A 65,217-nucleotide genomic window follows, 5' to 3' on the forward strand; every position below is an offset into this window, starting at 1 on the left:
AATAGTGGAATTGAAAGCCAAACATGTGTTTCTCTAACGAATTCGGGAGTTGCAAGTTGAAGATTCAAAGTTGGTATTAAAGAAACAAATAGCTCGAGACAAGCAGGATTCAGAGTATAACATTGATGAGAATGGTATGTTATACTATCGTAAAAGAATTTACGTTTCAAGTAATTCAGACTTGAAAAATGATATTCTTTCTGAAGCTCACAGTAGCAGGTATTCTATTCACCCTGGAAGTACTAAAATGTATTGTGATTTGAAACAGATGTATTGGTGGCCTTGTATGAAAAGGGAAATTTGTGAGTTTGTAGCAAGGTGTTTAATATGTCAACAGGTAAAAGCAGAACATTAGGTACCAACGAGTTTATTACAACCTATTATGATTCCAGAGTGGAAGTGGGAACATGTTACAATGGATTTTGTATCCGGGTTACCTGTGACCCCGAAGAAGAAAGATTCAATCTGGGTAATTATCGATAGATTAACAAAATCATCATATTTTATTCCAGTCAGAACAGATTTTCCACCGGAGAAGTTAGCAGAACTGTATATCTCTGAGATTGTGAGGTTACATGGGGTTCCAACATCCATTATTTCGAATCGAGATCCAAGGTTTACATCGAGGTTTTGGAGCAAACTACAGGAAGCTTTAGACAGAAAGCTAAATTTTAGTACCGCTTTTCATCCTCAGACTGATAGGCAATCAGAGCGGGTAATTCATATTTTGGAAGACATGTTGAGATGTTGTATACTTGAGTTTGGTGGTAGTTGGGAAAAGTATTTACCACTGGCCAAATTTGCTTACAACAACAGTTATCAATCCAGCATAAAGATGTCGCCATTTGAAGCTTTATATGGAAGAAAATGAAAGACTCCATTGCATTAGTTAGAATTGAGTGAATCCAAGTTAGTGGGGGTCGATTTAATTCGGGAAACTGAAGAAATGGTTCAAATTATCCGAGATTGTCTGAAAGCTGCTTCGGATCGTTAGAAATCATATGCTGACTTGAAAAGAAGAGAAATAAAGTTTAATGTGGGTGATCAAGTGTTCTTAAAGGTGTCGCCGTGGACAAAATTATTACGATTTGGTAGAAAAGGAAAACTAAGTCCAAGATTTATTGGACCGTATGAGATTATTGTAAGAGTCGGCCTTGTAGCATATAGGTTAGCTTTACCTCCAGAGCTTAAGAAGGTTTATAATGTGTTCCATGTGTCTATGCTGAGACGTTATAGATCAGACCCTTCACATGTGATTCCGCATACAAAAATTCAGTTTTAGTCAGATATGACTTATTCAGAAGAACCAGTGAAGATTTTAGCTCGAGAAATTAAAGAACTGCGGAATAAAAAGGTACCATTAGTTAAATTTGTTGTGGCATAGACATGGTGTGGAAGAAGCAACGTGGGAAACAGAGGAATCAATGAAATCACAATATCCGAACTTATTTTCAGGTAACAAATTTCGAGGACGAAATTTCTTAAGAGAGGGAGAATTGTAATAGCCTAAATTTTCAGTGGTGTCGGAACAGTGATTCGAGATCACTAAATCCGACAAATGAGTAGAAAATATTAATAATTTAGTGAATATAAGTTAAATGCGAAATTAGAAAAATTTTATGATAAGAAGATATGTGAGTCTAGTTTCAAAGAAAATTAGCGGATCCTAATTTGGAGTTCTGTAATTCAAGATAAAAATAATTTAGTGACTATGACATAAACGGACAACATTGAATATACATACATAAATAGTGAAATTTAATAATTTAACCATACGAACTTACCCGAAATTTTCTGGTACTATTCTGGAATTTTCTCTTTTCCTCGTTTATCCTCGATTTCTTGATCTATAATATAAAATTTTTCACTTATCAGTATTGACTTCACATTCATTTTATTTCACATCCTTAATGTTTATAACCCGCTTATAAGTAACATTATCTGCAAATTCACTATTTATCTACGTATATTTAATGCTGTCCGTCCATGTCATAGTCATTAAATTATTTTTATCTTGAGCTACAGAACTTCAAATTAGGATCCGCTAATTTTTCCTGAAACTAGACTCACATATCTTCTTATCATAAAATTTTCCTAACTTCACATTTAACTTATATTCACTAAATTATTAATATTTTTTACTCATTTGTCGGATTTAGTGATCTCGAATCACTGTTCCGACACCACTAAAAATTTAGGCTATTACATAAGCACTTATAGAATATCTTCTATTTCCCCACCACTAACATTACAGGCTAGTCATTTTTCAACAGGTTCGTCAATTCATGACCGATGTTATCATTTATTCTACTTTCTCTCTCGTCATCTAGTATTTGCCCAATATTTTGTCCCATTTTATTTTGTGAATATAAAATGTGGGAGCACTGACCCTTACTTTCTTTCTGCGACATACCTGTTTTCGAAGGAAATTTTACTGCAACATTTTTCCTCTTGTTTAAATATGGACCCACCGCTTGAAAATTAATCTGACCAACTTCCTTACCAATTTAAATCGACCCCATTTTTTATCAATCATCAAAATATTTAATGTTTGTCCCAATAGAAGACCCACATATTTTGTTGTATTGTTTTAGTATGTTATTATTATGTTTCGACCCATTAACCAACAATAGCCTTTTCCTTTTACTCTTAGGGTTTCTTTCGCCTTTGCATTTTCCCTTATTTACTTTTCCACCATACTACCATTCCTTTCCAACATCTTTAATCTCCCTCATTTTCTCCCTTAAAAACTTATTAGCATCGTTATCATTTAATTCCCTAGATTTTCCTCTGCCAATTCCCCATGATTCCCACCCAAAATTCTAAATTTGCAACCACTTACCATGTTGGCCTCCACGATGCCATCCGCCTTCGCCATCGTTGTTCTTACCTTCCTCCCTTAGCTTCATTCAACAATCATCCCCATCATATACTTCTCCGCTTCTACCTATTCTTGCAACATTGTTGCTCTATTTTGTGGTTTATCTTCCTCTAGCACCATATCCGTTTCTTGCCCGGCGTTGTGAGGACAAACTTTTCTATAATGCATATACCTTCTACTATCGAAACAAACTATGGGTAATGATTAATATTCAACCCGTTAAACCCTACTGTCAATCCTGAACTTTGAGATTAAAGGCTTCCCTATATCCTCAAAAACCACCATTCTAACAAACTGACCCCTCGATTTAGCATCCTTCTCCTCTTTCTGGTGTTTCTCACCAACAGCACTATTAGCCATCAATTTATCTTTCCATGATTCGTTTGTGCCACGACTCAAGTTCACCGCCATCCCTTTCACATCCATTATGGGATCATCAGGGTTAGGTGGTTCCTCTGGTCTACAATATAGTTTCTTAGTTGAACATCCAATGCAGCCAGAGGAAGACAATCTTACACAAACAATTTTTTCCATTTTTCCTAAAAATAATTTCTATTTAAGAAGATCTTAGTTACATCTAATTAGAATTATTAATATAAAATAAGTAAATAACATATTAAGTTAGTTTTAAAAATATTCTGAAAATATTTGTTAAATTTATATTTGATCATAAAAATACCAAAGTGATTATAATATAAAAATATATAGTAATTTATAATAAGTGATTGTCAATTTCATGAATTTCGATGCATTGAAAATCTTAATTTATTTATTGTGACGACTTTTATTTAAAAAGGTCATGAAGTCACATACTAATAAAACCAAAATTTTAAATAAATAAAAATTTTGCTCAACAATTAAAGATAAAATGATATATATAATTTTATATAGAGTAAAGTAGAAGTTTTCTTTTTAAAGTAAGTCGTTTAATTATTCGGAATCCATTTTTGGTAAAGAAATAGTGCTTTTGATTTATTATAATCAAGAATGTATATATAATATGAGATAGTATAATATCATGCAAAGGTGGTCACAATCAAAGTGATTGTTCATTATAATAAAACTCTACTATGATTTAAGAAATAGAATATTATACAATCACTAGATTAATCTTTATTCCCATTTGTCTAAATCTAGATATTATAAAATTCAAATGGAGATTGGGACAATTGCATAAAACAAGGAAACCTTGACAATGGAGGAATCATCTGGAATTTTTTACTCCTTTTTTGAAAATAAATAAATTCCCATCATCAAACGTTGCTTTCATGGATGCCATTATTATTAAGTGATAACAAATAATCTTTTTGGCTAAATGTTTATTCCTTATCTCGATTTGGAATCTCGAAGCTTGCACTTGGAACGGAAATAAATTAATTACAAAAAGAGACTGTTGATATATAAAATATACATATAGAGAGAGAGAGAGAGAATGCTTGTTTGGATGTTGATGCTTAATTGTGCGGCCCGGTTTACTTGAATAACCCTAAGCAAATATTTATAACAAGGAAAATGTAAAATATATACAGAAATAAATCTCTTATATATTCTTGATTTTAATATGAATGGAGAAATGAATAATTTATATATAATGATTAAGAATCATCTCTTTGGTGAGCAATGTAAGCTAGCCTGTCCCTTTTAGCCATAGTAGTTGCCTATATACATATATCATTGAAGTAAAACCAACATTTTTAAAAGAAAGTGGATCATGATATATCAATTGATGTAATTAAAAGAAAAAAAAAAAAAAAGGAGGGGTGGAGGGCAGTTGGTGATATGCCATTGTCTTTGCAGCATTATTCCATTCTTTCTTCATCGAAGTTGAACTCATCTGTACAACATTTTCAACTTATAATTAGGACACGTTTTAACTTTCCAAAACCACCCAAGAAATATATAATAATATTTATTAATTGAGTCACTTCTAAAGTCAGATAATATGTCCACACAATATCTCAAAAGAAGCTTCTTTATATATATATATATATATATATATCTATGTTGTTTGAGGACTTGGACCATGATTTGTTAAAAACCTCCATTGAATAAATGGGGACATCTCAAAGGTGATTTCAAGTTGAAGAATATTATGGTTTGGTCACCTGAACAGCAAGCAGTCCTTGATTGAAAATTTCCCACCACCCTTACAAATTCCAATTTTAGTTATTTCCACTACCCAAAAATAGAAAAATGAAATTCTAGATCTAAATCAGATGGTGTCAATTTTGGTTAGTCATTAATTTTGTTTACCCAACTTTGATTCAACTTCTCACGTATTACAAATAACAATAAAGCTCTTACTGTTTTATTAAAATTAAATTTAGGTGAAAATTTATTAATTATATCCAAATTATATCAAACTCCGACTTGAATTCAATGAAATCTAACCTAAACCTAATTCAAGCGGTAAGAAAGTTTCATCTACTTTATTCAAACATCAAAATAAATTTTCTATTATTGACTTTCATCAAAAGTCTATCATCTGGGTACTCACTTCATCCTTTACTAAATTAACCTTTTCCATAATTTTATAGTATAAATTTCTTCAAGTAATCCATTATAAACTTCGGCATTTTCTTCTTGGCGATACATTTATACATATTGATGTCTGCCTAACTTTGAAAGTTAAAACTGGTAAAGTAGTGTTTGTCCGCTTGCATTTCTTACATGCATGTTGAAATTTCTACCCCTTCCCCCAAAAAAAAAAAATATCAAATGGAAACTCGTCGATGCATGGTAACAACTACTGAGACTTTTGTGAAAGAAAATAAGAGGTATGAAGTTTGAATTTGGTGCTGAAAAACAGTGTCACCTATTAAATAAATTCATGGTTTCTTCATCAACCCTCTTTTATTTTATTTTCTTATCTCAATTTTTTGTGTCACGAGAAGCTTCAATTGGTAACTCAAAAGAAAGCAATTTTAATCGAATAAGTAACTACAAGAAAGTGAAACTCGACACAAAAGAAGATAAAAGATGAAAAAGAAACAGGGCCCAAAAACATGACATAACATGAAAGAGGAAGGGAAAGGGAAACCGTGAACAAGGATGTCAAGTTACACGTGTCGAAAACCCAGAAGGGAAAAAGGAACAGAGGGTAGTAAAGCAAAGCAAAAGTCGTTTCTCTTTCACGTGGATCCCTCCATGAAAGGGTATAGTCACAGTGTGACAAATTTTTTACAGGCTATGTCCTTTTTCTTTTTTTCTCTGATGTTTGTTCTAATTAAGCAAACCCCCCAACTCCGCGGCCAATGTTTTTTTTTTTTTCTACCACCAGCTTTTTACCTCGCTCTCTGTCGCTCACCCTTTCTCCGATGTTGTCGGCTTTTCACCCTCATGATCAGCATTTCATAAAAATTAAAATTAAAAATATGTTGTTATTATTTAGATTTTTTGTTAACCAACTCTAATAAATTAGTATCAACAACAATATTATTGTGTTATTTGAAAGGGTTTTGGGTGCTTCTCTGCGACAGTGTGCCCTTCTTTACATGTATTCTATATTGTGTATAGTAAAAATGAATGAGGATTTTATATTTTGATGAATAATATGTAAAAATTATATTTATTGAAATTTTATATAAGAACCAATTGAAATTTTAGTTAAAAATGATAAAATTGAATGTTTAAATATTAAAATTTTATTATCTATAAATTTTATTAATTTTATATAAAAATTAAAAATGAAAAGAAACGCTTCCTTACGAATACACATTTATACAAGTAGAAAGTATTACAATAATTTCACACTGTTGAGTACTCACTAGCTATGATCATAGTAATTTGGTAAGTGTATATTAAAAACTAGACAATTATAAAACAAACAAAAAACAAAGGGAGAGAATCAATAAAATGACATAAAAAAAAATACGAATATTGTTAAGAAATGTTTCAAAATTACATCTAAAACCAGGTAAAATTAAATGAATAAAAAGAGAGAGAGAGGGACAAGAAAATGAAATGAAAGGATGTGTGTGGAAAGGCAGGAGTGAACACCTGGATCACGCCTATTAAAAAGTGTGTGGGGTATATGCTGACAGACAGACAGTCAGACAAAATTATTTTCTCTCATTGGTCCTTCTCACTCTCACTCTTCACATTTAATAAATATCACTCTTTTTATTATTATTATTAATTTAGGCTTCTTTTATATTTTTTATCTTTTACGCTGCCCCTTTCCAAGCAAACTTCAATTATGGGACTGCTAATTGCCATGCCCATGCAGACAGATTTCCCTCTATCTCATTTAATTAAACTATAAATTTGTTCTACTTAATATAATTTTTATAGTTTTTCGGACGTGTCAACGGTGAACACCACCTCCCCACTCCCTCCCGTTCTCTCACTTCTATGCACTACCTTTTAATTTAATTTAATTTAATTTTTATTTATCTATTTCTTTTAATTAATAATTAGACATCATTTACGCTTTTATCAAAATTTTTGATGTGCGTCGCATTGTAAGAAAAAACATAACAAATGGATGGTTGTTTCAATTCAAGTTTGAAGGAAATTGATCACTCAACAACATTGTTTTAGAATTGAAGCTTCAGATTCTATTTTTAAAATTATTAGGTAACTTGGAGTAAATGAGTCTACAATATTCAAACCCTTTTATCAATTAGTTTAAGCAATATTTAATTATTGATAACCTAACCATGTATATTAATTATACACAAGTATTATGATTTTGGTATATAAATAATTAGGTTTACAAGGTCACAGGTATACTCCTGGAATTACAATATTCCTTTTATCCTACAACATATATATGTAATACAAGTATTTTATTTATCTTAACTATCTAGTTAAAATAAACATATTTGATTATTGATTACAATAATCCAGAACCAAATAACCCAACCTTTCATAGAGTGTTGGGTAGATAGCTTACAATATGTGAAGTAGCTTCTCAAGGTTAGGCAACCATAGGTAGCTAGTAGGATGGTGTTAAATACTACTCAGTTGAGGGAGAGGTAATTAAATCAATGGGAAAGCAAAAGATATCTAACACTTGGTTGCCTAAAAAAATGATAGCTCCAATTCCTCGGTTGTTGAGGTATCAAGTTGAGCCCCCATCATAATTAAGTTTGCCGGTCATTTAAAATTTCTTATTACAATAATTATGAAAAGAAAATTTTGAGAGCATGCATCCCACCTGACCAAAGGAAAACGGATTTGGTGATATTTTGTCAAATACATTTCATAGTGATATGATTACATCATAATATAATCTTCATGTTTGGTGGGAGCTGAAAATAGTAATGAGTGACATGATTATCTGACAAGCCAATTGAAAACATGTACATTTTTTGCCACCTTTCACTTTAGATGCCTTTGCCTTTCAAGCTTTCATGAAATGAAGAAATTTGGACTAAGAAACAAAAGACATTGAAAAGGTGAAAATGAAATCTTGAGTCATGTATATCCTTCATTTCTTTTCACCTAATTTCAATTAAGCAGTAAGTACAAACTATAATCATACTGTCTACTTATTTGAATTGAATAAAGATGGAAGCTCTATAAATAGAAAAATAAAGGAAAATTAAAGAATAAGATTTCTCTATATCTTTGGGGTTTTTTAGTACAATTAAAGAAAATTATTTCTTTTTAATTTATAATCATTCAAATATTATATTTAAACTCGAGTTCTCTTTTAAAGTACAATTGCTTTACATTTTGTCATCATTCACTAAAGTGACCACTAAATTCTTCTTCCTATGTGAAGTGTGAACTTAGGGTAATTGGGTTTTACACCTAATAGTACTTGTCATAGGTGATAGGGAGGCCATACCCTAAAACTCCATTTCTCAACTCACCTTTTGGCTATTGCCTTGTATGTCATGCTACCTCAATGTGTGGCTTAACAGCAAAGACATTGAGATGACATCCTGCACGATGTAACTATTCAAGAGATGTTGTACTCAAATTAAAGGGTAAGAAACTGAATTTAAAGTTTAAACCCATTAAAACAAAAGTTGCCCTACCCTTTGTTACTGTTAGATTATGCAAAGATTGTGTTTCAGATACAATTGATTTTATAAATCATTGATAGGTGTGGAGAAGGATAAAGGGGAAATAGTAAGTGACCACCTCCATATGAGATTCTTTAAGTTTCATACAAAAGATTAAAAAAAAAAAAAGGGTAAAGGAAGGAAGGAATGAAGCTAAGAACCGATAAAGCTAACCCCTAGAAATCAGAAATCAAATAGTATCTAATGCCTCTTCAACTCATTCTTTAATTAAAGAGAAAGAAAAAGGATTGTGTTGCCAGAGAACAGAAAATGAATAATTGTCCCCACTTTGTAATTCAACAATAATGCTCAACTTTGCCATTTTTAGTTTACGCTTTGGTCATCTACATGCCTTCCCTCAAAGATTCCCTCTCTCAAGTCAGCCCACCACCAATTGATTAAACCCCATATGCCCATATCTTTTCTTTTTTCATTGCAGATGTTCTTTCAATTCATCAAAATTTCTCAGGCATCTGACCCAACTTCATAAAACTACTGAAAATCATCATTCAATACCAAATAAAAATGGATAAAAAAATTAAAGAAGAAAATGAAAGATATGCTAATACTGAATTTCTTTTCTCTATGATCCATTTCTAAAAAGATATTTGCATTTCTTTTTTTCTGTTTTTTGGGGGGAGTTTTGACTAAGTAAAGAAATCTTAACAAAGAAGGGGGAAAGAAAAAAAGAATTGTTTCATGACATGTTAACATGAACACTGGCATTGGTAATAGAATCACAAACAGGGCAAGTGCCTACCAGAGTGGACCCACAAACTGTACAGAGACAAAGATGCCTGCATGGCAGCAACAGCACACTTGACTCCCTTTCCCCGCACTTCCTACACTTCCTAATATTATGATTCCCAACCACCACCGCCTTATCCGGCACACATCCACCGCTCCCTTGTGGCTGCGGTGGCACCACCGTGCGCCACCCTTCATCGCTGCTTCCGCAGCTAGACTCCGCATCATCGGCCAGCGCGGCTGCGCCTCCGCCGCTCACGTGGCGTTCCTCGCTGACGTGCGCCAGGACTTGCTCTAAATTGGTACGCAGGGACTTGGCAGTGGCTTCGTTTGTTTGTGCCAGGTCTCTCCATAGTTGGTTCTCTACGTACAGGCTTTTAACCCTTTCTTGAAGAATCCAGTTCAGTTTTCCCATTCTCTGCATCTCTTCTTCTTTTTCCATCAGTTTCTTCATTGCCCCTTCTTGGATTGCAGTAATCAACATTCTCGATTGCCTTTTTCTTCTTTCTTCAAGTTCAAACCTCACTTTCTCTGTCTGTAATCAATGCAAAATAAAAAAGGGCTCATATCATTAAATTGTCATGTCAACTTAGCATTAAAGGAAAAAAAAAAAAAAGGTTTGTTTTTTTTCCCTTATTGAAACGACTGTATTAAGAAAAGTTGGATTTTTTTTTTGTCAGAAAACTTACGTGTTCGGCAATGAAACGCTCGATTTCTTGTTGTTGTTGTTGGATCTGGGAGAAGACATCATCATCAAGAAGAGAGGAAACACCACAAAGTTTGTTCTTTTGGGAGACAGTGTATGAATCAAAGCCATTGATGATTGAATCTCTGGGCCTTTTTCTTGTTGCGGAGACTGGGATATTCATATTATAGGTAAGGCCACTGTCAGCTTTGTTGATTGAAGTTTTGGCCGAAACCGGATCACAGACAATGGATTGATATAATGGAAAAAACTGGGAATCTTGTTTCATTGAATCAACCAACGGAATACAATAATCCACCTGGCCACTGCATATATTACCACTCCCTTGGTTTGTTTTCATAAAACCACTGCTGCAACAACAAAAAAAACAGAACTCATGTCAAAACAAGAACAAACATGGAAAACAAAGTAAAACAATAAAATCCATCTGTCATAGAGAAAAAAAGAAGAAGATAGGTAATTAGAAGATGAACCTGTTGGTGATTAACTGAGGAGGGAAAGGATTCATATGAGGAGCTTCAACTGCCATTGGATAAAAGGCTAAGGTGTGGGCTTCTTTTATTCTTTGCTTCAACGTAATTTAGTTTAGAAATAAGAGAGAAAAGGGAACGATACAAAGGGAAGAGAGAGAGTCTTTGGCTTTGAAGCAGGAGAGAATAAGGGAGAAAGAGATGAGCTTGCAAAACAAATAAAGATAAACACAGATATAGGTGGCGACTGGTTTTGAGAGAAAGTCGAGGAAGACTTTGTTTGTTTATAATAAGCAGGGGGGAGAGAGGGAATCAAATTGTTATTTATTGCACACAAAATTTTTCCTTTACAAATTAGCAAAACATGGGGTAGCAGCTTTTGTCTTTAGATTTGGTTACTATATAAATTCTTCCCCTTTTTAGGGGGATTTTTATTTTTTATTTTTTTTTACATTTTACCTTTTTTTTTTCTTCACCCCGTGCTTGTCTCGGTTAAAAGTGGACTAGAAGGGGTAATAAGGGAATTTCGATATTCCCTTTTCTTTCTTTCGGTCTGTCCAACGTGTGTTTTTTTATAACCAAAAACAATGTGGCTGTGATTTTTATCCGAGTAACTGACATCCGGCATATCTGCCACGTCTCAACTACATGCACTTCTTCCACGTAAGCAGCCGATCACTACGGTCCAAGAATCCCCTCCGTCATCATCATCAACAATTTAAAAGAAAATTAATAAACAAAACAAAAAACAGGTGAAGGCCCGTTGTGAACGTGACCCGGTTCTGGACCCCACAATCTTATCGCACGTGCGAAGTGTGGGATCTTTTCCCTTTATTACTAGTAATGATACAAATTTTAAAAATAAATTAAATATTTAAAAAGAAAAAGGATTCCCGTTGTGGGCCCAGTTACGGTTTCTCATTTTGCTAGCTTTGTTTTTGTCCCCTTTCTTTCTTCAGCTGCTGTCTGTGTACGGACAAATAAGCATGGGATGGCAGTGAATGAATAAATCTATTGTGGGACCCTCGTTATTACAGTATTTTTTTCTTTTATTATTTTCTTGCGTTGTTTCAAAGAACTAAAAGAAATTGATTTATTTAACTAATAAAACGTAAATGTTAATGAGTTATTGTTGACATTTTAAATCAACATCTTCCTTTTTCATTTATATTTATGAAGGAATTTATTCAAGGTTTTCTGGTGGGTGTTTCTTTTATAATTAGTTACATATTGTTATAATTAAATACACTAATTGAAATTTTTTCTATATTTCTCGATCGAATTAATTTTTTCATCAATTTAATCTTTATACTATTAAAAAATTAAACAAAGTTATATTAAAATAAATTTAACATTTACTATTTTAAAACATAAATTATTGTTTAACAAAGTTAATATTTTAAAATTTTATTGGTCCATGAATGAATTTTTTAGTTTAGAATTGAACTAGAATCGAAAATAATATTTATACTTATTTTATATTGTAAAATGTTAATTCTCTTACAATATGAATTTATTTGATTCTTTTTGATAGTGTATGGAATAAAATTATGGTAGGGACCTCCTAAGTAATAATTTTAATAAGAAAAGAAAATTATGTAATTAATTCGGCGAGGTGCAATAGAATAGTGTTGTGCAATGTTAATTAAAGCAGTTAATGGAATTAAGATATGGGTGATAGTTGCAAGGAAACACTTAATTTAGTCAAACATTGATCCATATAAGCATTGGCTAATAGGCAATAAGTGTAAGAATTGTCATTTGTCTCATCGTTCCTGTTTACTTGAGGGCTAATTGATGAAATAATTAATTCATAGGCTTAGATATCGTTAGGTCATTAAGATTAAGAACTCATACGGTAGTTATATTGCCATAATAGTTATAATGAATAAAAATGGATTATCTCAAGAGCGATAACTAGACAATTTTGTGTGACAAGTAATTAGGAGTTCAATTGATTTTGCATGATACATAGTTAGATACGTAGGAGATTTAATGTGATATTATTATTTCTCTATAGTTTTTAGATTAAAAGAAAAGAAAGAATAAAACAAAAACCACTAAGTTACTTTAGTTGCATTAGTCTCAACTCAAACTCATAATATTAGAAACATTAAAAGCACTGTATAATTATATAGCAAATGGTTTCTGTAACATAAAAGAAAATAGAAGAATGTTTAGATTCTATGTTATTAAATTCAAATGCAAATGAGGTGAATTCTTGATTACTATAATAGTCTACCTTTTTTAATATAAAATTTTAACATTGAAAGATAAAAAAAAAAAAAAAGTGATTCATCAAAATTATTAAACAGAGTTTTGAACTTTTTTTAATTGATTTAGGCATAAATAGAGAGTTAGATAGTCAAACGCTCTAATTGCATTGTTTGATGAATGGAGGTTTGTAATAGTTTATTAAGCTAAAACCTCAAAAATAAAAAAGGCAGTGATGGATAACCTTTTTCACAGTTAATTGAGAATAAGGTACGTGGAATGACATATTTGATCATGCTTACTCAAAAATTACTCCATTTGCTACATGCTCTCAAACCTAATAAGATATGCTTTTATTTCTTCAATATTTATGTACTCTTAATATATTTTCAATTTACTTGTGTAAAATGATTTTTATTCAACTTTATATTAATTGAAATATGCTACTTAACAAATTTATTTAAAAACGTGACATAATTATCACTAATAATATAGTTTGTAATTACATTGATAGACTATTAATATTTATTTATTTAAAATTTCAAAATTAATCACTGTATACCTAATTTCGAGCTATTTGCCATTAAAGTCATGAAAAGAAACACCTAATTTTAATGCATTTTATTTGTATGGAATATAATTAAAGCAATGAAGTCCAAGAATAGAAAAGAAAAAGCATCATGTGTTTACAAAATCTTGATGGTGAAATTGCTATCAAATCATCAAATATTTGGTAATCTTTGATACAATGCTTATCCTATTTACGATAATTAACAACATCTTTTGCTCTTTAAAAGATAACATACGATGGAGATGGGAATTAAAGAGTAGGAACAAAATTTGTGTTGTTTACTGCAGAAATTTAAATTTTAGATTTGTTGGATATTATTTTATTTAAAATGATATATTAAGTTAAATCCCAAATGTTGTTTGGGTAATTAGCCAAGGAAGCAAGGGAGACTTGATTACCCGTTCCTGATTAATGTTCATTTTTTGGTATGTAGATTATACTTTTTTTCTTGCTTTAACTCTGTCGGTGGCTTTCATTGGAATTTCGTTTATTTTTGGGCGACCAAGGTTAAAAATGTGTTGAAGAAATCAGAAAAATATTATACTGCAAATTACCGTGTCAAACGAAGCAAACGATTTTCAAGAAAGGTCAACACATCGGGATTTGTGCGAAATTATGAGTTTGCCGGACAACGTTTCTGCCATTATTTTTTTAATTAATAATTGGAATTTTTGGGTTTTGACTAAGCTTTTTTTTCCCTGTTTTGAAAATCTGTTTGGATGAGTTTTCCTTATCTTGGTTGGCATTTGAAGAAAGAAATGGTAGCCCATTTCATTTTATTTATAAAAATAAATTTAAAGATAATTTGCTTAAAATGTTTTACCATTTAACAAAGGCAATTAAATTACTGTTTATATTAATATTTTAAGTTAAATATGCTACTTCATTATTAATTTAATGTGTGTAAGTTATTTAATAAATTACTCCCAGAAAAAAAATATATTCGTTAGCAAAATTGGTATTGATGATTCAAAGTCTCCTCGCAACCAAACTTTGGTCCCCTCCTTTTTTTTTCTTTTTGTTCCACGAGAAATTGCATTGATGGCCAAATCTTGAAACCACAAAAGAAAAGGGACCCAATTGAATGGGATAAGAACAGTGACCCCCATTTACAATGTCCCAGATTATCTGACATCCCCCCTAATTGATTTCCTTCGCACCCACGCACATTGAAATGGAAAGGTTGGATGATGATAATAAATTTAAATTAAAAAAAAAATAGAAAAAGCAAGGAGTTAATGGCATGTACATGTAAAAAACTGATTTTTATAAACACCGATTTGATGGACAAAAAGTTTGATAGAATAAAGGGTAAAGAAAAATGAGAAAAAAGGAGGTGTGACCACCGAGAAAGATAGATATAGAGCAAATAAATGTATAGACAGATGGATACCCACATCCACCACCATCCCCTCCCTTCTCATCTTTCACTACTTATGTATTCCCATTATTGGTTTGGTTCCATTCCGGTTTTCACTTTAACCAAGAAAAAACAAAATGCTATATACATCAAACATTTAAACAACCATAATTAAAAAGATTGAATAGTTATATCAATCCATTTTTCTACACTGTGATGTCAAGAACTCGACCTAATCTGATTTAGTGGGTGCTTATACTTAATACCCATTCATTATGATTAAGGACAATTATCTGTATTTGCCGACGACTTTGGGATATTAACTTATTTGCAAACTGAACTATAAAAAACGAAGATTTCCTACAAGTTTCGAATGGGATTCCTAGAAAACCCATACTTTCACTTTTAAAAGTTAATTAGTTTATGGTAGTCGCCCGCTTGTTTCAAAGGTAGGTTTTGTATGCCTGGGAGATCCCATTATGATTCAAAAAAGCTCTCAAGTATGGGATCCACCAATTTCAGAAATTTTCTTTTTTAAATCATATTTCTTATGTTACTAAATTTCTAATGAAAAATGTAATCTTGTTAATTAAAAAGGCATGTAAAAGGGGCTTTTGAAGTGGGTGGCTAAATGATAGTAAAATGGAAAAAATCATTGATAAAGTGCTCATGCTTTTGTAGCAAGGCAAAAAAGTGGCTAAAAATAGTTAGGGGTCCCTCCATAAACCTTAATTTTAGGACATGTGCTTGAGCTGTGATTATTGACCTGTTTGTGAGAACAATAAAATAATAAACCTCAATTAGAATAAAATTAGGTTTGTCATTGACACTAAATGATTTGACACCACCTTAGCATGTTTTCATATATATATTTATTCTTTTCTCGGATACAATATTTTCCCATCAAGTGGCCATCGGTTTCACATGAACTTTCCCTTGGTTCAACTAATTTAATTACAATAATGTTGGTTGATTAGTGCAAACAAAAAAAAAAAAAAAACTTACCCTAAATTAAACAGCTGCTTTTGAAAAATTTACCCCAACATGAGTATCTAAGGGAAAGATCATGCACCTAATGATGGAATTGATTGAGTTGTTATCTCTTTTTTTCTTTTCTGTCACCCACCTTTGATATGATTTATATGTGGAGATGTTAAAAGTTTTGGTTTTCAAGAATCAATGAGTTCCCATTTGTGGGGACAATGTTCATTGGATGTTTGCTGCAATTTCTGTAAATAATTTTGCCTATCAACAGTTACCATCCTCATAATTAATAGTTAATGTGTTCGAGTCATAACATTTATTCGTTATTTCTATACATCAATTAAAGAGATTATAATGTGAATAATAAAGTTAAAGGTTTTAAAGTTTTAAGATTTTACCATCCTGTCTTATTTTTATATAACTACTTTGAAATTAATTATTTTAATTTACAGATTCAGATCAAAATTGTTTGATATGGTTCGAAATTTTAAATATTATATATAATATTTTTCAGTGAATTATAAAAAGAAGATAAAATTTTAATAGTAATGCAACTTAAAATTTAAATCACATTTATAATAGTGATTATCTTAATTGTTATGCCACGAGATTTATTAAATATAAAAATTTAAAGAATGTTTTAAGGTGATAATCCCAACAAATATCTTTACTTTAAACAAATAATAATTGGAGGCGAAAGGGATCAATTAATGGGCGTTGTTGGGTAATTTTATTGAACACATTTATTTCTCTCTCTCAATTGAATTGGGGGTTTACTTGCATTTAATTCTCATGCATACTAAAGACCTAAAATAATGCACTTCTAAGAAATATATATATATATAAAAAAAAAAGTCATTAAATTTTGCAGGCGGTCCAATAACTCATAACGGGTAAATATTTAATTTTCATTGATTTGTTTCAGTCCTTCATGGATTGTCCTCCCCAGCCCCCCGCCCTAATTAATTTTTAATTACTGATTGGTCGACTCAGTTACATGGTAACCTATTTGGATTCTTCTTATTGCCAGAGTTAACACTTCATCAATTCAACCCAAATATTAAAATAAAATAAGAAACCTTTCAAATCTACTACCATGTGGTAAGTGCTAACAGGTTTTTTCTTTTTTAAACCCCAAATTTATTTAACTAATCTATCCAGTAAACCAGTTTAAGTGTAGAACTATTCACTTCATCTGATACATTGGATTCAAATGGAATTGGGTTTTGAATTTTCCTTTTTACCTATTCTACTGCTTTGCTTATTTGAATTCGCTTTTTAATATATATATATATACACAATTTGATATATGATTTTTTCGTACATTTAATGTAAATTTGGATGGATAGTACGGTGCGGAATAGTATCATGCGTTTACTTTACTTTTTATCTTACATTATAATATCACTATAACATGTAATCTTACTATTATCGTTGTTTTCACACTAACCACAAGTAAACACAATGTTCATCCAAACCCATCTTTATTATTTAGTAACTAATCAAGTTTTTCATACTCTTTCACTTAATTCTTTTTCCTTTTAGAAGATCTGAATTTTTCGTGGCACAATTTTAAAATAGATATTAATTGAAAACTTAACATAGATATTTGCTTGTTATATTTTTCAATGATATTAAACAACTAAATTGCATATAGTTGACCTTCTTTATAATAGTTTCATTGTCTATCTAAATTTTGCTTGTTATAAAGAGATGACTACTATATACATCTATAACATGTTATAGAGAGATAACTATTGTAAGTTTACCGTAGAATTTATATGGTGAGTTTCCATAAACAAAAAGTGAAAATTATGTTCAAAAAAGAAAGAAAGTGGAAATCAAAACAATGAAATTAAAAGACGTATAAGAGGTGCATGTATTATTGCTTTTATACATATTTTATTTTACATGATTAATTATAAAATTTATAAATCTAATAAGTTTAATTAATTAATGAATTATCAAATTGAATTAATTATTTTATCATGAGTTACTAAATTCAAGTACTCAATTTATATGTTTATAATGTTCCAAATTCACAATAGAATATTTAATTAGGAACTTAATAGTTTATTTAATTAATATATTTAATTCCACACATTGAAGAAAACTAATTTAGATCATATGTTGTTATACGAACTAATATTTAATTTTATTTAAAATTTTAGACCATATGTTGTTTTAGAGAACTAATTTAATAAAGAAAATGCTTCATAATTATGGATGACGTTGTTATAAATGAAAAATTAACATAAAATAAAATATGGAAAATTGATTTTCTAAAACTTAACTATTATAAGAAGACAACTTACTGTGATAATAAGCTAATTGCACTTGGCTCAACCTCGCTCTAATAGATAACCCTAATTATCTTCAAATTGAATTCTAGCTTCCTCTTTTTTCTTATGAATAAAACTTTCTTAATATTATGAAACAATCAAAAAAAAAAAAAAAAAAAAGAAAGAAAAGATTAAACAGAGTCCAACAATCGGGGCACGTAATGTCGATGTTGAAATTTCTTGGCATTTTCTTAGATGGATGTTTTAACTCAAGGGGTCCATCATTTATTTATTTATTTTCTTTTGCCTAACACTCGCTAATTTTAAGAAGGAGCAAACTACATTAATTGTCCTTAAAATTTGATAAAAATTATATTTCAATCATTTAACTTTTAAAAATTACGTAATTATTATTGAAGTTATTGAAGTGTTATATTTTTGTCAATCACATGTTAAAAGAATAACATGGCACATTAATTTAAAGGGGTAATAACCAATTTAGCCCTGAACTATATAACTAAAGTATAAATTTGATAATTTTAAAAATTTTCTTAACAATAATTCTAAAAATTTAAAAGGTAAACTACTCATATAGTCATCCAAGTTTTAACGCTTTCCTATTTTGGTCACAGATTTTTTTTTTGTTAATTTAGTCCCCCATTAGATTAATTGTCATTTTTAGTCACTCCACCATTAAAATAACTTGGTCACTAGACAAAATGTTGATATAGCAATCTTTTGATTAGTATAATAATAAATTTAGCCATTAACACTTGACAAGTTCTATCTATTTGTTCCCGATTCTAAAAAATTAAACAAATTTAGTCCTCCATTTTTATAGATTTTGTCAATTTAGTCCAAATTCAATAAAATTATAATTTTAAAACTTGAAAATGTAAAAATTTATTATAAAAGAAAAAATATTAAATATTAATTTTTTTTTACATATTCGATATATTTGCACTTAAATTCTTCAGCAATTTGCCGCTGAATTGATTCTGCTACACGTCGAATACTTTCAGCTTAGAATGAAGCCTGAACTCATTGGCAAAACTTTGGTCAACTTGTAGTCAGAAACCTTAAAATCTCTCAAAGCAGGCAGTCGGTCGATACTTTCCAATAATTCTCCGATCAACTGGCTCGAGAACAAAGTTAAAAAATTGAAAGACTGTAACTCACTGAACTTTTAGGGAATTTTACCGGTCAAATTATTCTGGGAAAGATCAACTTCAACCAAATTCAAAGCATCAATGACTTTGGGTATTTGACTTAAAAGATGATTTTTGAAGAGATACACAATGGTTAGATTCTTGAAGGTAAGTACAGATCACTTGGAATTGGACCTTCCAAATTGTCACTCGACAAATCCAAATGCTCCAAACTCGAAAGATGATTGAAACTTTCGGGGATTTAGCCGATCAAATTGGTTTCCGTAATTCATAAATACACCAATTTCTTGAAGAAATTAAATTCCCAAGGTATTTCATGTCGAAAAAGCCATTATAAGCCATAACCAGAGATAGAAGAATGGACTAAATTTTATATATAATTTTTATGTCCTTTTATAATAAATTATATATTTTTCAAGTTTTAAAATTTTGAATTTTTGAAAATTTTGAATATGGACTAAATTGATATGATGTGCAAATATTAAGAGTTAAATTTATTGAATTTTTCTAGAATTAGGACTAACTTGATAGAATATGTAAACTGTTAAGAATTAAATTTATTGAATTATACCAATCAAAAGTCTGCAAACTTCATCATTTCTTTCAACGACCAAGGCATTTTAATAGTGAAGTGAGTTAAAATAACAATTAATCTAATGAAAGTGGCTAAATTAGCAAAAAAAAAAAAATAAATGACCAAAGTAGGAATGCATTAAAACTTGTGTGACTAGCTAAATAGTTTACGCTTTAATTCTTTTAGAAATATTATTAAGAAAAAATTTATAAATGTCAAATTGATATTTCGGTTATAGTTCAAGGGTTAAGTTGAACCCTTTAAATTAACGTGTCACACCATCTTTTTAACAGGAATTAGCGTATGAGTGACAAAAATGTAATATTTTGATAACTTTAATGACAATTATATAATTTTTTAAAAATTGAGTAACTAAAATATAATTTAAATCACAATTTAGGGTAATAACAATAATGAAAAAAAAAAGAAGAAGGAAAGTTTTCAAATTATTATTATTTTCATTTAGCTTTCAAATCAAGCATAGAAATAAATTAAATTGGATCAACCTTTGGCAGTGACCGACGCGTAAGCGGATTAGGGTGGAGCCGCTGCTGTCTGCTTTGAATCGAGACAGAGCTTTGATAACCATTCCCCCCACAACTTTTTGAACAAAAGAAATTCCGTTCATACATGATTTTCGTATAAATTGACAAAACCCCAGAAAAGAAAGAGATTCGAGTAAAAAAGGAACAGTTTTCGGAGCACGTAAAGGGACAAAGAAACTTAGAAACCTTGCCCTAAACCATAAGGATGGGGATGGGTGGATATGAAATCGTTATCAAGAAGAGAAAATTCTCGTTTGGAGGCTGCGAAAAAAACCTTTTCAATGGAGTCACTGCATGTGTTTGTACGATGGAGCCTTTGGGTGTTATCATTCATCACGTACTTTATCAAAATAATTAATGTTACCCCCATTAATTGTGGACCAAATTTCCACCCATTCCATGCTTTAAATGATGTTGATAGATAGTGGTCTACGTCTTTGTTTTTATGTTCAATACAAATTTTAGATTAAAGGTGGGCACTTCTTTGGCTTTACTCTTAATTTATTATATGATAATGTCTTTTACAGACTATGATGAAAACCCTAGAAGAAAATGATATTTAACTCCTCTTTTCTCTCTCTTAATTTTCACCAAAATTTGAGGTGTCATTTTCTTTGACTAATTATAAGATCCAAAATTAAATTAATGAAGAACTGCCTGCCTAACAGTCTATTTATTATTAATATGCAGCCCTTAACATGACTTGAAGTTTAAGTAATCCATATATTAATAATCTTATATCATGATGGTACATATCCATTAGGGTATTTAAGAATAAAATATAATATGAATACAACCCTAATGAATTTCAAATTGATTGGCTAACAAACTATAACCAATTAAGTTTGAGGAAAATTTATCTGACCTCAATAACTTGAAAGTTTCATAGCTTGGGGTAGCCTCTCAAATGGGAAATTTACCTTTTTAAATCTTTTAAAATTTTACTTTCATCTTTCAATTTTAGTAAGTTTATAATTTAGCACTATAATAAAATTAAATTTTAGGCTTGTGAATACCTCTTTCTTGAAAGTGAGCAGAGGAACTGTCTGGCAGCTAATTCCGTTGTTTTTTCGGCATCATGCCCTTGGCTAGTTAGCTACTTAGCCGCCCTTGTTGAGTCATCTTTTTGAATCTGGTTAATAAGTGAACAAATTTAAATTTTGTACAAATTTGAACCACACCAAATAACTTGTCTTAAAACGACAAATGAAAAAGGAACTTGTTGGAGCATGCAACATCGCCTGATTTTCAAGCAACCATGAGTTCAACCACAAAATCAAAGATGTATCAATTTCTCGTCGAATGAGGATTAGAAAGAGTGCAAAAATTAAAGTTCCAACTCTAAGATATTGAGTTGAAAGTATTGAAGAGTTGTTTATTGCCATTCACACAACGACACATTTCTTTTTTTTTAGCTTTTAAGTGTTACGAATAGAAGTACATGTATAACAAATAAAGCAATTCCATCTCAAATTTCTATCACCTAGTGAAGGAGGGAAAGGATTGTATGAAATAGGGAAGTCACATCATCTTTATTCCTTTTTTAATAATTTAATGTCACATGAACATTTATAATCTGAAAAAAAATCAAATTTAAATGAAAATACTAAAATTTAAGATGAAATTATTGATGTGAGATTAAACTATTAGAAATTGGTAATATCCTTATTTCATACAATCCTTTCTTTATGAAGAGTTATAGTTTTCACACATTTCGGAAATTATTAAAGATGTCATAGATGTATTATACATTTCACGTTTCTCAAATTTTAAAAAAATTGCACTTGTTTAATTAATTACCTAGAGGAATAAGTGGTTGAAGATTTCATGGATTATTTTTAGCAAGGGTTTTCCCAAGCAAAAAAATTGGAATAAATTCAATGTTACGTATCACTTAGAAAACGAACTAAACATGAAGATTATGATGGGCAAGGAAAGAAAAACATGAAGACTGTGATGGCAGCCAACCGTAGAAAATCTAGTTTATACGATTGAGGGCTGCTAACGAAACATGATGGCTACATTTTACCCGTAAATGTTGTCATTAATCGTCAATGTTAAGCCTAATTCTGATGGGTTTAATCATCCTATATTCATGCATTTCCTTTTGAAGATTTTTAATTGGTACGCTTTTTCTTTTTTCGCGTTTCTTAGAGGTTGAGACAACAATTAGGTAGCTTATCTGATCATCACCAGATTACCATCTGTCTTTATCTTTGAAACCCTACAATTTCACCTAAATCTTTCATTGACTGTATGTGTATATGTATCGAGGATATTCAAGCAATCCTCTTTTGAATTTATTATAAGAGAAAATACGATTTTCTTCTTTTGCTGACGCCTCAAAATAGAGTTTTTATTTTTGACCAAGAAGATTCCCTCACTTTTGATTCATTTTCTCTATGTGAAACATCTTGGTTAAAGAATTCAAACAAAAGTTTGACTAACGTAATTAATCATTATATGTTTATAGTTGACCATCTGACTAGTAAAAAAATCATTATAATAGAAGGTGGATTAATTTAATTAGAAGGACCTTCCAAATATATTCACCCATCTGTATCTACTATTTTATGATTATATATGTATATGTACGCAATCATATTTTTGTTTGAATTATTTCCCTTTGGTCATAAAAGCAGGCCATGAGATCACTGCTGAAGAATGCACCGGCATAGTTTGTTTATTGTGTTTTTTAGTGACGCAATCAAGTGTCGACAATTCCATGCATTTGTTATGTTTTTGGTTGTTTTGACTTAAGAAAGCCACAGATTGGACGTTTCAACAATACATAATAAAGTTTTGTTTCTTTCTTTTTTGCATTAATTGCATGCATCACAGCAGTCGAACCTGGTAAATTTCTGATATAATATTACTGTAACAGTCTAATATTATAGATGCATTGTCATAGACAAATCAGGATATGGTTTTGTCTTTTTTCTTACAAGTTACTCTTGAAAATTTGGGCCTTTCCAAGTTGAAATAATTGCTTATTCATTTCTTAATAATATTCTCCTTTTCCGTTGGCCATATGTAATTCATTGCTGGACACCTTTCTTGACGTTAGAATCGTAGGAAATGGTCTAAACACCTTCATTTATTATTATTATTATATATATATATATATGGACATTTAACTAATCTTTTACTTGTCCCGTGGGATCATTATTACCAAATTAATTAAATTGTTAAACTACTTGCCAAGGTCAAATGTTAGCAAATCCAACATTTCTTTATGAAAAGCAGCATTTGAACCTCTTTGATTATATACATGCCAATATTCGAAATGCAATTTATTATATTCAACCTCTTTTCTGCTCATGTATTAGTCAATAATTTATTTTATAAGAATGAGTAGCAATTTATGAATAATAATATAATTATAGCCTGATTTTTGCCGAATAAAAATATATTATTTGTTGAGTGAGTATGATCCTTGTGAATGCATGTGTCTCTTCTGCATGCTTTGGTGTAGCCTAGCTTTCAATAATAATAAATCAAGTAAACTCATAGTTGAGAGTAAATAAATAACATAAAAAGTTGACCTAATAAAATTTCGAATTATATTTATTCGAATTCAACCAAATTACAATTTGACTGGTCAATTAATCCAAGCTTTTCAAATTAAGAAATTGAGTTATTTTGAAGAAAGATATCTTTATTTATGATGGTACAAGTGAGATTATAAAATATAACAATAATTAAAAGAATAAAATAATAAAAAATATAAAAACTATTTATTTATATTTTAAATCTCTAATAATGTGCTATGTCGTAGCAACTGCATACAACCCAAGTAACTTTTTTCTTTTTCCAATTAAGTGATGCTCATATATGTGATAATTAAAAACCTGAAAAAGGACAAGTTCATTTTTTTTTCCCCTTCTTTAATTATTCTACTTAATTAGTTAACGTTGCAACCACTGATTAAAGTAATTAACTGATTAATTAGATATAGTGAATAAGGCGATGGTTGATGCTAATCAATAAATAAAACATCTTCCTAATAGTAATCTCTCTTTGCATTAAAACCAACGAATTATAAAATAATATTAGACATACTCTTTAGATTTAGGTTGCTTCATATTTTATCATTCTAAAAGCGTGTGAAAGTCTAATACTGGTTTTTTTTTTTATTACAAAAAATGTTGGTATTGCAGAAACCGTCAATTTTGTTTGGTTTTGATATAGAAGAAGAAAAGACAGGTTGAAAAGATATGCCAAGCTAATCAAACCAAACACTACTCCATTATATATTCTTTTTCAATGTCCATTGTTTTTTTTTTTTTAATTTATTCTAAAAGATTTTTAAATTTTTGGTGGGTGGAGGACCACAAAGGGTCGAAAACGAAAACTAGAAATCGATAATTAAATTATTACCAATGAATGGGTACTTTTCGGTCATCATGTATTTGTGACTTTTGTGTACTAAGGTGACATTTGGAGAATTATGTCAATGAAAATATATATAAAAGAATTGACAAAGCATCGATTCTCATTTCATGCAGTATCATCGGTATTTCACAAGTGGTTCGTTGTGTATTGCACCACTTGCCGCCCTATATATTATATCTTTTTTGTTCAATGTTTCTCCTTATCCATCATTTTGAGATTCGCATAAGATAAAATATTATGATTTCAACCATTATTTGGTGCTTTTAACTTTTTTTTTTCTTTTTTATTGCTTCAATGTTCAAATCACCACAGACATCAGCACAGCGATTACTTGTATATATAATTATAAAGAGAAAACACACACACACACACACACACACAAGTGTAAAATGCGTAAAAAGCTAAACTAACCTTAGAATAGATGACAACAAGGGTGGCTGCCCAAATTAGAATCACAACATTTTTTCAAGGTAGAATTCATGTGTATTTTATATTTTAATATTTATAAAGAATGAGGTGTGCAACATGGCTTTTTGGTGAACCGTCAAATGCACCACGAAACGTGCTGTCTATAGTAATTATTTGAAGTTGAAAGAAGCAAATCATTTTTTTTTTTTAAAAATGGATTCATAAATGTGTAAGCTTAGAATAAAGATTTGTTTCTTTTTTCGTGGGTGGGAAAGTCATTAAAGTTAAATAATTATTTATAGCAGCATTGATAGAGAGTACGAGTAGTAGAGATAACTTAAAAGTTTGTCTTGTTTTGTGATAAGAAAATTAATTCACTGTTTGGGGGTCATAAGTTTGAGCTCAAATTGCATTAAAAAGAATGATGATTTTGGGTAGGCCCACATTGTTTGGTCTAAATCTTTGGGGTGTTTGATTGTTGTCTTGACCCATATATGGGCATCTGAATTTATGGAAGTGGGCAGTGAGGCAATGCACATGCAATCTCATCTAGTTTTGAACTCCTCTGTTTTTATATATGATGATTTCTTCTTCTTTTTTATATATAAAAAAAAAAACAAAATAATTGAGAGCAACAGGACTGATTCTCGAGCATGATGTTAACCCCAGAGTTTTTTGTATTTGTGTTAAATATGGAATGGGGGCAGAAACCTACCAAAGATTGATTTGGCCTTTATTTTTTCTTGGATTTATTGTGTAGATTTTATGGGCATAATGTTTTCTGGTTTATATAAGATGGGGCCCCTGATGTGAAAGAATAAATTTTTATGAGAGAATTTAGAAAGTAGATGGGTTTGGCTTTTGGTGAGATTTGGAAGTTGGAATGAAGTGATAAATAAATTTAAACAAGAAAAAAAAGGAGTGGATCAGAAAAATTGCACTGATTATGACAAATTTTGAAGACTTGGCCAGTGAGACAAATGAATGAGGTTGATGAAAGTTGAGAACAAAACAGATGGTGAAAGAACGTAGTGTGTATTAATTAATGTTGTTTTTTGTCTTGGTATATTGGAGGGTGATTGATACGCCTAAAAATGCAAAATTTTCTTTATTCTCATTGGCAAATGCTAAACCCTCTTCATCCTGGGTGGTTTTACGCTGTATTTATTGCTAGTCTAGGATGGATTTCTTTTTTCAGGTTTACCAATTTTGGGTTGAACCATTCTTTAAGTTTGTTTTGGTCAGCATTCAGTAGAGCTAATAGTTTGAATATAAGCATTGAAGTTCACATGTTCTTTGTGGGATTTCAATACTCTTTGACTAAGGAATCAGATATGATTTGCACGTACCAAGCCCATAATACATTGACAAGGTTTGAGACCACACTTGCAAAATGTTTTTTCACCTTACTAATTATTGTCCACTCACTTCAATATTAACCTTGACGAAGTTGATAATAAAAAATGCTTCGAGGAGATTAAAAAATAATATTTGTTATCCAAAATGAGCCCCCAGAAAAAAGAAAAATCAAGCCATGTCATAGGGCTGATTAAAAGCCCAAATCGTATTTAATAAGCACGTACAATTTGCAGGTCGAATGACAGCGCGGCTCAGGTTCACAATTGGGCCTGCAGACTCAAAATCCTCGACAGTTTTCTTTTTTTGGGGAATAGATTTTATTACACACAAATTTAAAAAGTCATTCGATATCAGCTTCAACTAGGGGGTTCAACGCAATTAAGAGAGTTATAAATACAGAGTAAAATTTGGAAATTTAAATCACCCAAGGGCGAGGTATAATCGAGCTAATGCGTCTGCGCAAGTGTTCCCTTCTCGAAGTATATGCTTTAAGGTGTTAATATTCAAAGGCCGGAGGACTATCCTGCACTCATTAATTAAACGTGATAATAAAATATTAGAAGTGAATGATATTTGTTAAATTAAATCCAGAAACAAAAGCTAGCAACATAAATGATGGGTAGTATGAGGTTATAGTAACTATGTCACTACATTATTCAGTTGTATGTTAAATACATTATGTAATCAGGATAAGTAAATTCATTTATTTTTTAAAAATATTTTTCGATATATTTGGATGGTTTAGAAGGTGCAACATACTAATCAGGATAGGTTGGCTTTTAGCATTAGGTAGTTCACATCTGTTATTAAGTTGAGCCCTCCATTGTTTGTGATGTATGAACCATCGTCTCTGAATTAATCATTTAAAATGGTTGGAAAAAAAGAAGAAGAAACAGCACCAACTATTTGTTCTCGAATCAAGTTTTAGACCTGATGGTGACGGGCATTTTTAGATGATTCAACAAATAATCTTCTTAATATTGAACAGTCTTCAAACACAGATACATTAACTCTCAATTTTCAGGTCAACCTCGCGAGGATTTACATGGTTCATAGTGCTATTTCTACAAAAGCAATTGCAGTTCTTGTTGATTGGTGCAAAACTTCAAGCCAAGAGCTAAAGAAGAATTTCCACATATTTTGGTTACTTGAAACAGCCAACAAAGGATCATAAGTTTGAGCCGAAAAATATAGCATCGAACAACTTCCTGTCTTGAATAATATTTTACCTACTGACTCTGAAGCATGAAGATGAATAATATGATTGTTGCAGAAAACAAATTCATGTATTGCAATAAGCACTTACAGGGTTTGCTCACATCCAAAAATATCTTGCACCAAACATCTGGTGATTGCTAATCTTATATATAGCATATGAAATCATATTAAATATTTTTTGATCTTTTCATCACAATATTATCATAATAGCTCTGGTGAAAACTCTAATAATAAGCCTAATAAAGATAGCACTCATTTTCCACCACAGTTGAAACCATGGCAAACAGAGAGGACAATGATGAGGATCAATGCAATCAGTATTCCTAGAACAATCAGCTTGATCTTCATGTTTTGTAGCCACATTTTTCTACGGATTTTCGTCCCAGTATTCCGGAAGTCTTGAGCCTGTAAAGAATCATTTTTCAGGAGGTTGTAAACATTAAATTGTGTAGCTATAGATGAAACAGGACAAAAGCATGTCAAGTTTAGCAGATCTCTCTTATATTGTATTTCCATCATTCCTTCTCACGTTTTTCTTTGCCAAAATAACAAATTAAGGATTAAAACTCCTGTAGTAGATAATTCGTTATGTTGAAGACTGCTAGCCTAACCTGATATCTCAATGCCATCAATACAAACAACAAATTTCTTGAAGTTATTACATGCTTAAATTTGTGTGGATATCCGACTGATATATTTAAGAGAGAGAGAGTCACCGACCTGCTGATGAAGATTCTCTGTTTTATCCACTAGCAGCTCTATCTTTTCCCCTCTATCCAACACCTGTATGAAAGAAATTAGTAAGAATTACCAAAAGCATGCGTGTGGTAAATTGGTTGATTACCAAAATTATTTTCATAAATTAATATGGGAAAATTGCAATTTGCCTGAAGCATTGCAGGGTGGCAACAGCAGCTAAAAGCCTACCAGAAAATGTGAAATTTGAAGAGCCAACTAGATAGTTCCATAGTGACATAGGATACATATTCACATTTGTCAAAACCAACAAATAATTGAAAGTGCTTAAAATTTTGATCCCCCATAAATTTCATACAGACCCTTAAGATTTAAAAGTGGAAGTACTATAGGAAATTAAGTATTATCATAAAACTACTAACGTGATTAAAGCTGTAGTTCACTATCACCGCATACTAAACATCAGCTTAAGAGCAAATGAATGGTAAACCCATAAAAAGAGAGAGCACCAGCTTATATCATCTACTCTAGTGTTATTCCATCCATTTACAAATAGCTGACATAACAATAGAAGCATAATAGATGTACAACCAACAAAGCATATCTACCTTCTCTATGTTCTCCATCATAACACCTTTGACTTCAGAAACCTGAGATTTGATCTTAGCAAGCTTGCTTATTTCTTCAGGATGCTCAACACAGTACTGCATATGTTCTTTTAGTTTTGGCCTGCATTTAATAGCACGTAATACATGCAACAACAACAATAATTAAAACCCTCACTACCACTCCAATTAATTATTTTAACGATTCTAGTCGGAGAAAGATACCCAAATTCCTTGTTCAGACTGTTGGCAGGAGCAGTAGCAGCCTTTCCACTACCATATTTTGACACAAAGTCCTCCTTGACACGCTCCAAAAAAGCAATCGGTACTTGCCTTCCAGCTGATTCATCTGCAACAACACAATATGCTGCAATATCGAAAAATGAGCCAATCAATCAACAATATAGGAAAAGGAGCAGTCAACGAGAATGAAAATTACAGTAAAAGGTTCTGAAATAGACAAATACCAATCCCTCTTCCCCTTTTCTGCTTCACCATAATAAAGCCTCGTTTACTAAGCAGTCAATCTGAGTACTTTCAAATGCTATAATGCACAATAACCAGAGCTGAACTTAATTAAAAGTAAAGCAACAAAACCAAATCCAAACTTATCCCTCTAGGTAGTGAAATCCAATGGGGAAAAAAAAACCAAATCCAAGCTTCACTTGCATTTCGCTTTTGCACTCAATTCCGAAAGACCCTAAACTCTAAAAATGAAGAACCCGAAATTTAAATTCCTTGAATAAGAATAGAAAAAGAGAACTTAACTGTAGCCATTGTCAACAAGGTAATTGAAGGTGTGGCCATCACAGTTGTAAGTGAACTTGTTGTTGGAAGAAGGAAGCTTTTGGAGGCATTGAAAAGCTATGGAATTGAAATTACCACTGAATTCAGTATATTCTGCTAAGATAACTTCCCCACGAGATACAAATGCATAGATCAACGATTTGTGCACCATTTTCCTTAGAAATATGGGTTCCAAAGAGAGATCTGGGATTTCAGAGGCTCTTTGTTTCTCGTATTCTTCTCTCAAGAATGACTCATTTGTTGGCTTTTCTTAAAAGAAATAAGAAAAAGTGAAAAAGGGGTTTAATTTAATGATGCTTAAGCAAAACTTTAGGGGTTAGCCACAAAATACATTACAAAGCATTTTGGGAAAGACAATTAGTTTAAATTGCTTCAACTTTTCGCTCTAATTCGTTGATTAGCTTAAAATCAAGACATGTTTTATTTTTAGTTTAATACGTTGGTTACCTTTTTTTTTAAGGAACGCTTTTTATGATATTTGTTGTTGCATCTCTTTCAAACTAATTTCCTTTTTCTTTTTAAACTGTGTTAGGGTTTTTCAAGTAGAAATTGAAGATCTTTAGTTTGAGATATAATAATTAATTGTTGGCTCAAATAAATAGATAAATGTTTTTTGTATATATTGTAAAATTTCAATGTAAATTTAAGAATGTGTGGGTATCAAAAGAGAAAAATTAAAAGTGAAAAGAAATTATTATGTTGATAGCAATGGCACTGAAATATAGTTGTAAAATAAAAGTGAAGTGTTATGTGAATGATGTCAACATTTCACCTAATTAATTCATCAATCCAATATCATTTTCATCGTATTAAAGTTCCCATTTATTTTGGCTTTTAAATATCTTTTTAATGATTAAATTCATGTTAAAATGCATTACATCTTAAATGAAAATTTCGATTAATCAATTTATCTTCGTTATATTATGCAATTTGATGATTCATTTTGTGTGCGACACTTTGATGGCTGGAAAAGGTCTCCATTAACTTGGTGATGTCCAATGGCCACATGGATTTAAATATGAAAAGCTTGCTACAAAATTCATATAATGTAATTATAACGCCCAATAATGCATAAATTTCCATCAATCAGTTTCCTTCCTATGCTAACCTTCCTCTTTCTTACAATATATGAAAATGCCATCCGTCCTAAGTAGTCTTATCTATAGACGGGTCGAGTTCAGATTAAATCTTGACAAATTTATAGGCTTAGGCTTAACTTAATTCGAAAAATAGGTTTAAAATTTTGTCAAAAATCAACCTAGATAAAGAAATTAAAATATTTTTATATAGTTTTTAAAAATATAACTCACTAAAAATATTAAAATATATATTTTTTAACAAATTGAAAATAAATTTTAAAAAATCTTTGTACTTAACAAACAAATGCCTCTAAAATAGTGTCAAAATTAACAATAAAATAAGAGTTAGACAATATCCAAATAATAATAACAACATAATAGTAAAATAACAGTAAAATAATGAGAAAATAGAAAGAAAATAACAGCAAAATAGTAGGAAAATAGCAAGAAAACAACTGATTTTTTTCTTTTTGTAAATTCAAGCCTGACTTGGACCAAAAAAGTCTTACCCAAGGTTTGATCAGTTTTCTAAAATAGTCCTCTTTTTTTTTTTTGCTCAATCCTAAATTTCGGACCTATATTTTTTTCCTAAACCCTCTCCTTTTCGAACGGACGTTTGATCCGAGTGGCCCTAGCATGGAGAGTTCTAGTCCTAAACCTCGGGTACCGTCAATGTCACAATAGTTAATATTACCTAAAGGTTATATGAATTTTTTTTCTTTTCTTTAAAAAGAATGGGACAATAATTTCATCAATGATTGCCATTGCATTAATTTGTAGCCTAAAAGTAAATCAAAAGAATTTATTAAGGACCTAAACATGATATTGATGGCTGATGCCAAACTTGCTGCCCTAATTAAACACCCTAAAGAAGAATTATGATATCTTTCCCTATATGCATATTAAATGATTTTGATATCTCTCGCTTTTCTCATTAGTTGAAATTAGTGAAGCCATGCACGTTGCTTCAATTTTCAAATGGACTGCTAAAAGGAAAAAAAAGAAAAGAATCCGATACAAAGTATTATATTTAGTACATTTATATTAGCCATTTAGGGATGGATACCAACCAAAATTTCAACATATTTTTATTCAGAATACGAACTTCAATTGGTTTAAATCATTTTACGAATTAGCGAGTTGTCGGATGTTGATGGGCGAAATATATTGGCGGCTACCATCCAATGCATGCTTCGCCAAAATAAAGTTAGCCTTCTCTGTTGGATGGTATGCATCCCAAAACACATACTGTGTCCTGTTTGGACAAACTCGTGCGTAAAAAATACAAGGGAGTTTACCACCATGCTTCCCATACACTCGACAACAAGCCGAATCTGCATTCATGAATCCTGAACCAGAAAAGAAAAAAGAAGATATAGAGAGATTACAGAGCAGAAAAAAAATACATTCAATATTGATGGGAGAGGGAGGGAATGATTGATGTGATCATCACCGTATGATTTATAATTTTGTAAGACATCTTCAAGCGTCGTATAAGAATTCATGTAAATAAATATTGAGCCGGCAAGATGTTTTGTAAGCTCCGACAGCAGTATCTTCAGCCTAACGTTGTATAACTTAGCTAGTTCATTCACATGTGGAACGCAATCGTCTATGGAAAATTTATCCCTTTCGAAAGGGATGCACCCCAGAGGAGCGGCACTTGTCACTGCAATCTTTCGAGCATCTAAATTATAAACTCTCTGCAACGTAGAATTGAATTTCGTGCCGTTAAATACTTTATTAAAGAAATAAAAATAAAATAAATACGAGTCATTTCAATATAGTTCATATGAGTCAATTACAAAAGTAGAAGAAAAGTTTACCATAAGTTGAGATTTGAATTTAAAAATCATATTATCCAGATACTTAATATTCTCAACATGCGACGATGAGACATTCGAAGATAGCAACATGATATCATTTGCACCTATTGCAATAAAGTAAAGTGCATCTCTTAACAGCTTCCGAGCTGCTGCTGCTCCGATTTTTGAAACGATATCTTGCCTAGATTTTTCAAAGTTGTTGATTTGTTCATCCATGCAAATATGATCACCCTACACAATTAAAGGCATAAATTTTCCATTCATCATTTTTCATATTAAAATTTCAGCCATCACTTTCACGTAATTAAAGGTGAAGCCAAAAAATATTTTTTGAGAGTTGAAATTAAATTATAATATTTTATGAGATTCAAAATGTAAAACATATTTTTTAAATTTTATTTTTAGAGTACTAAAGCCTCTGGCCAGCAACTCTAGTTCACCCATCGACATAACCCATGCAGTGCCTAATCAGATTATTTGTTGATGCCCATATTTATCATTAAATTATATAAAATAAGAAATTAGAAAAGAAGTTTCATATAATAAATAATAATAAAAAACTGTTATCCAATAATAAGAGATGTTGCACTCTAAATTTACGGAATAATATATTTTTTGAGGTTGATTTGATAAAGCTAATAAGTTAGGAAATGAGCAACTTTTATGAAAAAATAGAGCAAGGGAAAAAAAATCTTACAAATTTAGAACCAGTGGAATTAAAAATTCCTGATCCAGAAGAAGCATAGTTGACACCCTTCAAGATCACATCTCCAGTAGTTTGGGGGCTCAAGTAAGGAGGAGTGTAATTTGTAAAACCTAATTCCTCTTCTGCTAAAACCACAATTTCTTAACAAAATATATTAAAAGTAGCTAGCTAAGCTCTACATTCTTTATGTTCAAAACTATTGATAATAATCTGGGTCTAAAAATTTACAAATATATATATAAATAAATTGCAAGACTTGCCTATAATGTCCAGAATAGTCCTGGCATTAGTGTATCTTCCGGATGCTCTTCGTTTTCCCTTTGTAAAATCAATACCATTTGGCAATGTTGGCTTAGCAAGTGTGTCAAGGTAGAAGTTGTTCCCTACCTCGTACAGAGAGTCTCCGAATGCGAAAATGGCTGGAACTTCCTTTGCAGAGCACATGTTTAGTAACAACTGGATTACTAAAATCTGATACAATATCGCAGAAATTATGGTAGACATGTTTAAAATGGTGCCCATGATGCAACGAATTGAGGCTATAGAAAACCAGGAAAAGGTTGATTTATATAGAGAGAGGTTTTTGTGGTTCTTTTGTGCTAAATCATCTATTAGTTGAAAGTTGGTATGGAGACTTTTAATATCCTATAGATATGCAAAATCATTGTTTGGTAAAACTATTAGATGATAGATCTGCGCCTAAAAATGATCTCTCTGAAATTTTTTGGCATGTTCAATAAATGCAGTTTCTTTCAAGAAAGCCGTCACTAGTACCCAAACCACATCTATAGGAATACTACTAATATTAATTAACCAAAGTAAGAGAAAGCTTTTTTTATTACAAGGAGACGGAGAAGGGATTATCCGGGATCAAATTTAGATTACGTGTCGTCCAAGACTTGATATTAATACATGTCTTTTGTCGCTGCACCGCAGACTTGATTGAATCAAATGCGGGGGAAAAAAACTGATATGGAGGCTTGTCAATGCAGTAAGAGGAAGAGCTCAAAGCTTGATTCGGGATTGGGACATTTATAAATTTGGGGTTCGAATTTTGGTATAAGTAAAGAAAAATAAAAACAACAAGTTATGAATTAATGATTAATAAGCAGCCCTTTAACACTTAGGGTCCCCAAGAAACAATTAAACTTACTACATGGCTGACTTCATTGAATTTAATCCATTTCGGAAACAATGTTATTGGGGAATACAGCAGTGGTTAAGAAAGAAAATAATACTGGAATCCTGCAAAGTGCTTATTTTGATTTGATTTTCGCATATGGATACCTTTTTTAAGTTTACAAAAGCTAACATCAGACTGCCTGAAACATGGAATCTCTGAGGATTTGTTATATTCGCATCCTTAGTCGGTTAATCCGAATTCTCACAAGAAACAAAGTAGGACAAGAATCTTTTTCTTGCTACTACTCTCAACCGATTGAGAAATTTCTTCTCACTTCGGATTAACAATGAGGGGAACAATAGTTCTAGAAGCAGAGGAAATGAAAATCATCTCCATGCTTGGATGTTTGCAATAAAACATGGGTGTTTGAACAGAGTGCTATGAGATGGAAGTTGAGTTTGCTAATGCCTTATGCTGATCAACTCAATATCAAATATTATACCCAATGTTGAGCCTTCTCCATTGGCAAGACGGGTCGGGTTGAAAATGGTGGTAAACAGCCTCTGTCTGTCAAAGAACTGGAGCACAACGCAATACAGGTAAATATTGGTAAGTGCTAACAACTTGATGAAAAATGCAGCCAAGAAAAACATGTTACGGTAAAGGAAACAAGTCATGTTTTAAAATCAGGTTTTAGCAATTGTGGCCTCTTAACATTTGCATCAATTGTGATATTAGGGAGTCCAGAAAATAGTAAAATGGGGAAGAGTAGATCACATACATTAGGGGGAATAGGCTCCTGCGAAGTGTTCTGATATCCTTGGGAGGGAGGAATGATAACTCGACGAGTTCCACCTACTTGCATTGATCTAACAGCCGATTCGATCCCAGAAATTACCTGTATTTATAATTTTTTTGTGTCCAAGTTAATTACTGCTGCATATAAACATTCAAAGTGAACCAATACAATTTTGGCTTTTAAATAACACATATATACATCAAAGTTGTATTTATATGGATTTGCAAGTCAGTGATGTCTATTAAATGTAGGTGAACTTGAAAGTTGCAATCAGTATCAGTTTTGCCAACTTACTTTGCCGGAGCCAAGGGTGAAGACAAAGGGAATTGGTTCTCCAGTGCTATCTTTATGATCATAAGTGGAATCAAACCGCCACCCTTGCTTTGCTGCCAGCCTTCCATAATAATGTATTGCAACCTTTTTTTATTTTTATTTTGACATGCAAAACAAAAAAAGGGTAATTAAAAACTACAAGGAAGAAAATTACTAGTAGTAGTAATTGTGTGAATTTAAGTGGTAGTATGAAGGAGAGGGAAAGACCTGGTCTCCATCGACGGGGGTTGCGCCAGTGCCAGCTCGGAGGTCCAAGGCCTTGACACCACCGGAGTTAGGGAGGTCGAAAAACTCGGTGTTAGTGGCGGATTTTGAAGGAGGTGACAAGATTAGTGAAGAAAAACTGGTGGTTGCTATGGACACTAATAGCGTTCTCCTTGTACTTGCTGCAGAAGGCGAAGAAGAAGATAAGGGTTGAGGAGATGTTGCATAGATGATGGGAGGTGACGGGGGAGCTCTCCGGAGAAGGTAATGGAGGGCCGAATGGTGGGGATCTCGGAGGTACGGTGATGATGCGTGGCAGTGGACCACCACCATTATCTTCTTCTCTTTCGTTGGACGCAAATAAAAGTCGATCAATATTAAAATTTAAAAATAAATATACCCTTTACTTTCTTTTAACATTAGAGAAAACCCAAATGATGGTTAAAAATCCCCGTGGATAAATTTACCACCGAATGAATACCATGCATGGAAGAATATGCAAGACACCATTCATCTTTCTTAATTAAAGTATCAATTAATTATTAATTAATCACATGATGGTTTATTAACTCAACCTTTGTAATTAAAAACCTTCGGCCCTAATTAATTATCCTTTTATATATTTACTGTCATTCTGTCAATCAAATATAAACCTGTGAACTTTATGATTCTTAATTAAAAACTCAGAACGTTTTTGCAATCACTTTCCTTAAGTCGAAAGCAAGGTAAAATTATCAACGCATTCATCAACTTCGATTAGAAATAGGTCTTTGGGAGTTTGAACATATTCCAAAGAAGAAAACTTGGAAACAGATAGTATCACTAAACTAGCTTTTAACAAAAATGCAGGAGTACAGTTGTTTACAGCATATCCGCTGAATATTTCTAGATAATTTTGTTAATTTCTTCTGTTTATTTTACATCAAAAAATATATATATATATATCGAACAAACATAAACAGAAATAAAATGTGATGGCAAATCAAAATAGAAAAGTAAAATACACACACAACTGTGATAGAACAGTTGATAACGGCAGACAGTTCTTTATTAACAAAGAGAAAATATACTTGTTATGTTTCTAATCGCATAATGCTGGTGGGTTTTCCAAGCTATGAGAGAAAGACCTGCTGTCACGAAACACAAGTGTCTGTTTGGCAAATCAAAGATCTGTGACGTAATTTTCAGGCTTATACCATAATGAGAAATCAATTCCTTTACTCTTCAGTTTCTCTATTGCGGGTGCAATCCTCTCCAGAAGCTGCTTTTCATAGTAATTGCATATAATACCGTTTAGTTACAACCAAGGCACAATAAGACTTTGGTCTCATCTTACTTTCTACAACATGACAAAAAAATGGAAAGAGTCTAACCTTAGCATGAATTGCACCATTAGATACCAACACAGATTTATCAAAGACGCAAAGCTTTCCACCATCCATCCGAGTCACAACGCCACCAGCTTCTTCAATTATCTGATTATTTTAAAATTTTAAATATAAACATCTGAATTTGAGTGATACATGCACAGATGGGGTGAAATTTATTAGATTCCAATCATCAAAATTGTCAATTTTCAGGCTTGGGAAATCAGAAGAATTTCAACGACTTTTTGGATGGAATCCTGGCATTTTTAGGTTGAGATGTCTCATTTGTTTGCAGATCTATCTCTTAGCTTTGAAATGCATTTTGATTCACTCAATTTTGAGTTCGGGAGCTCAAGTTATGACCATTTTAGTGAAGATTGCGCGAGCAGAATTTCTAAGACGGGAATTACGAGTTTCGGGCTTTTAATTTGAGTTTAAATCATATTGGGTTTAAGTTTTAGGCTTAATTTTTATTATATATAAGCACAATATTTTGTTTATTAGCTCTTATTATTTTATTATTATTTTATTCCGAATTTTTGATAATTATTAAGTATTTTAAGTTATTTAGGAATTTTATGTTAACAAGAAAGTTTAGTTTAAAACTACTTCCTATTTAGATTAAATTAGAGTTCTAGTATACTTAGGAGTTTTATTTAGATTTATTTATCTAGCCTATATATAGGCCTTTGCATTGTATCTGAGGACACAATTGATTATTATTCTATTTCTCTTTTGAGTTAATAAATTCTCTTTGAGTTTTTCTTTTCAAGAATTTCTCTTGAGTTTCTTTTAGAAGAGTTTTAACAATCTTTTTAGATTGTGGGATCATTTTCAAACTTTTTCTTGCCAAGGTTTTTATCTTGGAGGAAATTAGAGCCGCTTGAAGGGGTTGTGGATTCTTCGTGTTTCCAAGGCTTCTTAGGACTTCTACACGCCACGTTCTATCTTTCCATTTATCTTCTTTATTCACTTCTGAATCCTTGATTTATTATTTGTTTTAATTATTTTATCTAACTTGGATTTAATTTCGTTTGAGTTGTGTCAAGAAAAATCCAAGTTTCTTTCCTAACGTCTAGAGCCCTAAGTCAAATCCACGACTTTGACAAACTTTACGATCCGCTTTCGCGTTCATACTTCTCAACTTTTATCATTTGGTATCAGATTTGGGCGTTTTAGGTGTTCTTTTTTTTAAACTGATTTCTAGAAAACACCTCAAAATAAATTTTACCCTACGGTTTTAGAAAAATATTTTTCAGTGGGTAAACGATTTTCAAATGATCTAAAATTTTGTATATTATTTCTTGGCACTATTTTAAAGTATAAAAAAATATTTCCCACAAAAAAAAAGTGATAAAAAAAGTACAAAAAAATAAAATACGAAAAAAAAAAAAAAATTCTGTGGGTTGAATTTTGTGCTGAAACTTTCCAGATCAAATCTACATTATTTGAGGAGGCTTCAGTTTAAATTTTGTGATTTTTGGAAATCGGGAACACCTTGAACGAAGTTTGTCAAGTTGCTTCGCAGTTTTTCGGGTTTTCGGGTTTCAACAATTTTCATTGACTCTTAGCTTTAAGTATTCATTTGTTTTCCTTTTTATTTGTTCCTTACGCATTCTAACACTTTCTTGTTTCTTGTGTTAGTAGGTTAAAGCACGTTGCATATTCCTTCATCCGTGCAACAAAATTCTTTGATGTCTAAGCCAATTTTTGGACTCATAGTGCTATTAGGTTTGCTTTGATAGTTTGATTCTAAAACATCTTGATTGATTGATATAGACAGTTTAAAAGACTCACAAGATCAATTCTTACATTATTGAGAATTTGATTTTTATTTCGAGTGCATAGTGTGAGGTTTGCTAAATTTTTCTTTTCTTGAGTGTTGTGCTATTTTCAGGCTTTCATTATAACTCGCAATAATATGATTGGGAAGTTGAGAAGGGATCAAAAGGTTCAAAATGTTCGAGATCAGCACCGTGACACTATTTTAGACACGATCAACAAAAATTTGGATTGTCTAAGTACCAAAATTGAGTGTCAGAATCGTAATTGGGAAGATAAGGTTGATCAGCCTCGGCTTTGTGCATATAATGCTCGACGTAACTTTCGTGCAAATGATGAGACTTTGGTTAATAATGACCGTATACAATATTTTTTAGATAAACCAAAGTTCAACATTCTACCATTTCGAGGGAAGTATGATCCGAAGCATATTGTGAGTGGGAATCAAAATTGAACTTATGTTTCGTTACTATAAATGCTCGGAAGAAGAAAAGTCCAATTGGCGACCCTTGGATTTTCGGATTATGCATTGAGTTGGTGGATTCAACTTGGAATTGATCGTCAAAGAAACCGCGAAAGGGTAATTGAAACATGGGATGAGTTGAAGCAAGTGATGCGAAAGCGTTATGTTCCTTCTCATTACTATAAAGAGGTCTTAACGAGACTTCAACTCCTTGTTCAAGGTAATCAATCTGTTGATGAGTACTTTAAGGAGATGGAGATGCTTATTCAAAGAGCAAATATACAAGAGGATGAAGAAATTACCATAGTGCGATTTGTAAATGGCTTGAACGTTTCGATAGCCAATGCTCTTAATCTTGACAACTATATTGATCTTGAGGAGATGGTACACAAGGCAATTGAGATTGAGCAACAATTTCAGCAACATCAATCTCATCCATTTGGAGCATCACACTATTATCGAGGTCCAAGTTCTAATTTTACTTTTAAGAATTGAAACCTCCTTATGCTACTAATAAGTTCTTTGTCAAAACATCTGAGATTAAACCTTTTGAGTGGAAAAGTAGGGCTCCTACAAAACATTCTTCTACATCTTTCAAGCAGCCCATTTCTACTAATTTTTCACCACAACAACAAAGAGCTCATGACATTGAATGTTTTACGTGTAAAGGCGTGTGCACTATAATCGTGATTGTGCCAACACGAGACTTTTATTGATCAAAGAAGATGACGAACTTTGTGAACTGGAAAAAATGATAATGAGAATTCTTTCTTTGAATCTATAGAGTTAGATGAAATAGAAACGTCATGTTCTCCTATCGAGATTTATTGTCTTGAATTGAATATTCATAATACTTGTGAGGGGATATGGGAAGAGAAGAAAATCATGTGAAAAGACAGAGAGAAAAGAGACCTTTAGTGATAAAAGTCTACTTAATGGTCCAAATTTGGTGAGTGAAAATCCATATGAGGTAAAATTGGAGAGTTCTCAAATGAAAAAGAAAATGAAAAGCAAGAAAATACCCATACAAAAATGAGGAGTGGTTATGTTTTAACGGTTATGTTTTAACGGTTATGTTTTAACTAACTCTAACTTAAATTTGTTTAGTGGTGTTTCTTTGTTACAGATTTCAAGAATCCAATGACGGACTCCAAATTATATTACTCTACCATCGATAGACAATTTTACTTGTGAGAAAGAGCTAAAGATTCGGGGACGAATCTTCTTGAAGAAGTGGGGAATGAGGCAAGTCTCAAGGCACAATTTCAGACCTATGGATGTGATGGATTCACACTACTTCAAGACTCAACAACAATGTCAAAGGCTAAGCAAATCAAATCAAAACTTGATCAAAGACAAGATTCGAGGACGAATCTTTTTGAGGAAAGGGAGAATGATACATGCACAGATGGGGTGAAATTTATTAGATTCCAATCATCAAAATTGTCAATTTTCAGGCTTGGGAAATCAGAAGAATTTCAACGACTTTTTGGATGGGATCCTGGCATTTTTAGGTTGAGATGTCTCATTTGTTTGAAGATCTATCTCTTAGCTTCGAAATGCATTTTGATTCACTCAATTTTGAGTTCGAGAGCTCAAGTTATGACCATTTTAGTGAAGACTGCGCGAGCAGAATTTCTAAGACGGGAATTACGAGTTTCGGGCTTTTAATTTAAGTTTAAATTATATTGGGTTTAAGTTTTAGGCTTAATTTTTATTATATATAAGCACAATATTTTGTTTATTAGCTCTTATTATTTTATTATTATTTTATTCCGAATTTTGATAATTATTAAGTATTTTAAGTTATTTAGAATTTTATGTTAACAAGAAAGTTTAGTTTAAAACTACTTCTTGTTTAGATTAAATTAGAGTTCTAGTATACTTAGGAGTTTTATTTAGATTTATTTATCTAACCTATATATAGGCCTTTGCATTGTATCTGAGGACACAATTGATTATTATTCTATTTCTCTTTTGAGTTAATAAATTCTCTTTGAGTTTTTTCTTTTCAAGAATTTCTCTTGAGTTTCTTTTAGAAGAGTTTTAACAATCTTTTTAGATTGTGGGGATCATTTTCAAACTTTTTCTTGCCAAGGTTTTTATCTTGGAGGGGAAATTAGAGCCGCTTGAAGGGGGTTGTGGATTCTTCGTGTTTCCAAGGCTTCTTAGGACTTCTACACGCCACGTTCTATCTTTCCATTTATCTTCTTTATTCACTTCTGAATCCTTGATTTATTATTTGTTTTAATTATTTTATCTAACTTGGATTTAATTTCGTTTCAGGTTGTGTCAAGAAAATCCAAGTTTCTTTCCTAACGTCTAGAGCCCTAAGTCAAATCCGCGACTTTGACAAACTTTACGATCCGCTTTCGCGTTCATCCTTCTCAACCTTTATCACTGAGGCTCTCATTTTCAAAGTGATTTATGTCTTAATTATCACCATAAGTTTCACATTAGCATAAATTTCAATGAAATGTTAAAATAAATAAAAAATAAAAAAAAAAAGTTTGGTACTTAAAAGATTGAAGCAATTTGAAAGCATTTTAACATTTGCGGCAGCTCAGTATCCCTTTAAGTAAGGAAAAGCTATTAGTTTTATTTACCATCTTAAGTCCACTATTTTAAATAGAATTGCTGAGTTATAAAGTGTTACCAATACAGCAGCAGCTATGTCCCATGGTTTTAGACGATATTCCCAGTACCCTTCCGTTACTCCTAGAGCTACATGGCACATGTCCACAGCTGCACCACCAAGCCTTCTTACACCCTAGTCATTGTAATTTAGTAAAAGTTAGAGAGAGAAAAGAGGTAAAGCACGAGCCCTGTAATTTTAGAAGAAGAGAGTCACGAAACATCATTTAAGCTTCATACTCTACTAATGCCGGTAAATTCCTTGAATAATTCGAAGTTGGTATTCCATGCATCATCATGTTCACATCCAAACCCAGTCACAAGAAGAGATTGCTCCACCTGCAGACAAATATTTCTTTGCGAGATGTCAAAACATTCCACCTTTAAAAATCATAAGCATATTGACAGTGGGACATATTTTTCAAAAGCACTGGCTAATCAATTTAATCTTATTCGAAGGTAGGCTCATGCCTCAGCAAGTTTAAAGAAGCAAAGTACCATCAAAGCTGTCCATAGAAAATATTAAAGGGCACATAATCATTGAGTCCCACTACAATGCATACGGTGTCATCAGCCAGGATCATGCATATTGAAGTATAAGGCAACAACTTTTCAGCAGATAATAGTAATATATATTCATTAAATAATTCACAATATATTTGACTGTTCGATTCAATTTGATCAATTACCTTATCTGTTTTACTGGGATGGATTTTCTGTCCGTTACAAAATGCTCCCCCACCTAGAAACCAAAGCAATCAATCATTCAACCATAAGTATACTATCAGCATAGGCATGAACCTTAAGGAGCTTTAACTAGTTCCACATTTCTTACCAGCAGTAGCAGTATATGTACGGGTATTCCAACACATAGGTCCCCCAACAAATTCCACCTACACATAAAAAAACAATAATGCCATCTTTCTTTTTCCTTGAAGGAAAAGAAAAAAGAAACAAACTTAATCACGCAACTTTTATACTTGACATTCAGTGAGCAATCACATTTTGATGAAAAATTATGTAAATATAATATTGACAAGATTCATACAAGAAACTAATACCACAGTAGCAGCAGCAGGATTTCCTTGAAACAGTACACCCACTGAAACTGCAAAGCTAGGATAACAGTGTGCAAAATTTGTTGTTCCATCTACACAAGGTAGCAAAGTCAAACCAATAGAGATATCTACCACTTAGATAACGTATTGATACAAAAAAGCAGGGGATTTAATCATCAACATGAACCATGAACCATGATATACTACAGCATTTCTGCAAGAGTGCAACACGCATATAGACTGAAAACATAACTCCCAAGTTCCAGGATACATTCATTTAATTTTTATAAAATATAACCATATAAACTGCCTTGGATAAGAAACCAAGGGATGAAAGAGACAAACCTAAAGGATCAACACACCAGAGATAGTCTGATGAGGTATCCCCTGTAATTCCTCCTTCCTCCCCGAGGATCAAATGATCTGCAAAATTCTTTTTTATTACCTCCAGAATAGCGACCTCACTCATTTTATCTGTGCTGCACATAACATCATATGACAATTGTCAACAAAGAAAGGAATATAATAAGTAACATGCCGCAGACATACTGAATGTCTCTCTCTTAAGGTAAATTTATAAAACAGTAAATAAGATGCAAATAAATAAACAATAAGGAAGGACATTAAATGTAAATGCTCATGCAAAGGCTTACAGGACAAAACTGCAAGTCTGAAATGAGTAGTAATATGCAAACGTCCATGTCTGTTTGTGGTTATAGGCTGGGAAACAGCATAATGCAGGTTTAGGGTACATTAAGCCATTCTCTTTTTAAATAGATGGAGAAAACAGAAAGGTAAACTAGTGGGGTAGAGAACAAGTATAACATGGAACCTATTTTATTCCAAGAATATGAATCAGAAAGCACACTGAACCTTTCAGTGCCAAAATTTAACTTCATGATTCACATTTCACAGTATGAAAATAACATCATAACATGCAGGAGGCAGGTTAGCACAACCAGGCACAATGACAATGCAGTTTGGTAAGCTGTAATTATCTAACCATATATGTCAAAACACCCTCCCTCACCCCCAATACTAATATTAAGGTCATAGCTTAAAATCTGAGCCAGTTTGAGAAGATTGAGAAGTCCTTACTCGGTTACCAAGTCAGCTAGTCCTTTATATGTGACATTTCTTGGTTTGTTGACAGCATCCATCACCACCTATAAGAAGATGAAGATATTTATTTAAGGGAAATGAATTCTGAAAAGTAAAACAAAAATGAAAAGACATAAAATAAAATAAAAACAAAAATGAAAAGACATAAAATAAAATAAAATAAAAAAAGGAGGCCAACCTCAGCGCCAGCTCTTGCGGCAGCCTCAACAACTTCAATGAGCTCGGAAGGAGGGATTGATCCAGTTGATTTGGCACCTACTTTAGGATACTTTCTCTGGTTTGAAGCCTCCGACATCAAGGTTCTTGTATATAATTTTCCTGTCGAATTCGTGCTCAAAATTCCAACTTATAGACACCCAAATGGAGAATTTGCAATAGATTTGTGAGGTTGGCACTGATTTGGGTGAATCCGAGGTGAAATTGATCTGGTTGTTTGCGAAAACCTGAGAGTAATGTCGGTGGAGACAACTAAATACTTTCCCAAATTTTATTTTCGAGGTTAGCTAAGAATCTAAAGAGTTTTTTTACCTTACAAATTTGTTACTTTTTTTTTCCCGGTTTATTTGTGGGTAGTTCAATTTGCAGTTACTCCCTCTGTGCCACCCACAGATTTTGCCTTGCAGTTACATATTCGGTAAAATTATAATGAAAGCCTTGTACTCTAATTATATTTTAGATGGCTCGTGACATGTAATTATTTCAACTTTGGTAGTTCTTAACAGTATAATAAATGAAAACTTTGATAGAAAAAATTAATTTAATTTTTAATCTAATATATAAAGATTAATTCATTATTTTTTTAGTAAAAGGACAAAATATAATCGATACATAGTATAACACTATAAGAGCCTCCATAGTATATTTACCTATATATTCATGTTGGTTTAGTTTTAGTAGCATTTCTTTTTTCTTTTAAATAGTAGTTATTGACTATTAGTGCTACATCAATACAAACTAATAATATCAATATGGAGTTATCTATCTGAGTAATTGAATACAAATTCAGGCATAAGAAGAAAAAAACCTACTAAATACTTTTGGGCAAATAGGGTAAACTACATTTTAACCCTCTTATAAATTTTGGATTTTAACTTATGATCCTGTAGTATCTAGCAATTGTGTAAATTAGGTAGTATTGTGAAGGAGAGAAAAGTGTCACGGATTGCAGAAGAATTTAGCCCCGTGAAAGAAGGACCTGGTCTCCATCAGCAGGGATTGCACCGGTGCCAGCACAAAGGTCCAAGGCCTTTACACGAAAAAAAGCGGTGCCAATGGTGTAATTAGAAGGAGCAGAAGCAGCATAGAGTGACAAGATCAATGTAGAAAAACCGGGTTGATATGGACACTAAGTGCTTGTTGCAGAAGACGAAGAAGAAGATAAGGGCTGAGGAAATGTTGTATAGATAAGGTAATGGAATGCCGGATGGTGGGTGTTTCAGAGGTACCGTGGTGCTGAGCATTATCTTCTCTTTCCTTGGTCGCAAATAAAAGTCAAATAATATTAAGAATAAATAAATATATTATTCATACTTGGGAAAATTCAAATTATGTGAATTGAACCAACGACCATGATGGCATATACAAGATACAAGAGATGAAGTAAAAGTAAAAATAAAAATAAAAATACAACTTTAATAAAACAGTTAACAACGGCGGACAGTTGCATGGTACTTCATTAACAACGATAACATATAACTACAAATGCCAACGCATACTCATTCCACAATTAACTGCCACCACTTCATTCCTCTTCTTCTTATTCAGCCTTTCACAAGATATTTGCTTCTTCTGTATCCTTGTTATGTTTCTAATCAAACAATGATGGTGTGTTTGCTGGCAAAACTATATGGCTCTGCAACACAGCAACAAGACCAAAGTTTATTAAAAGCTTTGTTCATCAGGATTCCAAAAGCATATGAAAAAGATGTTGATCTTTCTTCCCGTTAATATGCTTTTATCAAATGTTTAGCCTTCGAAGCATGTTGGTTGTTAAATTCGAACAATTACGACTGGCCGTTGGAAATGGGAGGATCTCAGCCTAAAGTCTGAACATAGGGAATGGAAAGAACAGTTTCTAAGACGGACACGGGGTGGGGGGGGGGGGGAGCCATGTAGAAAGGTTTAATTTGGATTAAGTTTCAGCACCATGTGTCACGGGCTCATACACAACAGCTTCATTGCTAGGTTAAAATCCAAGCTTGTGACACATACATGAAAGACACAGGAAACAACAAATATGCTTTAACAGTAGATTTAGATGTCATGTTAACTTGCTATTTGCATATAATTCTCACAAGAAAGCCACATCATTTTAGTTTAAAAAATGACGAAATTAAAGTAAAGAGACTAAATTCGCAACATCCATAAATGGCAGCATTTGACCAAATTGAAAAATTGTATAAATTCAAGTTACGAGAGAAAGACCTGCTTACTGTGTCAGGAAAAAGAAGTGTGACTCTTTGGCAATTCAAAGATCTGTGACGTAATTTTCAGGCTTATACCAAAATGAGAAATCAATTCCTTTACTCTTAAGTTTCTCCGTTGCAGGTGCAATCCTCTCCAAAAGCTGCTCATCATAGCAATTGAATATCATACCATTTAGTTACAACCAAAAGCATAATAAGACTTTGGATTCTATCTTCCTTTCTACAACATGACAGGAACATGAAAAAGGTCGAACCTTGGCATGAACTGCACCATTAGATACCAAAACAGATCTATCAAAGACACAAAATTTTCCACCATCCATCCGAGTCACAGCACCACCAGCTTCTTCGACTATCTGATTACAAAGAATTAACAATTTTAATATGAACTGCTGAATCTGAACAAACCTCATTCAGCATGCTCACTGTCTTAATTATCACCACAGTTTTCACACTAGATAAATTTAAAATTATATATATGATAGAAAACAGTTTGGCGACTTAATATGTTCGAAGCAATTTCAAAGTATTTTAAGGATCTTTTTATTTATCTTTTCACGGTATGCAAAATAAGTAGTTATGTCCAATGCAAAATAAACTGACAACTGACATCTATTTTAACATTTGCTGCGGCTCAATAACCATTTAAGTAAAGGAAGGAAAATATATTACTTTTATTTTAACATTTAAGTTAATGATTACACAAAAGGAATTAAGTTATAAAGCTTTACCAATACACCAGCAGCCATATCCCATGGTTTTAGACGATATTCCCAATACGCTTCTGCAACTCCCAGAGCTACATGGCACATGTCCACAGCTGCAGCACCAAGCCTTCTTACACCCTAGTCATTGTAAGTCGGGGAAAGTTAGAGACAAAAAGGGTAAATCACGAGTTTAGTCTTTTTTGGAGAAAGAGTTTATGACCACAGAAATATCTTTTAAGGCTCATACTCTACTGATGTCAGTAAATTCCTTGAATAATTCAATGTTGGTAATCCATGCATCATCGTGGTCATATCCAAACCCAGTCACAAGAAGAGACTGCTCCACCTGCAAACAAGTATTTCTTTCCAAAATGTCAAAACATTTGGCCTTTTAAAAATCATAGGCATGCACTGGGAACCAAACTTTTAAAAGATATATTTCGCAAAAGCATATGCTGATCAGTTTAATCCTAATTCGAAGGTATCTAAGGCTTGTGCCTCAACAAGTTTGCTGAAGCGAAGTTACCATGAAAAACCTCCATAGAAAATATTAGAGGGCACATAATCATTGAGCCCCAGCAATATTTGTCCAACCAGAATGCATAAAATGTGTCATCAACCAGGATCAAGCATGTTGAAGTATAAAGCAACAACTGTTCAGCAGAAAATAGTAACATCTACTAATTAAATTATTCACAATATTTTTAACTGTTTGATTCAGTGTGATCACTTACCTTATCCGTTTTACTGGGATGGATTTTCTGTCCATTACAAAATGCTCCCCCACCTAGAACCCAAAGCATCAAATATTTAGCCATTAATTTACTATTAACATAGGCATGAAGCTTAAGGAGCTTTAACTAGTTCCATATTTCCTACCAGCAGTAGCAGTAAATGTACGGGTATTCCAACACATAGGTCCTCCAACAAATTCCACCTACACGTAAAAAAGCAATAATGTCATCTTTCCTCCTACGACATGCAAATTAAAAAAGCAAGAAACTGATTTTGTAACTTTTATACTCAATATTCTTTAAGTGATCATATTTTGAATGTAAACTTATGTAAATGGAATATTGCCAAAATTCACATAAGAAAATAATACCACAGCAGCAGCGGCAGGATTTCCTTGAAACAGTACACCCACTGAAACTGCAAAGCTAGGATAACAATGTGCAAAATTTGTTGTTCCATCTACAGAAGGTAGCAAAGTGAAACCAGCAGAGCATTTATATCTAACCCTTACATAAAGTAAATATTAACACAAACAAGCAGGGGAATTAATCTTCAGTATAAACTACAGTATGCTAAAGCATCTCTTCAGGTAAGAATGCAATACATTATAGACTGAAAAGTGAAAACATAACTCCCAAATTATAGGATATTTTTCTAATACTTTATAAAATATAAACATACAAATTGTTTTAGTTAAAGAAACCAAGGGATGAAAGAGACAGACCTAAAGGATCAATACACCATAGATAGCCTGATGAGGTATCCCCTATAATTCCTCCCTCCTCCCCAAGGATCAGATGATCTCCAAAATTATTTTTTACTACATCAAGAATAGCAACCTCACTCATTTTATCTGTGCTGTAGGTAACATCATATGATAATTGTGAGCAGAAGCAAGGAATATAATAAGTTTATAGCAAATGAAACATGATTTCAACATTCCACAGAGATATTGAATATATATATATCCCTTATATGGTAAATTCATAAAATAATCAATAACATGTTAGTAAAAGTAAACTGTAAGGAAGAACATTTAGACGTAAATATTCATGTGAAGGCTAATACAAGCAACTGTGAGTCTGCAATGAGTAGTGATAAGCAAACCTTTTAAATATAAGATGCCTGGTTCTTTTTATAGTTATAGATTGGGAAACAGCAAGATGTAGACAAAGGTTTAGGGTAAATTATACCATTCTCATTGTAAGCCAAGTACATGAAGAAAACCGAAAGGCAAATTTGCGGTATAGAGAATGATTATAACATGGATTCCATTTGCTTCCACGAATATGAATGAAGAAGTATACTAAAAAACTTTTTCTGACAATAAACAATTCAATCTATTTACTTTTTAATGTTTCAAGTACTGAATTTGTCCTATTCATATGAAAAAGCAAACGTCAGTGCCAAAAATTTAACCTCATGATTCTTATTTCACATTATGAAAATTACATCATAACATTCGGGAGGCAGATTAGCACAACCAGGCACAATGACAATGCAGTTTGGTAAATCAAGCTGTAATTATCTAATCATACACTAGTCAAACAGCCTACCTCATCCCCAATACTGATATATAGGGCATAGCTTAAATCTGAATCAGTATGAGAAGATTGAGAAGCCCTTACTCGGTTACCAAGTCAGTTAGTCCTTTATATGTGATATTTCTTGGTTTGTTGACAGCATCCATCACCACCTGTAAGAAAATAAAGGTATTTATTGAAAGAAATGAATTTTGTAAAGTAGAACAAAATTAACTGGCATAAAAGAATTTCCTTTTTCTTTTTTTTTTTGGGGGGGGGGGGATGCCAACCTCAGCCCCAGTTTTTGCAGCAGTCTCGACAACTTCAATGAGCTGAGATGGAGGGATTGGTCCGGTTGATTTGGCAGCTACTTTAGGATACTGTCTCTGGTTAGAAACCTCTGATATCAAAGCTCTTGTGCATAATTTTCTTTTGGAATTTGTATTAAAGATTCCAACTTTTCGATACCCAGTTGAAGACTTTGCACTAAATTTGTGAGGTTGGTACTGATTTGGGTGAAATCGAGGTGAAATTGATCTGGGTGTTCGTGAAAATCTGAGAGGAATGTTGGTGGAGAAAACTAAGGACCTTTCCATTTCTTCCTTTTTGACGTTAAGCGAGAACCCAGAACCCTTTGCCTTACCAATTTATGAACGTTTTTTGAGATCTTCTTTGTGGGTAGTTTGCAGTTACTGTCTCTGCGCCACAGACGTCAGATGACATCTTGTTTTTTATAACAGGGATAATAGCATATTCGGACCTGTATTTTATCAAACCTTCCAATCTAGTATCTATACTTTTAAAATTTCTGTTTTGGTACTTAAACTTTAATTCCACCAATTAATATGTTACCTTCCCTTACGGAGAAATTGTATCATACGCCCCTCCTACTATCTAAAACCAATAAAAATAAGCAAAGTTTATTTACACGTCATATTACAAGTAGGGCTCCATTTGTTTTGTAACGCCCCTAATCTGAATTCGTCATCGGAATAAAGTTACGGAGTATTACCAGAGTTATCAATTTATTTATTAGACATTTGATTTCATCTGGCATTTAAAAAAAAATACAATTCAGGATACATTAACTTACCTCCTTGCTTCTTTATGTTTATAATTTCATTAATCCGATATATTTTCTTTTCCACGTTCAACTCTCGTATTTGTCATCCGGATCTTTATAAATAAATTTGATAATTGTTTTCATTTATTTCATATTCTAATACATTCAATTAATCTGTAAACAAAATTATCATTTTGCCCCTAAATTTTTAATTAATGACGATTTTATCTATAGCCTCAAAAAATAAAATTCTTACAGTTTTAAATAATAAAATAATCTATTTCATGCAAATTGGTCATTTCTAACATTTTTACAAAATTACCTATAAAGTTTTACTTTTATTCAATTCAGTCCCTGAGCCTAAAACATACAAATTAGTCATGCTAGCTGAATATTCATACATATTTTCCTCCTCCTCCTCTCCATTCCACATTCTTAATTTATATAACATGCTATAAATAATATTATCAATAATTTTACTATTTACTTATATGTATATTCAAAACTATCTATTTGAGTCAAAATCACTAAATTATTTATATCTTGAGCTACAGAACTAGAAATTAAGATCCGCTAATTTTCCCTGAAATTAGACTTACATATATTCTTATCATAAAATTTTTAGAATTTTTGATTTAGTCAATAAGTACAGTTTATTCTTTAAAGTCACCTCTATTCTTCTGTCTGACAGTTTTAACCCTTCTTTATTAAAAATTAATTATCTCCTTGTACAAGATTCAAATGATGTTCTCGTTTGTTTAAATTGAAAATAAACTCATTTGGGATTCTAAAAATATAAATTTAAGTCCCTAATTACTTTTCTACAATTTTTGATGATTTTCCAAAATCAGAATAGGGGAACCCAAAATCATTCTAACCTTATCTCATAAATTTTATTATATCTCACAATTTATAATTTCATTTCTTACACTGTTTCTTCTATGAAAAACTAGACTCAGTAACCTTTAATTTCATATTTTATTTAACTTCTAATTAAATTTCCATAATTTTTGATGATTTTCCAAAATTTGACTACTGCTGTTGTTTAAGACTGTTTTAGTGCAACATATTGATTACCAAGTTTATAATACCCTTCTTTCCATTCTCTACCATATATTCCATCATTTTCTCTTATATCCCTTCACTAATATATCAAGAACATAGAACCTTATATAAGAAAACTCTACCTTAACATCATTTTCATACTTTGATATTACCTTACATGAGAAACTCTACTTAAAATATATTGAAATCTTAAAGTTCTTACCTTGTCTTATTGATTTCAATCTTTAACTTGATTTTTCTCTCTTTTTCAGCTTCTGTTTCTTGAATCTAACTTGATATTCTAACTCCCCTTAGTCTCTTTAACATTTTTCTCTCTTGGTAGCTATGAAAATCCTTTTGATTTCTAGGTGAAAATGGTAAATTTTTGGTGAAAAGACTAAATTGTAAAGAAAAAAAAGCTTCTTCTTCTCTTTTTTTTTCTAACGTGGGATGCATGGAAATGTATGGTGTTGTTTCCTCTCTTCTTCTTTTTCTTTCCACACACACATATATATATACTAAATAAAATAATAAAATATTAATAAATATCTTATTAAATATTAATAAAATAATAATTTTCTAATTAAATAATTATAAAATATCATCAACATCATCATTACTTTCTAGATCTATCTCTCTTTCAATTGACCATTTTGTCCTATGTGATCTTTTAAAATTCCATCATTGAGTCATCACTTAATTTGGTAAAATTACTATTTAGTCCATCATAATTCTTCACCTATTTAATTTGGTCCTAATTCATCCATTTTTCTTAGCTTTTAGATTATTCCACCCATAAAATATTTGCACTATTGGTCTTTTAACTTTTTCATATTTACACTTCAATCCCTTAAATTTTGAGTATTTACTATTGGGCAACAAAATTTTTCTCACTTTTACAATTTAGTTCTTTCTTGAATTAATATGTCATAATATACTTCCCAATGACATAACTCAATTTTCCTCTTCTTGTCACTTCCTCATTTTACTATATAAAAGGATAATAACTTATTGTAAAAATTTTCGGGGTGTTACATTTTCACTAAAAATGACTTTTGAAAAATGATTTACTTTTCTAGAAAAGTTAATATTTTCTGACTTTAGATGAATCCGTGTAAAATTTATTCATTATTTAGTAGATTTCTTAAAAGTATTTCATAAAATTGTTTTCAATGAAACAAATATACATTTAAGATTTTCTTATTTTTCATTGTTTAATTGAATTTATTTTTATCTATAATTTTATATTTTACATTTTTTTATTAAAATATTATGTTAAATTTAGATCCATTACAATATCATTTTTAATTACATGACTACTAAGTGAGTATTTTTATTTAAAATATGACATCAATAAAATTGACAAAAAATTTAACAATGTCAATAATTGGACTTAATTTTCAAATTTGAAAAGTAAAGAGACTAAATTCTTGAAAATAAAAGTACAAAGACTAAATTACAAATATGTGAAGTGTAAATAAACTTATGACATATTTTAACATTTATACTATAAAATATTTATTATTAATATATTTATAACTGTAATAAACATTTATTATTAAAATATTAATATTAAATATTTTCAATAATATGTAAATAATATATTTAAATTTATTATTTTTAAAATTTATTATTAAATAAAATTGAAATATTAAATAATTTATTAAAATAATAAATTTTATTTACTATATTAATAATTTATTGTATGACTAAATATAAATAATTAAATATGTATGTTTAAAAATATTAAAAATATAATATTTTAATAATTTTAAATATTTTAACAAATAAAAATAAAACTTGATTTATTAAAAGGGTAAATCATTTTAAATAAAAATAATTTATTTTATTTTTACCTATAAGTTATTTATAAAAAAATAATTTATTTTACATTAACCTATAAATTATTTTACAAGAAATAAACACTAAAAAATATAGAAAATATTTTAAAACTTTTACACACCCTAAACATTATTTTTCAATTTATTCATTAAACAGACAAAAAAGATTGAGTAGTAGTCGACTTTCTACCAACTTCACCCCTACCAAACCATCTTATCAAAAATTACGAGAATACTTCATCTGTAGTAATCGACTTTCTTGGAGCTGTGTACTAAATACAAGATTGTTGTAACAAGTATTACACACATATATAAGCAGTAGAGACCAAAAATCTGAAACTTGGGTTCTTTTCATAAATCTCTTTCACATAGTTTGCTTGCTAAAAATTACCAAAAAAAAAAAAAAGAAAACCGGTAAATCAAATTCCACAAATGCTTTAAAAGAATGAAAAATAAAGGAAAAAGAAAAAGACTTTCACTAACCCATTTGATCTACAACTTCCTGCAAATCATCACCCCAATCTGCAGGGTTTGATGCTAGACCACAACCACCATAGGAACTGCCTCTTGTTGCAAATTCTCCACAGTAGGGCTTGTCATTAGTCGCCATTTTCGCTCACATGTCATTTATGAGCAATTTTCTGTATAAATGTCGAATTTCAAAGAGCCTTACTTCGATCCCAGATGTTTTGATTGATGTATAAACACTTCAATTGCTTAGATTTTTAAGGTGTTTCTGGCAATTTTTAACAGTGGTTTGGTAGGGGTGAAGTTGGGTAGAAAGTCAGCAGGGTTTTTGTTTTTATTTTCTATTTTGGTGGTTAATGATTAGGTTAAAAATAATGCTTACCTGTAATATGACATGTAAATAAATATAACTTGGTTTATTTTGATTGGCTGGGCCATGTCTTAGGTAATAGGAAGAGCTTATATAATTTCACCTTTTTAGGGCGTTAAATTTTGATCTCACTTAACACGTGGATCAATGTCATTCATTCACGCAATGTTTTGTTAAAAAATATTTTAAATTAATTGCGCAGAGGTTCCTAAGGAACGAGTCAAAAGTCAATAATTTTGCCTGGCATGCATGTTAGCAAAATTTTAACATTGCTAGGTTTAGGTTTTAGATTAATAAAATATCATTTTTTTTTAAATTACATCTACCACATTAGAATATTTAACAAAGTATAAAGGCCAATTATGTCATAAATTTTTTATCAAATTCAGCCATGTATTTTATCAAAGGGGTGATATAATTTTTTGGCTCTTAAATTTGGCAACTAGATATATTTTGATACTTATAATCTCTTTCTTATCTATTTTGGTATCTAATTTTGACATCTAGATCCATTTTAATCCTTTTAACTTGATTCTGTCAAAATTTGGTTATGTGATCTATGTTATTGGAACAAAATCGGCTTAGTCAACCAGACCGATTTGACCAAGAATCAATCAGTATAACAATTCGAATAAAGAGGTTGAACCTATTGAACAAGACAAAAATCGACCGATGGACAAGTTGAATTGGTTTAATAAAAAAAGTTATTTTTTAGATTTTTTATAAATTTTTAATTAATTATTTAATTTTTATTGATTTAATAGCCGAATTGATTAAATCGTGATTCAATATTTTGATCAGTTCAACCACTAGTCTGAATATGATACTCTGAAATTATGTCACGTCATTAATTTTTTTATATTTTTTAAGTTTAGATATTAAAATAGATCCTAATTGTCAAGGATCAAAAATTATACTATCCCTTTATTAAATTCCACTTAGGTTAAAAAAAAATAAAGAAAAACTGATAAACACGGAAGTAGAAACATTAGAAGTGATTTATGATGAGGTGGGGATAGGATCTAAAGAGTAATTCAAGTCTAAGACTAGGAGCATCACTGAGATAGAAATCATGGAAAGCAGTTGCACAAAGAGGTTCAAAAATTTTCTACAAATCAAAAGAGCTATACGGGATTGAAGGTTATGAAAGACAAAGCAAAGCCTAAGAGAAAGAAAGACAGGGAGATGTTGAAATGTGATTTTAATCTTTAATCGATTTGAGGAAAATCTTCTGCTATTAGATTTATTAAGCGGAAACTAGATTCAATTAAAGGAGTTATAGAAAGGTTTGTGTGACCCTCCAGCGCCCAACAAGATTAGCAGGTCTTAAAGGATCATTGATCCTATCAGAGGGGTGGGGTGGTTTTGGTTTTCGTGCTGACTACTATATGTTCAAGTTACTTTGTTCTTGGAGGGGGATTGATTTTGTCTGAAGGTTAGGAGGATAAGACCTGATACTCTTCCATCCAAGTGGATTACACCTCCTGACGGCTTGGAGAATTCAACGCCCTCAGTTTTCTCTCCATCGGCCCTCATTCTTCGAGCCTCGTGCACTATCCACGCACCAGGCGGATGCTGGTGGGTGGCTCAAGATAAAGCACGACTTTAAATTGAGGCATCGATGATTTGAGCATGCAAGACCATTAAGTATCTTTTGTTTATTTTACCTTTTTTGGGTTGGTTTTTTGGTTCAGTTATCGAAAGTTGATAATTTGATCTTTAATTAAATTTTCTTTAGCCAAAAAAAAAAATCAATATACATGATAATTAATAATTTGATAGTTTGTTTTAATAAATTCAGATACTTTTAAAACACCGGATAGAAAAGACTAAAATTGCTTATATCTACAAGTAATTGAACTTTCTTAATGTCATGGAATATATTCTTAACAATGAGTAAAATCATATAAAGTGAAAATGAGAAACTGAATTTGAAATGAATTATGAGAATCCAGCTCAATTAAACCAAAAATCAACCCTTACATTTCATATCAGACTCAATGCTTTTTCCAACTTTGAGGTAGACTTATCTAGAGGCAAGCTAAGTCATTGCTTCATTTTCCATTGGTTGAATTTTGATTATTTCTAGAAAGTCTTTAAACTCAACTATTTCTCTTTAATTTGCCAAAAAAGAAAAAAAAAACTATTCTCTCCAATTTAGCGTGTAAATGGATGAAAACAAGAAAAAAAGGAAGCATAGATTTGATTTGTAATAAAACTAGGCTGCCATACCACCTTCCTGTATCTATTTTCTCGGATTCAATCAACTGGAAATCAATCTAAAACTTTGACTCAGCCATATCAACGAAGAGGGAAAGTCAATAAGCGCGCCGCATGTAATAAACCAAAAGGCTTATAAGTAAGAATTCAGCAGTCGCCGATTATAAAATCTGATGTATAAATATAACTTTATCAATTCATTTCTTTGGGGGATACAACTGCATGCCCGTTAATTATAGGTCAATCATTTCATTTCTAGGATTTCCTCAGGATTCCAGTTTTGTAAGATTTCATAGTTTTGTCTGATCATGAGTTACTACAATCGACAACAAGCACCAGGTAGTTAATAACAATGAAAATTAGAGCAACCCATTCTATATATGTCCGGTATATATTTAAATAGAATGAAGCAAAGTTTTAAGTTAAACTAACGGGTTCCTGTGCGTCTTGTAGTGGCATATCCTCCACCTCCAACTTCATATCCTTCGGCGGCTCCAGGGCAAGCTTGTCCTCCACCTATGGCTCAACCATACTATCCTCCTCAAGTCCAGGGTCCATATGTTGTTCCACCGCCTGTAGCTTACCCCATGAAAGATGAAGTGCCCCCACCGCCTAAGCGTAGGGGAAGTGGATTCTGCAAGGGATGGTAAAGCCGACATTTTCTTCTTTTATCTCTTTCCTCTCTCTTTATACAATGCATAATAGTTGGTGTTGATTAATGAAATTGATTTGGTTTGTGAGTTTTTGATGACACAGTTGTGCTGCCTTGTGTTGCTGCTGCCTCCTAGATTGTTGCTGCTTTTGAGTGAGGACTCATAACTCATACCATCTCCTTTGCCTGTGCTTGGCTCACCGGCTTTCCTCTTTTTCTTCATTTTACAGATTTTATTTATTTACTTCATCACTTCCTTTCATTACATGTAAGTCTTGATCTCACCTCACAATAAAACAATCTTGTTATTAGAAATTTGTTTTAAGGTCGTATTTCGGCCGAACTTACAAATTAATTTGTAATTTTCTTTTGGGGATCCGTAACATAGAAATAACCCTTCTGCCGATGCTTCATTTGAGCTGTCATGCATGATATATCTTCAGCCCTTTCGTCACTGTATTTATAAATGAATTTTCTTCTATATGGTTTTTCGAATTAAGCAGTTGATAAATTTGCTGCTTTTTTTTCGGCATTTATAACGAATACAAGCAATTGTCATTTTTACCAAAATAATATTAAATTTTTTTTTATCCAAATGACGTAGGACTAAAATTAACTCAAACAGCATGAAATTCCATGTTTTTAAGAGGGGTACGACCCGGCACATAATTAACACAATTGGCGGTGATCTAGACAGATTAAAATAATAGTTTTTATCGATTAAGTCTTAATTTTATTGGTATAAGTATTATTGTTAATGTAGAAATATGTAAATTTGAGTGCGTTAAAATTTATTATCTTACTATTTGCATGTTAGGAGAGGCTATAAATAATTTTAAGTATTGTTTTAAAAAAACATAAATATGATTAGAATTTATAATAAAATTATTTAAAAAAATAATAGTATTCCAAATATAGAGATTCATTTACACTTAGCATGGATAAAGAAATATCTTTACACTTTTCCATGTTCAGACCAACCCCACCAATCCTTATTGAACCAACAGTTAGTCCCACCCACTTAATCTCATTATATAATTTTATGGTAAGTTTGTTAAAAGTTACTTTAGGATTAATTAGACAATTTTATTATTTTTAGCACTATTAAATTATTTATTTATTTATTTATTTTTAGGGTTTTGTAATTTCCAATAGCACTTGTAAATTATCCATGAATATAGATAATTAATTTTTTATATTACTTATGTATTTGATGAAAGTTTTGTTAAAAATCCAAGCATATTAATAAAATAGTTTAATATGACGATGGTTTAAGAATTTTTAAAATATATATTTTTGTGAAATATGTTGAATATATTGTGAATTATGTTTACAAATTGATTTATTAATATAATTGTTGTGAAATATGTTGAATATTTTGTTAATTTCTAGAATATGCATGCATTGTTTGAAAATAGTTTATTATATATTTGTAATGATTAATATTATTTTAGTTGATGAAATTGTAGAAAATATATTATTAGGTTAAATTTGCCAAAAAATAATTGTATTATCTATGTCTTAGGAGTAAAAGAAGTATAATTAATTATAATAATGATAATTTTTAAAAAAATTGAACTTATTTTACTCATTTTAATAATATAAGATAAAATTAATTTATTTAATAATAGAGAAATTAATTTAATCCATAATAGAATCATCTTTGAGATATATTCACCCTTATTTAGATAACTGGCATTAATTTTAGAATCCAATAAAAAAAACATTATTTTTAGAAATAAAATAAAATTACCTTTAAGAAATAAAATATCATAATATCTTAATATATATATATATAAAGAAAAAAACCTCCTATATCTGTTTCATACATGGATGAGATAATAAGTCAAATGATTTAAATATATAATTCATTATTAAATACTTTCCCCTTTTTTTTCATAAATTAACTTATTCTGTGACTTTTTATTTTTATTATATATAAAAGTATGTCATAAGATAACTAAATTAAGAAAGGATCTGTCCCAATTAATGCTTGAACTAATTATTTGCTAAAATTTGGTGTGACCCTGGTTGATGCTACCAAACATCACCTAATGCCTTTTTCATCAAGACTTGGTCCTAATACATTCGTTAAAACTGTTAGCTAAGCTACCTCCCAACTGCTAATTAATGGCATTAACACAATGATTGATATGTTTAATAGGAAGCTCAAATCCATGTCGACTTTGAATTTGTTTTTCCTCTGGTAAAACAGTTCAGTAACTTTTTACTTAAATTTTCATTATAGGGTCAAATTCTCATTAATACAAATAATGCAATTGGGATTAATAATTATTAAAAAGAGAGAGGCTAGTAATCATATAGTTAATGTATCTGAATAATGATCATTAATTTATATTATTTATTCATATGGAATTGGATTTGATTAAACATGTTTGCCATGCCCATATTAATTCCTATATATATTTATTTAAGCTACCATTAACTTTTCAATAATGCATGATCAACATAGGAAACATAGAAACATAATCACATTTTAGATGGACCCTAAAACATTGTTTAAATGGATGAGGGAAAAAAAACAAAAAGAAAGTTTCTCAACCCTTCCTTTAATCATCATCAACTTTAATTTTCTTCAAACTACAAATCAAAAAAAGTTTTGTCTCACGCCTCTATACCTCAATGTCGTTGGCAAAAATCACGGTAAATGTTTGGTGAATTATTCAAGTTTAGATTTGAGAAAATTACGGTTACAAATATATATCCCATAATTCAAGAGTAAAAAGAAAAGAAAGATCATAGATGTTAAGATTTGAAATTTAATGTTGCTTTACACCATGAATTAATTAAATTAATTTGGGGTTTCAAATATATAACGAAAAGGAAATATTCTAAATTTTTAAAAAAAGGTTCCTCTTGTTTGGCCCCTTGTTAATGTATCAGCTCTAGATTCATGAACTCCTAGCAGACATATACACAGTGCATAAGCTGTATTATTCTCCTTGTTTCTGCATGCATAACTGATATTTCCATTCACAACCCAAAATGGTAAGAAGATCCACATCTCTCTCTATATATATATAGAGAGAGAGAGAGTTGTACGACCTAAAAAATATCCCAAAAACCCAATTCAAGGAGTTCAAATTTTTTACACGAAAATAAACATATGTCCTCGGAAACTTAATGAAATATGTGTGTGTACATACATGTTTTTGGAACTCTCTTTCTCTCTCTATATATGTATGTTAAAGTTTAATCCCGATGCATGGCTTCGAAGCATAGAAGAGAACATTGAAATGTGGAAATGTATGTGATTATTGTATGGAAGTGCTTTCAAGATTTAGGCCATTACAAGATGTGAAAAAAGTTAAAGAAGGCATAAAAATCCGCGTTTAATTGCTCTGACTTATTCAATTACTACAGGAATTTAAGTTAAAAAAGATTCCACATGCGTATGAGCAAACGATAAAGAGGGAGAGAGAGGTGTCTATTCTTCTCACGGGATAAGCCTAAGAAGAATATTAACATTGACATATCAATATATACTGAAGGCAGATAAGACAAGTAACAAATTTAATTTTCCAATGAATAAAATATTTTTGTATGGAAAGGTCAAAGGGAGCAGACAAAACCACCAAGTCCCCCCTCCCCTCTGTGGCTAATTAGTTATTGTCATTTTCCATGTGCACCAAAACTAGCTAGCTAGCTAATTGCCTAGAATTTGATTTCCAAATAGTGAAATTCAATCAAGGATCAACGATTAATTATGCCCATTTCTACATAAACTTGGAAAACTGGGAACTTGAAAATTTTGAAAATGGGTGTTTGCAATGACATTTTACACTATTTTTATCTGAAGAGAGGGAGAATATTGAAAACAGTTTTTTCATATTTATTGAGTTGAGTAGTAAAAGGTTTTTACAAAAAATTAAATAACTTTTCCACGCGTTGAATGAATTAAATAATATTTCTTCTAACATTTTTACATACTAAGGGCGTCATAGGTTAGATAAAAAATAATAATAATTTAATTAATTGAACATCAACTCAATTGAAAATATGTTTTTTTATTTTGAAAGAATAAAATATGAAAATAAGATTTAAAATTTATAATAGGAATAACTTTCTGTTTATAATTATTTAAATTGTAGAACTACCCTCTTCACATATATCTTTCTATTTTTCTCTTTTTGTAATTCAGCTATAACTTTCTCTCTCACTATATTATAAACTTTTTTTAAAAATATTTATCTATCATTTAAAAAAATGTTATTATCATATAACTAAAAAGGGTATGTTTTTCTTTTCTGTTATGTAGTTAAACTTGTACTTTTTTTCTCTGTAAATTTTACGTCAATGATGAATGAAGACCAGAGGTAAAAGAAATATTCAAAACGGTGACGGATCGGAATTTGTATAGACTCATGTGTGGAACAAACATAAGGCATCTGGAAAGCCATATCTTGAAAGAAACATAAGCTGTATTATAACACACAAGTGGGACCAAAAATAATAACGAAAAGATTTTTTTTCCCCTTTAAATGCAAGAAAACATTTAAAATGAATATAGTTATATCATATATATATATAAAAGAAACCTAATGAAATTAAGACTCCTCTTCCTTTTATATACATTCACAATCACAACCACCACATCACCTACCTTAATCAGATAAAGTTTTAACTCTTTTGTGTATTTTTATGGAAAATAGATTTTAAGAAAAGGGTGAAAATACAAAAGAAAACCAGGTTTGGGTGTGTTTAGTAAAAAAGAAAAAAATATATATATATATTTACAAATATTAAAAACAAACAAACAAATGGCAAACAAAAAGAGGACGGATCAAATTTGTATATTTACAAAGATATTTTATTCATCTTAATTAACTCATAATTGGTATTATCATAAAGCAATTACCTTTTTTAGTTTATGTTCTTCAACTTTTCAATTGTGTCAAAATGAGAGTGGTGACAGTCAAGTTTGTATATTTACAAGATTACATATGTATTGTTTTCATCTTAATTAACTTATAATTGATATAATAATAAAATAATATTTTTTAATTTTCAGTTTTATCAAGTAATAGTTAAAAGATAATTATTTTAAATACCAAAACAATAAAATTATTTTTTATTTTGAAAAAATTAATCTTTTCATTATTCTATCCACGCTATCTGGCAACGCCTAGAAGCTAAATAACAAGGCAAAACCATGTGAGCCTTTCCATTAATTAATCAAAGCTAATAAAAAGGTGTGTGGTCCTTCCCGTTCCATTAGGGCTTTGTCTAATATGTCACTGTTTTGTCAACCATGAAAAAAAAAACCCAAAGACACAGGGAACCACCCAAAGCTAAAGACAAAACCATGCCCCTCCTTCCTCCCTGTACTGATTCCACCAACCTGGCCAATACATAGCCTTCATCTTTATTTAAATAATAATAATCTTTAATCATATACATACATATATATTTATCGAAGGGACCAAAAGGTCACTAAGCACATGCCGACCGTCTTTATCGACCGCCTGCTTAATGTTCTCTTACAAGATAATTTTTTTTTTTAAAAAAAAGAAGATTTATTTTTTTATTTTAACAAACATCTATATAGATACCATGTTCTTTGCTTTAGGGTAAAGGACATATCGATAAAAGCAAGCATTGCATGCTTAATTTGAACCATCAATGTCCAGCTTGTGCTTCTATCTCAGAAAAAAAAAAGTATTTTTTAGTCTTTACTTTTGAATTTTGATTAGTTTAATGATAATATGTGGTAATTTGAATTTAAGGATTTTTGTTGGTTTCCAAAGAGACTTTTAACTGGTTGACCGTTTCTTTGATTTGGAGTTAAACTCTGTGTTATTGTAATTTGTTTAAAAGTCCAACTGCTCCCTTGTTGATCTAATTTATATCAACAAGTCAGTGTCAATAGCTGTAAAGAAGAACCAAGAGCCTCCATTAAATACCCCCTCTCTATGACACAGTGCAAGGAGGAGGGAAAGGTGCATTAAATTATATAGATTGCAGATGAGAATCACGAGGGATTTGGTACCTTAAAAACATGCATGTCTCTCGCACCTTTCTTCCCTTTCTCAAATCTTATACCTATATACGAAAACCCTTCTCCTTCCCCTATATAGTGTGAGCCTTAATTTACAGCAAAAGGGTAAGAAAGCCCCTTGTTTACTCCATTTTTCGGCTTATTGTTTCTCTGGTATGTTGGTTTGAGAGGTTGAAGCTGCCAGCATGATCTGGTAATGGACCTAGTTATCACCCTTTTTTTATTTTTGTATTCTTAGGCCTCTTTTATAGTTTTTGTACAGGTATGTTAAGTTAGATTGTTTATGACCGGTTTTAGATCAAAATTCTTTTTGAGTCCAAGATGAGTTTTTTTCCTTTTTTTTTTTTTTCTTTCAGGAGAAGTTTATCAATCATTTGATTATGGGCTTTTAGAGTCTTAGATTACCAGGCAACTTAGATTTGTTTATAAAGAACCCTGCCTGTACTTAAGCTTCATAGGTTGTCGGTTCATACTATCAGGTCATCTTGCAGCTTCAATCACTCACTCACCAACAAAAGAACTTTCTTCCTACCTACATATCATATGGATAGTTGAGATTTTTGCTCTTTAAGTAATTAAGGCCTTCATTTCCAGGTAATACCTCTATGCTTGGCTCAAAACTTTTTCATTTCTTGATGTAGTTTTCCCTGATATATTGATTTTCTGAGAAATTGCAGTCATCTGCATATCTCCTCTCTCTCTCTTTACTGCTTGCATACATTTATTCAGACACTTAATACATGAAGCCATATGTATATGATGAACTTTCAACTTCATCCTGGTGCTTGTTTGACCTCTTATTATATACCTTATAAGATAATTATTTTTTATTTTCCAAGGAAGAAAAGATAATGTTGACTATGCACAGTTTTCATGAGCTGTTTGCATGCCTGTGTGTGCAACTTTGTCTTCACTTCCTTGGTGGTATCCATAATCATGAAGTAAAACAAAATCCCATTACACAAGAAAAACATGATTGATAATCAGATTGATGCACAGTACTATTTTATAATACTGTGATATATTGGTGTATCACCCCAATTACATATTGCAAACTATATATATAAATGGGATTCTTGAAATTTGATGCCCCTTATTATTTACCACAATGTTTATTTCATACTGCTGCTTGGGGAGTTGAGCTTGATTTTAGTGAGGAGACAAAAATAACTGTGATTTGGTTGCCTCAGTTGCCTCCCTCCCAACACACTGTTAGGGGACCAATTTGATGTTTTCATGACCCACCAATTTGAATGCACCACTTTCAGTATAGTAATAACCATTTCAATGGGAGCTGATGAATTCTATATATGTACAGAAAATAATGCATTGAATTAAAAGTTGTGTATTTATATGCCATACGATCAGAAATAATGGCATATTAATATTATTGGTGAGACACAGCTAGTCATGCAATTTATGGTTCATGAATGTTTGAATAAACACGATAGCATGTGAAATGAAATGATTGTGTGTATATTTTCTTCAATTTTTGTTTTATCTTTAGACACAATTACTGTAGGAAAGCGTAAACTAGACTCATGTCTTCATTACAGAACCAGTTCATGTTTGCATCTAGCTGGTTTTTACAAATCTTTTGTCTCGTTCATGAATTTGTTTCTCAAAATCCCAGATTTAATCTTGG

The 65,217-nt window shown here is 31.3% G+C and overlaps 7 protein-coding genes and 1 long non-coding RNA gene across 13 annotated transcripts; 1 reads left to right on the forward strand and 7 right to left on the reverse strand.

The window, feature by feature from the left end:
- Window positions 1–9,471: 9,471 nt before the first annotated feature.
- Window positions 9,472–11,218, reverse strand: LOC108450006 (BOI-related E3 ubiquitin-protein ligase 1-like). 2 transcript variants are annotated; one of them, XM_017747420.2, is made up of 3 exons: window positions 10,825–11,218; window positions 10,335–10,698; window positions 9,472–10,180 (listed from the first exon to the last, which is right to left on the reverse strand). In XM_017747420.2, the coding sequence occupies exons 1-3, from the start codon at window positions 10,878–10,880 to the stop codon at window positions 9,596–9,598; spliced, it is 1,005 nt and encodes a 334-aa protein (XP_017602909.1). In that variant the 5' UTR covers window positions 10,881–11,218; the 3' UTR covers window positions 9,472–9,595. The 2 variants fall into 2 exon arrangements, with proteins under 2 accessions (XP_017602909.1, XP_017602908.1); XM_017747419.2 differs by having other exon boundaries at window positions 10,335–10,701.
- A 16,728-nt stretch (window positions 11,219–27,946) lies between these two features.
- On the reverse strand, window positions 27,947–30,425 carry LOC108450007 (vesicle-associated membrane protein 721-like). Of its 2 annotated transcripts, none has more exons than XM_053028932.1 (5): window positions 29,669–30,425; window positions 29,427–29,568; window positions 29,205–29,325; window positions 28,621–28,683; window positions 27,947–28,305 (listed from the first exon to the last, which is right to left on the reverse strand). In XM_053028932.1, exons 1-5 carry the CDS (start codon window positions 29,697–29,699, stop codon window positions 28,153–28,155), a joined length of 510 nt encoding a protein of 169 aa, XP_052884892.1. In that variant the 5' UTR covers window positions 29,700–30,425; the 3' UTR covers window positions 27,947–28,152. The 2 variants fall into 2 exon arrangements, with proteins under 2 accessions (XP_052884892.1, XP_017602910.1); XM_017747421.2 differs by having other exon boundaries at window positions 29,970–30,420.
- A 1,686-nt stretch (window positions 30,426–32,111) lies between these two features.
- LOC108450938 (GDSL esterase/lipase At4g16230-like) lies at window positions 32,112–34,286 on the reverse strand. Its single transcript, XM_053028994.1, has 5 exons — window positions 33,880–34,286; window positions 33,611–33,741; window positions 32,914–33,144; window positions 32,541–32,790; window positions 32,112–32,436 (listed from the first exon to the last, which is right to left on the reverse strand). Exons 1-5 carry the CDS (start codon window positions 34,139–34,141, stop codon window positions 32,213–32,215), a joined length of 1,098 nt encoding a protein of 365 aa, XP_052884954.1. The 5' UTR covers window positions 34,142–34,286; the 3' UTR covers window positions 32,112–32,212.
- Window positions 34,287–34,762: 476 nt separating this feature from the next.
- Window positions 34,763–36,506, reverse strand: LOC108453283 (peptidyl-prolyl cis-trans isomerase FKBP17-1, chloroplastic). Its single transcript, XM_017751298.2, has 4 exons — window positions 36,082–36,506; window positions 35,836–35,958; window positions 35,524–35,640; window positions 34,763–35,320 (listed from the first exon to the last, which is right to left on the reverse strand). The coding sequence occupies exons 1-4, from the start codon at window positions 36,409–36,411 to the stop codon at window positions 35,204–35,206; spliced, it is 687 nt and encodes a 228-aa protein (XP_017606787.1). The 5' UTR covers window positions 36,412–36,506; the 3' UTR covers window positions 34,763–35,203.
- A 389-nt stretch (window positions 36,507–36,895) lies between these two features.
- LOC108453282 (phosphatase IMPL1, chloroplastic-like) lies at window positions 36,896–45,123 on the reverse strand. Its single transcript, XM_017751297.2, has 10 exons — window positions 44,683–45,123; window positions 44,481–44,548; window positions 43,728–43,861; window positions 43,386–43,474; window positions 43,160–43,217; window positions 43,014–43,066; window positions 42,565–42,663; window positions 42,347–42,460; window positions 37,452–37,553; window positions 36,896–37,339 (listed from the first exon to the last, which is right to left on the reverse strand). The coding sequence occupies exons 1-10, from the start codon at window positions 44,797–44,799 to the stop codon at window positions 37,241–37,243; spliced, it is 933 nt and encodes a 310-aa protein (XP_017606786.1). The 5' UTR covers window positions 44,800–45,123; the 3' UTR covers window positions 36,896–37,240.
- A 901-nt stretch (window positions 45,124–46,024) lies between these two features.
- On the reverse strand, window positions 46,025–50,624 carry LOC108453281 (phosphatase IMPL1, chloroplastic-like). 3 transcript variants are annotated; one of them, XM_053029110.1, is made up of 11 exons: window positions 50,186–50,624; window positions 50,001–50,068; window positions 49,097–49,230; window positions 48,746–48,831; window positions 48,517–48,574; window positions 48,372–48,424; window positions 47,885–47,983; window positions 47,662–47,775; window positions 47,185–47,286; window positions 46,929–47,070; window positions 46,025–46,356 (listed from the first exon to the last, which is right to left on the reverse strand). In XM_053029110.1, exons 1-10 carry the CDS (start codon window positions 50,489–50,491, stop codon window positions 46,972–46,974), a joined length of 1,119 nt encoding a protein of 372 aa, XP_052885070.1. In that variant the 5' UTR covers window positions 50,492–50,624; the 3' UTR covers window positions 46,025–46,356; window positions 46,929–46,971. The 3 variants fall into 3 exon arrangements, with proteins under 3 accessions (XP_052885070.1, XP_017606785.1, XP_017606784.1); XM_017751296.2 differs by having other exon boundaries at window positions 46,937–47,070; window positions 48,743–48,831; XM_017751295.2 differs by having other exon boundaries at window positions 48,743–48,831.
- Window positions 50,625–53,955: 3,331 nt separating this feature from the next.
- On the reverse strand, window positions 53,956–54,672 carry LOC128293268 (uncharacterized). The gene is made up of 2 exons (XR_008283422.1): window positions 54,327–54,672; window positions 53,956–54,223 (listed from the first exon to the last, which is right to left on the reverse strand). It is a non-coding gene; the product is annotated as an uncharacterized LOC128293268 (long non-coding RNA).
- A 2,365-nt stretch (window positions 54,673–57,037) lies between these two features.
- Window positions 57,038–57,904, forward strand: LOC108452672 (protein CYSTEINE-RICH TRANSMEMBRANE MODULE 4-like). Of its 2 annotated transcripts, XM_053029164.1 has the most exons (4): window positions 57,038–57,240; window positions 57,355–57,547; window positions 57,658–57,706; window positions 57,784–57,904. In XM_053029164.1, the coding sequence occupies exons 1-3, from the start codon at window positions 57,210–57,212 to the stop codon at window positions 57,704–57,706; spliced, it is 273 nt and encodes a 90-aa protein (XP_052885124.1). In that variant the 5' UTR covers window positions 57,038–57,209; the 3' UTR covers window positions 57,784–57,904. The 2 variants fall into 2 exon arrangements, with proteins under 2 accessions (XP_052885124.1, XP_017605960.1); XM_017750471.2 differs by having other exon boundaries at window positions 57,041–57,240; window positions 57,658–57,904.
- Window positions 57,905–65,217: the final 7,313 nt, after the last annotated feature.

Source organism: Gossypium arboreum, chromosome 5 (genome assembly GCF_025698485.1).
Source record: "Gossypium arboreum isolate Shixiya-1 chromosome 5, ASM2569848v2, whole genome shotgun sequence".
NCBI lineage: Eukaryota > Viridiplantae > Streptophyta > Magnoliopsida > Malvales > Malvaceae > Gossypium > Gossypium arboreum.

Bases quoted from the DNA above. Each gene is read 5' to 3' on its own strand.
- LOC108450006 (XM_017747419.2), bottom strand. From the start codon at position 10,880: ATGGCAGTTGAAGCTCCTCATATGAATCCTTTCCCTCCTCAGTTAATC. The intron at 10,702-10,824 runs GTTCATCTTCTA...TTGTTGTTGCAG, and splicing joins CCTCAGTTAATCACCAACAG to CAGTGGTTTTATGAAAACAA. The intron at 10,181-10,334 runs GTAAGTTTTCTG...CATTGATTACAG, and splicing joins AGCGTTTCATTGCCGAACAC to ACAGAGAAAGTGAGGTTTGA.
- LOC108450007 (XM_017747421.2), bottom strand. From the start codon at position 30,159: ATGGTGCACAAATCGTTGATCTATGCATTTGTATCTCGTGGGGAAGTT. The intron at 29,326-29,426 runs GTATCTTTCTCC...TATTAAATGCAG, and splicing joins AGTCTGAACAAGGAATTTGG to GCCAAAACTAAAAGAACATA. The intron at 28,684-29,204 runs GTAGATATGCTT...TCTTTCATACAG, and splicing joins TGATGGAGAACATAGAGAAG to GTGTTGGATAGAGGGGAAAA.
- LOC108450938 (XM_053028994.1), bottom strand. From the start codon at position 34,141: ATGGGCACCATTTTAAACATGTCTACCATAATTTCTGCGATATTGTAT. The intron at 33,742-33,879 runs GCAAGTCTTGCA...TGGTTTTAGCAG, and splicing joins GACTATTCTGGACATTATAG to AAGAGGAATTAGGTTTTACA. The intron at 32,791-32,913 runs GTAAACTTTTCT...TCTACGTTGCAG, and splicing joins AATTCAAATCTCAACTTATG to AGAGTTTATAATTTAGATGC.
- LOC108453283 (XM_017751298.2), bottom strand. From the start codon at position 36,411: ATGGTGGTGGTCCACTGCCACGCATCATCACCGTACCTCCGAGATCCC. The intron at 35,641-35,835 runs GTAAGTTGGCAA...TTATAAATACAG, and splicing joins TCACCCTTGGCTCCGGCAAA to GTAATTTCTGGGATCGAATC. The intron at 35,321-35,523 runs GTATGTGATCTA...GTTGTGCTCCAG, and splicing joins AGGAGCCTATTCCCCCTAAT to TTCTTTGACAGACAGAGGCT.
- LOC108453282 (XM_017751297.2), bottom strand. From the start codon at position 44,799: ATGTCGGAGGCTTCAAACCAGAGAAAGTATCCTAAAGTAGGTGCCAAA. The intron at 43,862-44,480 runs GTAAGGACTTCT...TGTTATGTGCAG, and splicing joins CTAGCTGACTTGGTAACCGA to CACAGATAAAATGAGTGAGG. The intron at 42,461-42,564 runs GTATGAAGCTTA...TACAATGACTAG, and splicing joins AATTTACCGGCATTAGTAGA to GGTGTAAGAAGGCTTGGTGG.
- LOC108453281 (XM_017751296.2), bottom strand. From the start codon at position 50,491: ATGGAAAGGTCCTTAGTTTTCTCCACCAACATTCCTCTCAGATTTTCA. The intron at 47,984-48,371 runs GTAAGTGATCAC...ACTTGTTTGCAG, and splicing joins ATCCCAGTAAAACGGATAAG to GTGGAGCAGTCTCTTCTTGT. The intron at 47,287-47,661 runs GTAAAGCTTTAT...CTTTGTAATCAG, and splicing joins ATATGGCTGCTGGTGTATTG to ATAGTCGAAGAAGCTGGTGG.
- LOC108452672 (XM_053029164.1), top strand. From the start codon at position 57,210: ATGAGTTACTACAATCGACAACAAGCACCAG. The intron at 57,241-57,354 runs GTAGTTAATAAC...TGCGTCTTGTAG, and splicing joins CAATCGACAACAAGCACCAG to TGGCATATCCTCCACCTCCA. The intron at 57,548-57,657 runs GTAAAGCCGACA...TTGATGACACAG, and splicing joins AGTGGATTCTGCAAGGGATG to TTGTGCTGCCTTGTGTTGCT.